At 38.4% G+C, this 72,089-nt stretch overlaps 1 pseudogene; it reads right to left on the reverse strand.

The window, feature by feature from the left end:
* Window positions 1-12,886: 12,886 nt before the first annotated feature.
* LOC140515795 (olfactory receptor 5W2-like) lies at window positions 12,887-45,713 on the reverse strand (annotated as a pseudogene).
* Window positions 45,714-72,089: the final 26,376 nt, after the last annotated feature.

Genomic DNA, 72,089 nt, shown 5'->3' on the forward strand with positions numbered 1-72,089 from the left:
ATTTCGTTGAATGACCATCTCCTTCCCTGAAATGTTATGTTGAACTTTGCTGGATAGTTAATCCTTGGTTGTAGTCCCAAGTCCTTTGACTTATGGAATATTGAATTCCAATTCCGTCGGTATTTTTATGTGGAAGCTACAAGGTCCGGTGTGTTCCTGACTCTAGCTCCTTGATATTTTAATGGTTTCTTTCTGGCTGCCTGTAACATTTTCTCCTTCACTTGATAGTTCTGGAATTTCGCAACTATATTTCTTTGGGTTTTGAGTTTGAGATCCCTTTCGGGAGGTGAACGGTGGACTCTTTCGATGACTCTTTTGCCTTCTGGATCTAGCAATTCTTGGCAGTTTTCCTTGGTGATTTCCTGGAAGATATTGGCCAGACTCTTTTTTCATCATGGTTTTGTGGCAGGCAAATAATTCTTTAATTTTCTCTCCTGGATCTATTTTCCAGGTCAGCTGTTTTTCCAATTAAATATTTTACGTTTTCTTCTTTCTTTTCATTCTTTTAGATTTTCTTTGACTGATTCTTGTTGTCTCATGGAGTCATTAGTTTCTACTTGCCCAATTCTGGTTTTTATCAAATTGTTTTCTTTAGTTAACTTTTGCATTTCCTTTTCCACCTGTCCAATTGTTCCTTTTAAGCAGTTATTTTCTCCAGTTAATTTTTGTATTTCCTTTTCCATTTGTTCAATTTTCCTTTGCAGAGAGTTCTCATCAGTGAATTCTTTTTTCATATTTTTAATATCTTTGGCTAGTTTTTCTGTTTCCTTCTTCAGTTGTTTCATGAGAGCTGTTTGAGCATGCGAGCAGTTCATAGTCCCTTCTGAAGTTTCAGATGGAAGTACAGTCTCACTACTGTCCTCTTTGGTATTTGTGTTTTGGTCTTTGTCCCCATAGAAAGATTCTATGGTTTTTTTCACTCTTGTTTTGCTTTTTCTTGTTCCTGATAGTTATTGTGTGTTGTGGCTTCTGGTTATTTCAGTTAGAAGGTGTAGAACTTGGTGTTGTGCTGACTTGTGTGGAAAAGCTAAGAGCAGATGTTTTTCTTTTTTTATATTTTTGTTTTGTTTTTCTCCGATCTGCCCTGGGGTTAGATTGTTAAGTGTGGAAGAGTGGTGGCCTGGTCATGAGAGATCTCCTCAGCTGAACTGAGGCAAAGGCAAGGTCAAGGGATGGTGATCCCAGCTGCCATATTGTCTTCCCATTTCCCCTGGAGTGCTGAGGCACTCCTGGATCCTAGTGAGAGTTTTCACTCGTCCTGGGGCCCCTCTCCTGACGCTGAGGCTTGCCTGGGTCCTAGTGCGAGTTTTCACCACAGTACGGCCCCTCTTCTTCCTATTTTCCTCTGCCACAGTAGGAGGAATCCCCCTTAGCTATTTTCCTAGCCTCAGATGTTATGAGCCTATTTGCCCCCTCTGCTGTTCCCACTGATCCAGGATTTTTCTGGGGAAGTATTTTATGGTTCTTTTGAGGTCATCAGGAGAGGAAAAGAGAGCATTTATTGATCACTCCATCATCCTGGTTCCAGAAAGTTCAAGTAGGTGACTTACCGACGTTTAATCTGCGGGCTGAAAGTCTCAGGAGCTGCTGCAGCTGATATCTGCCTCTCAGCGGCTGTCACTCGCTTGACTTTGCTGGTGTCTCGCTTTGGGCTGCCGCTTCTCTGGTTCCGCCTGCTGCTGTTTAACTTTTCTTTGGGCTCTCCTGCTGCACTGGGTTGGACACTCTGCACTGTGCACTGTGGGCCCAGCCCCAAGGAACAGATCCTTCCCGTCCACCTTCCAATCTGTCCTGGGCTGTGAATCTGCCACAGTTTGTCTCCTATTGCATTCTGCACCTCCAAAATTTGGTCAGCTTCTCTTTTTAGAGTTATCTAAAGGAGTTTCTCTAACAGCTTAGGTGAGTTGTTTCTGTCACTCCGCTATCTTGCCTCTGCCTCTCTATAAATGGTATTTTAAAGAATGGAGATGCATTACATTGAACCATCTATACTTTTAGGAGCTGCCCCCAGTGCCATTCATGGTTTAGAAATACGAAATGGATAATTTAAGGGGAGAGGTGAATGTACAGCTAGAAAATATGGGGAATCTGTCTATTTACAGTGGCAATGAAATCCATAATATTGGGATAAATTCCTCCTTGCTCTAGTATGTACGGGTTTAGGGCCTGTACCCCCAGACCAACAGGTCTTACTCTGACCAGCAGTGCCCATCAGTCTTGGCGGAGCGAACTGTGAACAATGAATGGAACGGGAAACGAGATGGTGAATAACTCTATTTATGCCAGCTAGCTCATGCACTTTTATGGCCTTAATTATGTAAGCAGCTCGAGCAAGTTTTATGTCAATTTAAGCAAGTTTTTACTCCCACTGTCCAGGAAGTATCTTTTAATAAATAGGGGCGGAACCCTTCCTCCCAGCACCGTTTTGTCCATGCCTTAACAATCTCCCCTCAGTTTACCTGAGCTGTGACTGGTGTACGCTGTCCAAGAGGGCTGAGGGTTTGCAATTCCCTTACAATTCCCCCTTTTTGTTTTGATACATCCTTTCCTTAAGGACAAAGATATTTTGCTTGCTGGAAAGTGGAGTATCTTTTAAACTTTGCAATGCACATTTGATACACACAGGTGCAAGCATTAAGCCCAAAAACATCATTACGAGACCCGTCAATAACAGCGTAAACCAATTTTCAGTCTTTCCCCACGGATCAATGTGCTTAAAGAAGCTAGCTAATTTTGAAGCTGTTTTTTCAGGTACGAAATCTTTGTCTCCTTCCTCATCAATTTCTTGTGCCAATTTTGTCAATTGCTGAATTTCTAAGGTGATATTTTCTGCAACCAATCCATGTAATTGAGCCCTAATTGTTTCCCACTGCATTTGTGACTCATTATATGTATATTTTTTTCGTCAGACAAAATGTGTTATACCTATCATCACACTCTTCCCTTAGTCTTTGGTCCTATCTATACATTCTTGCACAGAACAATTCTGGCAAGTAAAGTTGAAAATTTCTGTCATGTTTCTATGTTTTTCTAATTTTGATCTATTGTCTCTATCCTAAAGGAATACATATTTGTTTCCAAGACATACTCTACCCATCAGTGTGATGACATTATTTTTATCTCCTGTTGATATTTCAGGCATGCCCTGTACAGTTTGTCCTCTCATTGCTATAATAATTTTGTCTATTCCCTGAGGGGGTCTTCCTATCATAGGATACCCTTTGTAATTGATATACATTTGTCTAGGAGACTCTGGAGCAATATACGTAGCAAAAATATGGAGCAAATCAGGCATATATGTAAGATTTTGACATGAATACAGCGTTTCCGTATAATTCCCCATAGTTAGTTCTGTTTGCTGACATGTATGGGTATGACAATTCTCAAATGGTAAAAAACCTGTATACTGATGCGATAGGGTTACATTTTTCTTTTTGAACAAATCACAAAATGGCCTATAACCCATACCACGGGAAAGTCCCACAAAATGTGTACTTGACCAAATTACCATTGTCCCATTTATCCTCCAAGTAAACAGATAATAAGCACGTTGTTGATCTCTTTCATCCAGTGCATCTCTTCCATCCACAATGGTGGCACACCAAGGATACCCCTCTGTCCCCTTCACCTGTGTATAATTGAAACTGAACCCATTCCAAATCCCTGAGATATCTTTCTATAGACAGAATGGAAAACCTGAAACTAATCCTGAAAAGTTAAAATGTCTCCGAAATGTAGTCTCATTGATAGTCTTTGCCTCAAATTCAAATCCATCATTTCCATACATATGAGAGATATTGCCACGAAGAATAAATTTCTGCATTGTCTCACTCCATGACATCACTCTCAACCATGGTGGTTCCGTGATGAACGCCCATCTCTGTTGTCCCTTCTGTCCTGAATCCTTCCCCAACACCTGAAGAACAGGTGCAGTGTGGCTGCATAACATTAGTGTTGCGAGGAAGGCCAAGGGCATCATAGCATTGCAACTGACTAAAGGCCTGACAAGGTTTCTGTAGCTTTCTCTGCTGCCTCTTCCGAGCCCCTCGTGACTTCTTCATCGTGATTGCTGTCTTCCAACACTCGGATACGCTTCACTGGAACCCACACCTCCTTGTTATCATCTGTTAAAACACAAACATACCCTTTTCCCCAAGTTCATACCATATGAGGACCAAACCATTGTTTCTTCTCATCATGCCACATCACTTTGTGGGCTTTGGCCTTCAAAGCACTCGTTGTCACTGACTCAGTCTTTGTAGACTCAGTCTTTGTAGGAGATGTCAAGAATTTCATGGCAGTCGATAAGCCATCATCATTAAATTTTAAAGAATTTAATGTATAAACAGCCAATTGTAATTTGTCATCAACTCCTGGTCCAGCTTCCCCTTTTTCTTTTTGCAAGTAAGTTTTCAACAAGCGATTCGCTCGCTCTACTATAGCTTGACCAGTGTGATTATGGGGAATTCCAGTGACATGTTCAATGGAGAATTCCGCCATGAACTGCGCAATGGCTTTGCTGGTATAAGCTGGACCATTGTGTGTTATGACACTTTTCGGTACACCATGATGTGCGAAGAATTGTAAGAGATGTTCTCTCACATCCTTAACAGCCTCTCCATATCTGGCTGTTGCCATAACGAAACCTGAAAATGTGTCTACAGTGACATGGATATATTCTGCTCTTCCAAAGGATGGATAATGAGTAACATCCATCTGCCATATGCAATTTGGACCATCGCCCTTAGGGTTCTTAGGGTGAAAAGATGGTGGAGGCAAGAATGGAACACATTACATACGTTGTTTAACTATGGATCTAGCTTCCTGTCTTGAAATACCATTAAGATGCCTTAAAGAACGTGCAGACAAATGTAATTTGGAATGTACTTGTCGTGCCAGTTCAGTAGAATGAAATGTTTGGAGTGTATTGTCTGCCTTTTCATTACCCTCTGTCAATGGCCCTGGTAAATTAGAGTGTGACCGAATATGTGTGATGTAAAATTTTGTTGTCTTGTTCCTTATTGCTTGTTGAACTTCTATAGTCAACTGTGTGATACTATCTGCTCTAGCAAGGACATAAGCTGATTCCAATCTAGGTATTAGCAGTGCTACATATTTGCTATCCGTGATAATATTGCATAGTTCTTCAACATGCAATAATGCCTGTAAAATTGCATATAATTCATTTTGTTGTGTGCAAATGAATGTTGTCCAGAACTTGTACATTTTCTTTTTGGATGGAACATACATACAAGTCCTACGATCTTTGGTTGCATCTGTAAAGACATTAATTCCTTCAACTGGTGTTGGAGAACACTTTTCTGCCCAACACCATGGCCATGTGGTAAATTGTTGACCAAAAGGAATTGGGCAGCCATGTTGAACATTTTGATTGCACACTGTCCTCCATTCCACAAACTCTTGTATGCAGCTCTCTATCTGTTGATTTGTATACCTAGTGTATATTGTTTGAGGCTCTTTTCCCACTAACATTCTTACTCTCTTCACTGCCTTGTGCATTGTTTGTGCTACCAACACAGCATAAGGTACACAAACCCTATTCTTTATTTGAGCTAAGTGTATCCACTCAACAATTCCTTGCCCTTGAATAAAATTGTCACTTTCAATTCTTGTTGTTCTAATATGCTAATAGTAGAGTTTTCCTCAATCTTCTTTTGCACTAATCTCAAACATTCTAATGTCTCATCTGTCCATTCTCTGCATGAATCCAGTTGGGATGGGCCTTTTAATAAATCATATAGTGGCTTCATTTGATATGTTGTGATCCCTAACTGTGGTCTGCACCATTGAATCTCTCCTATCAATTTTTGGAATTCATTTAAAGTTGTAACTTTCTCAGGATCTAAAATAGGTGATTTCAACTGCACTGAATCCTGTTGTGTTCTATGCCCTAAGTAGTCAATTGGTAATGACTTTTGTATTTTTTCAGTTGCTATTATTAATCTATGCAGTTTCAACTGCTATGTAATTTCCTCTAGTGCCCTCTCTAGGAGGTCTGTAGATTGGTTAAAAGCTAGGATGTCATCCATATAGTGGATAATATGGACCTCTGGATATTTCTGTCTTACTGGGCTTATGGCTTTATCTACATACCATTGACACAATGTAGGACTGTTTTTCATTCCCTGTGGCAATACCTTCCATTGATATCTCTTAGCAGGTTCTTGTAAATTAATTGCTGGCACAGAAAATACAAATCTTTCTTTATCTTTAAGATGTATGGGAATGCTATAAAAGAAATCTTTGATGTCTATCACCCATAACTTATGCCCTTGTGTTATGATGTTTGCTGAAGGCAGTCCAGGCTGTAGAGTGCCCATAGTATGCATGGATTGATTAATTTTTCTTAAATCTGTCAACATCCTCCATTTTCCTGATTTTTTCTTAATCATAAATACAGGTGAATTCCATGGACTAAATGATTCTTCTATATGTCCTGAATCAAGCTGTTCTTGAATTATGTCGTTCAAGGCTGTGAGTTTTTCGTTATTTAAGGCCTATTGGTCCACCCAAATAGGCTCATCTGAGCACCATTGTAGGTGAGGTGTTACTATTGCAGCCTTTTCACCAGAGGGCCATGCTAAAAATTTGTCTGCAAAGTTATATTGAGTTGTGACAGGAGATCATCTCCCCATAATACAACTGGCAGTCCTTCTAAAACATGAGGCCAAACCTGTCCAGTTCATCCCTCATGTTCCCATCTTAATGGTTGTAAAGATTCTACAGCTCATTGTATTCCTCCAATTCCATACAAATCATGAGCCGGACCCAAAGGCCATGACTCATCCCGTTGGGACATAGGAAATATTGTCCTATCAGCTCCTGTATCTATCAACCCAGTTATTCGTCTTCCTTCCACCCTTATTGTTAATTCTGGCTAATGTGTTGTAATCCTTTGTGCCCAATAAACCTGATTATCTCTTTGTTCTTTTGGTAGGAATAAAATTACTGCTATCCTTTGATCTTTGTCTAGGGTGCTTTCATTATTAGTAGCATTCATCATAGATATATGTGTTATTTCCTGATTTGCAGGAAATATGTGTGATATAGGCTCTATTCCTGTGTATTCATTTGCAGGTACAGATAACAAATTGCCTATCTTCTTGGGGGGAACCTGGAATTTCTTTGCTAAAGGTACCATGACAGTATTAAGTGGAGACACTGAATAGTATCCTGCACTCTGCAGTCCTCCCACTTGTTTGCTGATCTCATAGTGGCCAATTGTTGATATTATTGTCTGAGGTGTTGAGTCTCCTGGCTGGGATTGTCTCTCCATTGGGATTTCTGAAATTGAAATCCTCTCCTTTCTTCCTGGGCTGGAGGGTTCCCCGCCATGGTGTTTAAATATTGTTGTGGCATGGCTCCTCGACATTCTGATGTCCAGTGACCCATCTTTCTACATTTCGGGCAAGGTGTTTTTGGCCGTGCTCCTGAACCTGAATATGAACCATGTCCTTCTCTAAGCTTACTCCTGCAATCCTTCTTAAAATGACCTATTTTCCCACATTTAAAACACTTCTGTCCTTGTCTCTTGCTTGCAACTTCATTTTTATACTGTCTCTTTACTTATTCCTTCACATGAGCTGCAAACATTACAGAACCTACTTCCTCGCACCTTCGCATCATCTCCTCTACTCCAGCATTTTGGGGTAATCCTATCATTGCCTTTCTACAGTCTGCATTACAACCATTTCTCAAGATATCTTTGATGACCACTATTGTGCCTTCCACTTCACCCATCACTTTTGTGACTACATTCTGGACACGAGCACAGAAATCTAGAAATGACTCATCATTTCTTTGCTTTAAATTTGCCAATGATGATCTCTGTTCTCCCTTAATTGGTATTTTTCCATATGCATTTTCTACACACATTGCTAGCCTTTCATACAATTCTATAGGATGAGCAACTTGCGCGGTATCTGTAGTAAAGTCACCAGACCCAAACAACATGTGAAAATATCTCTGGGCATTTTGAGGATTATTAGGGTTGTGGTGAATGGCCATTGCCCTACACTCCTCAGAAAATAAACTCATGAACACCACATAATCTCCCGGTTCTAAAATTGCTTGAAACACTGTTCTCCAATCGTTAGGGGTGAGTACATGATGAGCTAACTCTTTTAGCCTCAATTTCACATAGGGCGATTTCAGCCCATATTCATGTATTGCTTTCTTTAATTCTTTATTTCATAGGAAGGTACTGGACCATGAGATCTCTGAGCTGGGGCACCATTCTGACCAGGATTCTCTAACACAGGAAAATGCAAAATACCTAGTTCTTCCATAGTTTTAAAATCTCCTTGTTCTCTTAATGCTTTTGCCACGTGTTGCATGCATGATTCTGGGCCATAAGAAGGTACTGTAGCACCCCTTTTTGCATTCTGTTGTGGTTCCTCATTTTTGTTGCCAGATGTCACCCTTAATCCTTTCTTCTGTGCGCCCAGTCTCCCTTCCTCCTTTTCACACTCCCTTGGTTCCTCTGTTCTTGAGCTCACTGCTAGCTCCTCATTTTCCACAGGACTCACTGCTAGTTCCTCATTTCCCACATTAGGATCTGTAACTTCCTCTTTAAATGAAACAGTCCTTTTTTTAGTCTCTTACTGCTTTAATTTTTTGCTTAGCTTTGAAAGCTCAGTCTCCAAATTATTAATTTTTTCTCTCTCTTTCCACTCTGTTAGTTCCTCCTGTAAATTTGGATATATTCTTTCTGGGCTATGCTCTCTTGAACTCTCTGAAGTTGAAGGAGTGGTCTGTGTAGATACTGTAAATTGTCTAACTTGCTTGGCACAGCTTCCTTCCTCTGTCTGAAATGAACATTTTATAATATTGTACAGAACGAAGGTGGATGGTGACAAAACTCCTGGTTTTTCCAATCCAAATGCTGTTAGCTGCTCTCCTACTATTTGCCAGGTATGTGTAGATACTGGCGGTCTGTCCTTCACCTAGGGGCACACTTCCTCAACCTGTTCCAAAAACTGCCTAATCACTTTTAACTGCAATGTCGCTCCCTGGTTTTTAGCTTTCTTGTATATAAGACTTGTATAAGCCTTCTTGTCTAGTCTTTCTGCTGATGTTGTTAGCCCCATTGTGCTAAGAACCTAGCTCACTGCCTATTTATGTATAGGCAGGTTACTCACAGTTTGTGGTTTTCTTCTTTTCCTCTCCCAGGCAGCTGAGCCCGCGTCATCCCACCTGTAATGTGGGGCACCGTCCAAGTAATGCAGGCTACGTCTTTTCTAGGGTTACGAGCTTATGCTTTTGACCCTGCACTGCCACTCCGAGGGCAGCCCTCTGCCTCTGACCTCTTGCCTCTGGCCCCTAGCTTCTTGCTTCTGGTTTCTGGCTTATGGCTTCTGGCCCCACGTTTGAGCGCCAATTGTACAGGTTTAGGGCCTGTACCCCCAGACCAACAGGTCTTACTCTGACCAGCAGTGCCCATCAGTCTTGGCGGAGCGAACTGTGAGCAATGAATGGAACGGGAAACGAGATGGTGAATAACTCTATTTATGCCAGCTAGCTCATGCACTTTTATGGCCTTAATTATGTAAGCAGCTCGAGCAAGTTTTATGTCAATTTAAGCAAGTTTTTACTCCCACTGTCCAGGAAGTATCTTTTAATAAATAGGGGCGGAACCCTTCCTCCCAGCACCGTTTTGTCCATGCCTTAACAATCTCCCCTCAGTTTACCTGAGCTGTGACTGGTGTACGCTGTCCAAGAGGGCTGAGGGTTGGCAATTCCCTTACACTAGTATAGTGTTCCAACTATAAAGTAAAGAATGAAAATCAAGACCCTTTTAATGAATAAAGCATAAAATGTAGTACATATAAGGAACTTCACATGAAATTATCCCATTGGCGTTGAAATTTTTATGCTTATCATTTCCGAAATAATGGTAAGGATGGAGCTAAAAGACTACAGTTTTCACACTTGATACCCAGTCATTGGCTTGATCTCATTTTGGAATTAAATTTGTTTTAATCCTCGTTAGGGAAAGAAGATAAGGGAGCTTGAAGGAAAGGCTGAAATGAAGAAATGGACCATTTATTTGGAATCGTTAATTTGGAGAATATTGTGATTTCTCAAGAATCTGATATTGTTTGAGATTCAGTACAGTGAATCAGAAAGAAAAATATACCTTGGATTCAAGAGAGATGGATTTGAATTCTGATTCCTATGTTATTAGCTCCTTAGTCAGCTTTCTTTCACTGAAGGCCTCTGAGCATTTGTTTCTTTATTTGTAAAGTGAGACTGATACTAATTCATAAGTTTCTTAATGAGGAAAGTGCTTCCTGAAATATCAAGTACGTTATAAGTGCTCTCAGGATAATGTCTCCTCTGCTCAGTCTCATTGCATTTTCTCCATCTCTGTTTCAGAAGCACCTCATGAAATAGCCTGCTGGACATGACCTGGCATTTAACTTACCAACAAACTCCTTTCAAATTTGTCTTATAATGGACCAATAAAACGAACCAGTTACATAATAAAAGTAAAAGAAAATGTGTAGGAAAGATATACTGGAAGAGATAGAAAGGGAAATCTACATTTAATAATGAGATACCTACACATACTCAGATACATTCACGTTGTATTCTACTCAGTTTAGAATCTTTAGGGTGAGCTATCCTCCTCCCTCCCACCCCCCGCAATCCACTTCTACCTTACTCATTAGAGTTCCATAACAATTAGACAAGATAATTTCCCAAAGGCAAGTTCATCTTCTTTACATGTGTCCATATCCACACATAAGCTATATTTAATGTTGATGTACATATGTAGACATACCTATTCCATTTCTAGCCTCCCTTTGAGGAAACATTTCCCCAAATCTGCTTCATTTTGTCCCAGGTTTATTATCAATAGTGATATTATTATTAGAGTCACTATGGGATATTTGTTTAAGCTCAACTCTGAATTTTCATTTGACTTCTACTCAACCAACTGGGATGATGTGTTTTTCTCAACACCAGACATTTCAACGATTGAAGGAGCAGCAATTCATTGCACAGTAATGTCTTCAGGTTTTCTAGTATAGGAGTCAGGATAGTGAATTTTAAACTGATAAGAATCATTTTTTCATGGAGTTAGCCAGACAACAGGAGGAAGGACTAGTACTAGATCAGTATTAATACATTATTACCGATCTATTGCATTCTCTATCATCTTTTACATATGTTCGTGCATCCGTTTACTTCATTACTAAGTATGCCACCATAGATTTCAATATGGAAATTAATGGCTACTGAAATACAGAAAGAGGTTAAGTAACTTGTTTAAGACTCTAAAGACAGAATAAATTATAATTGAAATTAAAACATTTTTTCTTTTTAATTTAAATGTGATATCTTATATTGCTATCACTTTCAATTCCAGATAAAACCCTCCTCTCTCCTCTCCTCAGAGATTCACTCCTTATATCAGTGCGTTAAAAAAGAGAGAAATTACAGCAAAAAATATAAGTTAGCAAAAGCCATCAGTACAAGGATTAAATGAAGGTATAATGTTCCATACCTATAGTCTCCAAACTCTTCAAGGAAAAGAAAGTGGTACATTTACTCAAATATCATTTTGAATCCAACTTGTACCCACAAAACCTTGCTCCTCTCATTTTCTTTCTTTCTTTCTCTCTCTCTCTCACCTATCTTCTCTCGTATAGAATCTCAATCCTATATTTTCTTTTTTACATGAATACACAAACTTGGATCGGTTTTAATATCCTCAGAAATCCAGTAGAACTAATTCTTACACTCAGGAAAAATCTTGTTTTACAAAATAACGAATTGTAACTTTCTTCATCATAAATGAGGAACAGACATATTAGCCTAATGTAAGAATTTTTAGCCATTGATTCTGCAACAGAGCGATGGTGGTGGTGTGTGCGCATCCTACAAGTAAAAAAATGTATGTAAGCTACCCAAATATATTTGATTCAGAAACGTTAAGGTAAGAGGGGTTTTACATGACTAGAAATTATAAGAACAATATTATTTCCCACACAGCACTTCTGGTTTACAATTACTAAAAGCAATATGTTGCGAAAGGTCCCATGTTATCTATGGTAAATAATTTAACAATGAGGATCTATATGAAGTTTTAATGCTTGCAAATACAGACGTGTTGGAATCGGAGCATCACAACTAATTGAAAATTGATTACAGAATTGATCTCTAAGTGACGTGTTCAATTCCATCTTCAAAACATAAATGACTATCTTTCCCTGGATGAGTTAGAACTTCTCATCGGAATTGGCAGAGGGAATAATTCCTTAACTCTATCTTCTTACATAAATGTAATCACAGATCTGGTCAAAACAGTAGCCCTATGACACAAACAATATAGGCATAGTCGTGATGATTTTATACTTAAGGAAACTGGGACTTAGAAAGGATAAATGTCTTTCCTTAGTCATATAGCTATTGTCAGTGATGGCTTTTGAATACATGTCTTCTTATTTCTACATCCAACATTTTATCTTCTGTAAAATTATCTTCCACAGGATATGTCATTCTATGAGATATGGGCTAAAGCAAAATGTTTTCTCTTGATAAATTTGTCACTATCGCATAGATCAATCACAGAGGAAAAAAGCAATATAGAAATCATAATTTGGCTTCCCTAACACTTGATTATATGCATTATCTTTTCACATTTATATTCACCTGGAAAAATTCACTCTTTAAAAAATATTTGCATATACAGGCAATTGAGAGATTTGTTGTAGAATGAATTCCTGTTTAGGTAGATATTGGAAGAGGCAAACTTTGAGGTCATTTTGCCTCACTGAAATTCTGTGATCATGTGTATGTTACACAAAACTTTCAGGAGACCTCATGGTCTCCAAGACGGTGAAGTAAAAGGATCAATTTAAAAATATATTTTGTTTCTCAGCTTTCCCAAGGCCTCCTTCACATCTTTCTTTCTCAAACTGTTAATCAAGGGGTTTAACATGGGTGTGACAAGAGTATAAAACAAGGAGGTCATTTTGTCTTGGTTAAGTGAATAGAAAGAAGTTGGTCTGAAGTACATAAAAAGGAAAGTACCTTGGAAGATAGTTAAGAAGGAGGTACAAGTTGAAAAGGCTTCGTACATGCCATCATTGGAGTGGATCTTCAATACAGACAAGATTATTTAACAGTAAGAACAGTAAGACATAAGGACTCCTGAAACGGTGAAGATTTCAGCAAAGTCAAAGACAGTGAATGGCATCAGCTCATTGACTAAGATATCAGAAGAGGAGATTGGTAGAAGAGGAGGCATATCATAAAAGAAATGGCTAATCTCATTGGACCTACCAAAACTCAATGCAAAGGTTAAAGCAGTACGGAGCAGAGCATCCATCAACCTCACGATGCAGACACCAACCATCAATAGGTAGCAACCCTGGCTAGACATATTTACTGTAAAAAGCAAAGGCTGCTTATTGCCATGCAGCGATCAAAAGCCATTACTACTAAGGGTAGAAATTCAGAATATGCAAAGGACCAGAAGAAATAGAATTGCAGAGCACAACCAATGAAGGAAATAGATTTGTCTTTGCCATAGAAGTCCTCCAGCATATTGGGATCAATGGCTGTGGAGTAGCAGAGATTGCAGAACCTGATGTGGCTAAGAAAGAAATACATGGGCAAATGGAGTTGTGGGTCTATCCTGATTAAGATGATCATCCCAATGTTTACTATAAGAATAACCAAATAAATGGTGAGAGGAAGAACAAAAACGGCCACTTTTAACTCGGGAGAACTGGTTATTCCTAAGAGGATGTACTCACTTGGTATAGAGTAATTCCCCTCCAGCGTCCCTGCTTTGTTTGTTCTCTCCGCTCTTCTTTTGAAAATGAATCCAGAGAAATAGAAGAATCAGTTGCGTAGTCTTCTGTAAAGCTGATGGGCATAGTACTTTCAGAATGTTTCTCATCTGTAAGATGGAGAAAAACAGTTACTGTCTTTCTACTGAATACCAAATAAAGATATTGGATTTTATGTTATCCAGACAAGGATTCTCAAAAGAGGGAGGAAGAACTGAAGATATTTTCTTTTTTGTTTGTTAATTTACTTTTTATTTAACTTTAGCATTCATTTTCACAAAATTTTGGATTCCAAATTTTCTCCCCATTTGTCCCCTCCCCCCACCCCAAAACACCGAACATTCTAATTGTCCCTATCACCAATCTGCCCTCTCTTCTTTCATCCCTCTCTGCCCTTGTCTCCATCTTCTCTTTTGTCCTGCAGGGCCAAATAACTTTATATACCCCATTGCCTGTATTTCTTATTTCCTAGTAGCAAGAACAGTACTCGACAGTTGTTCCTAAAACTTTGAGTTCCAACTTCTTTACCTCCCTCCCTCCCCAACCCTTCCTTTTGTAGGGCAAGCAATTCAATATAGGACAAATCTGTGTGGTTTTGCAAATGACTTCCATAATAGTTGTGTTGTATAAGACTAACTATATTTCCCTCCATCCTATCCTGCCCCCCATGACTTCTATTCTCTCTTTTGATCCCGTTCCTCCCCATGACTGTTGACCTCAATTTGCTCCCTCCTCCCCATGCCCTCCCTTCCATCATCCCCCCCAACCTGCTTATCCCCTTATCCCCCACTTTCCTGTATTGCAAGATAGGTTTTCATACTAAAAGGAGTGTGCATTTTATTTCTTCCTTTAGTGGAATGTGATGACAGTAAACTTCATGTTTTTCTCTCACCTCCCTTATTTTTCCCTCCACTAATAAGTCCTTTGTTTGCCTCTTTTATGAGATATTTTGCCCCATTCCATTTCTCCCTTTCTCCTCCCAATATATTTCTCTCTCACCCCTTAATTTCATTTTTTTAAGATATGATCCCATCCTATTCAATTCACTCTGTGCACTCTGTTTCTATGTGTGTGTGCGTGTGCGTGTGCATGTGTGTGTGTGTAATCCCACCCAGTACCTAGATACTGAAAAGTTTCAAGAGTTACAAATATTGTCTTTCCATGTAGGAATGTAAACAGTTCATCTTTTGTAAGTCTCTTATGACTTCTCTTTGCTGTTTACCTTTTCATGCTTCTCTTCATTCTTGTGTTTGAAAGTCAAATTTTCTTTTCAGCTCTGGTCTTTTCATCAAGAATGCTTGAAAGTCCTTTATTTTATTGAAAGACCAATATTTCCCCTGAAGTATTTTACTCAGTTTTGCTGGGTAGGTGATTCTTGGTTTTAGTCCTAGTTCCTTTGACTTCTGGAATATGGTATTCCATGCCCTTCGATCCCTTAATATAGAAGTTTCTAGATCTTCTGTTATCCTGATTGTATTTCCACAATACTTGAATTGTTTCTTTCTAGCTGCTTGCAATATTTTCTCCTTGACCTGGGAACTCTGGAATTTGGCCACAATGTTCCTAGGACTTTCTCTTTTTGGATCTCTTTCAGGTGGTGATCGGTGGATTCCTTGAATACTTATTTTGCCCTCTGGTTCTAGAATCTCAGGGCAGTTTTCCTTGATAATTTCATGAAAGATGATGTCTAGGCTCTTTTTTTGATCATGGCTTTCAGGTAGTCCCATAATTTTTAAATTGTCTCTCCTGGATCTATTTTCCAGGTCATTTGTTTTTCCAATGAGATATTTCACAATATCTTCCATTTTTTCATTCTTTTGGTTTTGTTTAGTGATTTCTTGGTTTCTCATAAAGTCATTAGCTTCCATCTGTTCCATTCTAATTTTGGAAGAACTGTTTTCTTTAGTGAGCTTTTGAATCCCCTTTTCCATTTGGCTAATTTTGCTTTTGAAAGCATTCTTCTCCTCATTGGCTTTTTAAACCTCTTTTGCCAATTGAGTTAGCATATTTTTCAAGGTGTTATTTTCTTCAGCATTTTTTTGGGTCTCCTTTAGTAGGGTGTTGACCTGCTTTTCATTCTTTGTTTGCATGTCTCTCATTTCTCTTCCCAGTTTTTCCTCCACCTCTCTAACTTGATTTTCAAAATTCTTTTTGAGCTCTTCCATGGCCTGAGCCCATTGAGTGGGCTGGGATACAGAAGCCTTGACTTCTGTGTCTTTCCCTGATGGTAAGCATTGTTCTTCCTCATCAGACAGGATGGGAGGAAATACCTGTTCACCAAGAAAGTAACCTTCTATAGTCTTATTTTTTTTCCCTTTTCTGGTCATTTTCCCAGCCAGTGACTTGACTTCTGAGTATTTTCTTCACACCCACTTTGCCTCCCGATCTGCCCAGCCAGTGCTTGGGGTCTGAGATTGAAATGCTGATTCCCAGCCTCAGGGCTTTTGGCGGGGGCAGGGCTGCTGTTCGGTGTGAGATTAAGTTCAGGTGCTCGGGTGGAGTCAGGGCCGCCTCGCCGGCTCGGTTCCCTCAGGGGATTTATGCAGATACCTTCAACAATGGATCCGAGCTCCTGCCTGCTTGGGTAGCCTCGGGTCTGCTCCCACCTCCGCAGCTGCCTCCAGAGGGGGCCTGAGTTATGGGGGCACCCCACTCCCCTCTCGACTCACCAAAGAGACCCTCTCACCGACCCTTGTCACCTGTAGGTGGATGGACCCGCGCAGCTGCTGGAGATTCCATCTCTGAAGCCTGCTCGGATCTGCTCCTCTCGGCATCGCGCAGCCACAGCAGTGCTGGGCTCAGCTCCACATCCGCAGCATGATGGACCTTTTTCGAGAGGTATTCAGGCTCTCTGGAACAGAAATCTTGTCTGCTCCATTGTTCTGTGGCTTCTGCTGCTCCAGAATTTGTTGGGATTTCTTTTTTTACAGATATTTTATGGGCTGTGGGCTCAGAGCTAGCGTGTGTGTGTTTCTACTCCACCATCTTAAGAATGAATGTATTTAAAACTTTATAAATGCTGAGGTGCCATACACATGTAGCTATTATGTGCATATGAATCTCTACCTGCCTCCTACATCACTTTTCTGCCTTCTTCTCTACTAAAGAGAGTCAATATTTAATGTATTAATCATGATTTAATTAATTGGGGGTAGTAGTGAATTTGAATTGAACCCCAAGAGTCATGTCTCTTGGGGTGGCAGTCGGTAAGGCAAAGGAAACAATGTATGAAAAATGCATTAAAAAGTTTATGAATCATCATATGACCATGTATTTTTCCACTGAATTGTAACATCTTCCAACACTCATCTCTCTCACTAATTCTATACATTTAAGACTCCTGTACATGGACATCTAACCTACTGATGACATGGTACCATATGCCTTGCCATCTACTCCATGAGTTACTTTTGTCATTTAGAATGTGAACTTGAGAACAAGGGCTGCAATTTGTTGTTGTTGCAGTTTGACTCCCAGTGATTAGCACAATTCTTAGACCAAAGCAAACACATAGCATTTTTCTGCTGTTTTTATTCAAATGCAAACAAAACAAATATTTTATCCATAATTAATGCATCTATTTAAAGCTAAAACTGCAACTGTCTACATCTATACATCTGAGAGTACACTGTCAATAATATCAAACATTTTTTATGTGCCTGCTCTGTGACAGGTAAAAGTAATGGAGTGGTTGGAATATGATGTTATAGAAGGTAGAGAAGCTAGAGTTACAACCACAGATAATATACTCAGAAAAACTGAATTTAATCTTTCGTAGGAAAAAATGGATTTTAATGAAAAACAGAACTTCCAAGTATCTCTTTTGTACATCAATTTTTATTTGTAACTTTTACTCAACTGTTGTTCAGTAATTCAACTATGTTTGACATTTTGTGAACCCATACTCAGAGTACACTAGGAGCTTCTGTCACCCACGATACCTCAAAGCCTGTCCAATCTCCTGTCTACCCCTTTCTGATTTTTTTCCTTTGGGCTTTAGTCATTTCCAACATCATCTCTTTTTTCCATTGAGTGCTGTGTTCTTATTTTAAGGCCAAGATATGTCACGTTAAGATTTCATATTTGATCTCCCAGTGAAGAGTCTAAGTTAATTTAAGCATTTCTCTGTTTTGTTCTCCTTGCTATTCAATGTACTTTCAGAGGTCTTCTCCTGCACCATAGTTCTAAGATGTTGATTCTGTGACACCTAGCTTTCCTTATGAGAAAAGAAAAAAACAACAAGGTAGCTTTGGCTAGGTAGACATTTGTTGTCAAGACAATGATTATGCTTTTTAGTATTTTGTCCTGGTTTGCTTCTCTTTCCTTCAAGGAGAAGTGTCTTTTCATTTCATAGTGTCAATCAGTTTCTGTAGTGATAATTGAGCCCAATATAAAATGCAACACTGCTTCCAAACTGTTTCATCCTCTCTTTTTCAGGAAGAGATCAGCCTAGTTGTCAAGATCTTAGTTTTTTTCTATGTTAAGCTTCAAGACAGCTTTTCCACTATCCTTTCACCTTCATCAAGAGATTTCCTCATTTTTCTTCACTGCCCTCGGAGTAGTATCATTTGCTTATTGGAGATAGCTTATATTTTTAAAAGTAACCTCAATTCCAGATTTTGGCCCATCCAGCCTGGCATGTTGCAAATGTACTCTCCATATAAGTCAAATAAATAAGATAACAGCCTTGTCATGCTCCTTTCCCGATCTTAAACCTATCAGTTGTTCCATGTTTGCTTTTAACTGTTTCTTCTTGGCTCACATCCAGGTTATTCATGAGGAAAGTAAGATGGTATGCTACTCTTATCTCTTTGAAGACTTGTTATATTTTCTTGACATTCATACAGTCAAAGTCTTAAGTGTAGAAAATAAAACAAAAGCAGATTTTATTTTCTGGAATTCTTTTTCTTTCTTCATAATCCAGTGAGTGTTCCCCATCTAGTCTCTATTTTCTCTGCCTTTTTGAAAACTAGTCTGTTCTTTTGGGTGTTCTGCTCCCAGTTTAATTTTTTAGTAAAGGGGCCATCCCTTGAGAACCTACTTAAAGAAGACTATTCATTGAAGGAGATATATCTCACTCAAAGTGAGAATGTGATAAGACTTTAGCCTGAAAGGGCCAGGGTCTTACATTACATCCTGGGCTATCTCCATTCTTCCTGATGAATATCAGGTCACTGGGTGCATATTGCTCTGGAGACGAAAGTGATGTTGATGACCTTGCATAGGCCTCCCACACTAAAATCAAAATTAACTGAAAACGTGTCATCATCTTGTGTGAGGTACAATGAATCAGAGACTCAGAGATATTAGCAAAAAGAATAGTTCGTTTATTGACTTTCTAGAGAAAGTGTTCCCTCAGAGCACTTATAAGATGGCCCCAACCAAAGAGACAGTAGATGTGTTTAGCTCAGCAGATTATATAGGCCCTAACCACAATCCCCTCCTCCCTAACCCCATTCTTCAGGGCTCATTGGTGCAAGTCCTGAGGGTCCAATCTCTTTGTGGCAATCTACCCCAGCAACAGAGAACAAAGACAGTTTCACACACTTGCCTGGAGACAAGGATAGGTGGCAAGTTGGAGGAGGGAGGTGTTATTCCTCCCTGCTATGTGTCTAAAAACAAGGTTGGGGAGAAGTCTGGGAAAGTACAGACTATGTTGAAATATTCCTTTACAAGGTCAACCTATTTGAAATGTTGCAACAGGACAAGAAGCACTTAACTCTTTGAGGCTTCACTCATGAGAGGTCCGCAGAGATCATCTCTCAGTAATCCCTCCTCTTACCGTTTACTCTTTGAAGACTCCTCACACCATTCTTTACATGCTTCTTCCATTAAATTGTCTTCTCTGCCCTCAGGCTCATTTCGATCTCTGGCTTTTACCAGGGTTCACCCCTGACTTTTTAAAATCATCAGTCCATGTACCCCTCTGCCTTTCCTTATGTCTGATCATTTTAGACTGGGCGTCTTGAACAGTTAGTGTAATTAGCTGCATCAGGATGGGGAGGCACACAGGAAGCAATATTATGCCACTATTAGCAATTATCACGAGCTGTAGAATTTGTTTCCACCAACATCCTCCAAATCAGGAACACCAAAAAGTGTTGAATGGTGATGTCCAAGTTTGAAATGGAACATGGGCCAATTTCCTAATATTCCTAGTGATTTCTTTTACTCTCTTTTCATTGTCATCTATTTTCATACAGCTGATGAAGAGATTTAGCTTCCCACAAACTCCCCCTTTTCTTTTTTCTTTATTACAATTTCTGCTTCCACACCTAAATCCAATAAATACCTCCTCACATTCTTTCCCCTATGAATTCTTCCCCTCATGTATCTCCCCTTAATATCAAAATGGAAAGTGAGCAAAGTTGACTGATGCATTGACAAAATACAAGGGGCAGTCCCTTTTTATAAGTACAAATACGGAGATTCAAAACACATAGGCATATAAATGAATTGTCCATTCAGAAGTTCCATCTCATACAGCTGTGTGGTGGGGAAGATCATCTAGTGCAGTTTTCTGGTCTAGGTGCTCCTTCAAGCTGTCTTCAGCACAGCATCTCTCCATCTTCTTCCTTTTATCTTCTTGTAAAAATCCAGATGTCCACTCTTCTACAAACCTGACCTTGATACAATTTTAGATTACCATTCCTGTGCTTTATACTCTTTCACTGCTTGCAAAATCAAAATTGGAACTTTGTCCAGTTGTCATGCTTAAGAAATTCCCATTAGATCCAAATTTTTATATTTTACATTAATTCACTATTCATTTCCTTATCAGAAAGATGAGATTTCACTAAATAGTCAATGCCAGGTTCCAGTACTTACATAAATACAATAAATAATCATTTTAACACAGTATGTATCACATCATAAAACAATTCCAACTTGTGGTCCTGTGATGCTTCTTTTAAAGCATTTGCAATATAGACCACAAACCATTCTTCTTTTAACATTAACCAACTGAGACAAAAATAAAGACTATACATGTTAACCTCACAAACGCTTGACCTGATTGTCTCCATAATATTACTAAGAATTAAAGGTCCCTAACTTATCATTCTTAGTGTAAAAACCTAGACCTAATAGCTTAATTTCAGACGTAACCTCAGATGTTCCCTTACCAACTATCTACTATTTAATAAATCTGATATTATGCTTACAAAACTTTTGATCATAGGAAATTGCGATTAAGAATAGGAACATTTTAGGGGAGCATCTCCTTACCTTCATGTCAGTGACAGGGAGGAGAAGACTGTCAACTGACACAGGACAGGTTTAAAGATTGCCAGGTGTCAGTGGGGAAATTGAGTCAGGAAAATCCTACCTCAGGGCAGTCTGAACAATCATTTCCCCAAACTTTTCATGAGATCACCTTTTTGCAGTTCATACCAGCATCTCACAGGCTCACTGGCATCATAAATCAATGGCTCAGACAATCTCTCTTGCTTTCCACACCTGGATAGCACTCAGAAGGACAGTCAGTTAATAGTCCCATAAAATCTAAAAACAGCAAGGTCCCATAATCAGTTTCAGATATGGCTATAATTTCACATTGGCTGAGGAACATCTTTCAAAGTAAGTCTGAAGTATCTTGCATGCCTTTCTATACATGTTCTAATTAAATAACAATCAAAATCAAATTTACTGTTAAAACCATGTTATTGATCTACATTTGCATCTGTTTCCCAAGCTTCTCTTTACCTTTATAATCTAGCTCAGTCTAATGGAATTTACTATACATATGACAACTTCAAACACTAATTTCAACTTATGTTAATGAAAGAAATTCAAATCAAAACAGAAGCATTTAATTTTTTATTAATGTCAAATATTACCAGAGGTTACCTGCCTCTAAGAAACTACACAAACTCTTTTCCACTAATTAAAGATGTCTCTGGCTTACTTTCAGTAATTAATTCAGTCAATTGTTTTAATACAAGTTGTTTTCCAGGTTGGGACTTTTGTCCCTTACTCCAAAACAGTTTTATTCCTATTTGTTTAAAAGGGTCCTGGAAAACCTCACCATGTTCCACTCGAATAGTCTCTCTAGAGGCCCATAGCAGCATAGCACTATGCCCTATCAATCCAATTCTCCAGGCTACTGATCACTCACATCAAGAACATTCCAGGAACCCCCAGACTCCTTCCTCAGTCACTCTGTAGATAAGATAAAAAATGTTGATTCTCTTTAGCTGAAAAAAGCCTTGGGTTGAATTCATTTGGGCAGGACCCAGAGAATTACTATTTTGGGGTCTCAAGTACCCCTAAACGTCAACAGTTTCATACAGTTACAGTCAACTTTAAATCCCAATCTTATTCTATGGAGCAATGATACAACATCACATTTACACTTTGCTTTCTTTTCTTTTATCTAATTATTCACTTAATATTCAGAAAGAACGTTCCCAGGGATTTTATCTTTCAGAAGACCAAAGCAGAGTACTTACTTATCCAATTAATTGAAAACAGCAAGATTCCATTACCTGCATTGAGCTTACATTTTAAATTATCTACTTTGATTATAGAAACAAGCCATGTAGATGAAAAGCAAGGACTTAATTAGGTATCATCTCCACTTTGTAGTTTGACTCAGTAATAGTCAAGTGGGAACACATTCCTTTTCAAAGCAACACAATGGGGAAACTGACTCAGAAGGACCTCATCCCAGGCTGAGGATACAATTGCCCCCTGAGGATTGTACATTAGATGACAGGTTTCAGTAATCAAAAATTTTACCAGGACTCACATCTTAGATCTTATATTTGTCCTAAAAACCAATCACTAGAGATTATTTATCCCCAAAACAAATTCCTTATTTAGGAACTCCATCTGAGTTCAGCTGGATCTATAGAAGTCCTTCTGTAATGATTGGACTTCAAAAGGAGAGGGGATGAGGCCGAGAGGCTTCTTGCCATAAAATTTTCCCAGAGCTTTCAGGAGCCATAAAATTCCAGGTCTCCGTTATCATGTCCCTTATCTTCCAATCCCCCCCAAAACCTGAAGTTATTATAATAAATTAGCTTACAAATATAAATTTCTAGGTAAGCCCTTCAAAAATCATACAAAAGATTCTACAAAACATTTCTTCATACAATAAATTTCTTCCTCTTTCAAGAACAATTTATGGGCAGAGCCAAGATGGTGGAGTAGAAAGACGCACATACTCTAACTCTTCTCACGCAGTCCACTAAATACCTATAAAGAATGACTCTCAACAAATTCTAGGGCAGCAGAAGCCACAGAAGTATGGAGAGGAGGAGGTTTCCAGCTCATGATGACTTGGAAGGCCAACAGAAAAAGTCTGTCACACTGGGACGCAGAGTGGAGCCCAATTGAGTCTTGACCACACAAGCTCTTAGATGAGCAGGGCCAGAGCAGCCTTCGAGGACACAATACCCAGTAGCAGTAGCAGAGGCTCGCAGATCCATCAAACCATCAGTGTCAAATGTCAGTGAGAGGGCTTTTTCACTTCCATGACAAGGGACCACAGTCCTCCCCTAGCCCTGGGCCCAGGTGGTGGTGGAAGCAGCAGAGAGGTGGCAGTGCTGTGTCGTGGTGGTCACAGGCATGCAGCAGCCAGACAGCAGCCAGAGCCCATTGTTCCATTTTGAGAGCCTTCATCGAAACTCCCCTGGGACAATTAAGCAGATGATCTGAACCTCAACCTTGAGTGGCAGCCCTGCCCCCTCCCTAAAGCCCCCAGGGGAGTTGAAAAATTGATGTGAATCTCAGTAAACTCCTCTCCCTTAATTTCTCGACCTTGGAGGAACTGAGAAATTACAGGTCCCCAGAGTATACCTTACTATTGACAAAGGACCCAAAAGTCAAGTAAGTGGCTGGTAAAATGCCCAAAGAAGAGGAAAAAATAAAACTATAGCAGGTTACTTTCTTGGTGAACAGGTATTCTCTCCAATCCTTTAAGGTGAGGAAGAACAATGTTTACCCTCAGGGGAAGATATAAAAGTCATGACTTCTACATCCAAAACCTCCAAAATAAATATTCAACAGTCTGAGGGCATGTAAGTGCTCAAAAAGAATTTTGAAAATCAATTAAGAGAGGTGGAGGAAACATTGGGAAGAAAAATAAGAGCGATGTAATAAAATCATGAAAAACCAGTCAACAGCTTGTTAAAGGAGACCCAAGGAAATGCTGAAGAAAATAATACCTTTAAAAATAGACTAACTCAATTGTCAAAAGAACTCCAAAAAGGTAAAGAGGAGAAGAATGATTTAAAAAACAGAATTAGCCAAATGGAAAAGGAGGTTCAAAAGGTCACTGAAGAAAATAATTCTTTAAAAATTAAAATGAAACATATGGAATCTAATGACATAATGAGAAACCAAGAAATCAGAAAACAAAACCAAAAGAATGAAAAAATGGAAGATAATGTGAAATATCTCATTGGAAAAACAACTGACATAGAAAATAGATCCAGGAGAGACAGTTTCAAAATATGGGGCTACCTGAAAGTCATGATAAAAAAAGAGCCTAAACATCATCTTTCATGATATTATCAAGGAAAACTGCCCTGATATTCTAGAATCGGGGGGCAAAATAAATATTGAAAGAATTCATCAATCACCTTCTGAAAGAAATCCAAAAAGAGAAACTCCTAGGAAAATGTAGCCAAATTCCAGAGTTTCCAGGTCAAGGAGAAAATATTGCAAGCAGCTAGAAAGAAACAATTCAAGTATTGTGGAAATACAATCAGGATAACACATTTGGCAGCTTCTACATTAAGGGATCGAAGGGCGTGGAATATGATATTCCAGAAGTCAAAGGGACTAGGACTAAAACCAAGAATCACCTATCCAGCAAAACTGAATATAATACTTCAGGGGAAAAAATGCTCTTTCAGTGAAATAAAGGACTTTCAAACATTCTTGATGAAAAGACCAGAGCTGAAAAGAAAATTTGACTTTCAAAAACCAAGGCTGCTTCACATTTCGCTGTAAGTTTCCTTTTACAAACATACTTTCGTAACTGCATGATTTATAGCAAAAACAATTTTAGTTAAAACGTCATTCTTAGTAGTGGAAATAAACTTTTTAACATACTTAATACATCCTTAGATGGAAGAGCTTGAAAATCACTCATATATGAAAATGTGTATGTGTTTTTTCCCAAGGATTCTCATTTTCTCAATAGGAATTTTACAACACAGAAACTCTTACACAGAATTCATAACAGCTTTTTAACAATGCCATTCTCAATGTAACAACTTTTAGATTTACTTTAACATTTAAAACTACTCAAGTTTGCTTAAAACTTAAAAAAAACATTAGCCCATTCAGGTGAATGCATTCCCACATCACCTTGCACAGTAATTCTTCTCTTTACCATCACGTGGGCACACCTGATCAGATAGAGTCATCCCCCATTTGATCGAGCTATTAATTACCAAGTCAAGTTACATGAATTATCTTTCTCCTTAAAATACATCTTCACACCCTCACCACCTACTCATACCATCTGTAACTGACACAAAGGTCCAGAACAACTATCTAGGGACAAGAGGGATTTGAATAATCCCCATTTTTCCCAAACATTATCTGCCTTCCATATTACCAATTAAACTTTATTCATCTTTCAAAATCTCTCAATCTCATTACTCAGATTATCCAGATTTCCTTTCAATTTTAATCATAAGACACGATAGCTCATAAGTCATTACTTTTTATTTAAATTCAGTCTAAATAATTTTTCTCCTTTTTTTGAAAAAGTTTAAAATTATGGTAGCTTAAAATGTGCTTAAGTTACTGTCTTTAGCCTTGGTAAAGGAGATCTTATCAATTCTGAACCAATGTTAGCTAGGCAAGCTTGACTTACCCATCAAGCAGGGAACTTGGAAACTTAATAACTCGTTGAATAGTAGCCATTACCAATCACAATAGTTGTCTGTCGGTTTTCCAATAAAATTTTCATTTTCTCAACATACTCAATTCTTCTGAAATGATATGGGGGAGAGAGTGGCTAAAAGCACATGAGCCCTTTATTCCCCCATCTTCCTTTTTTCTCTACACTCTTTCTGCCTTTATTTGGATTATCTTTATTCTCCTTTATATTCCAAATAAAAATAAAATGCCTAACAATTTTGTCCTACCCTAAACTTTAAAAATTAGAGGGAGTTAAATAACTAACAATTTACATACTAAGAAATCCACATTTCTTCCCCTCATTGTCTGCAATAAAATAAAATAAAATGAAACAGAAAAACCTCTTCTTGTTATTTATTTATTTTTGCCACTTTAAACCCATTGTCTGGTGTCAGATATATTGACTTAATTTGAACATAAAGTACCGAATTTAGCTTCAAAGTCTAATTAAACCTAAATTCAAAACTCTCAGCCCTTCCTCTCAATTGTCTGCTTGAGATTTTTTTTTACTAATATTCCACTTAACTTCCACCGGACGTTAATTAATTCTAACCTATCTTCAACACTATATTAAGAGTGATACATTTCACCTATTCACAATTCCGTACACAACCAGAATGAATTCAATTACCTTTCTGTTGTCTCCAATTACAAAAAAATTTCTCCTTTGGGTGAGGTAGGAAATGGTTAAATGCTGGTTAGCCTGCCTTTCTTTGGTCTGGGAGAAAAAGATAAGTTCTCACCCTCCCTGTCCCTCCATCAGCCCTTCTGCTCTTACTGACTGGCTGGCAAAATTTACAACCTTACAAAGTGTCACATAAAACAGAGACACAGACTTTCATTCACACAGAAATAACAACACAAAATATACAGACAACGCATTTAACAAATTGTCTCCATCACATTTTGAATCTGATTTTCCCATCCTCTCAGATGGCCGCTTTACCTACTCAAAGAATCTAGGTGGGCTCGTAGGGCTTCCCCTCACACAATTTCAGTTCCCTCAGACGTCTTTGGACCTGTCTGCTTAGACTATGGGCAACCTGTTCACCCAGAGGGTTGCTGTTCCGGACTTGGTTCCAAGACCTCCCAATCCGCTTACCTGGGTCTGTGCACAAACTGACAAGACTGAATTGTTTTTCTTCACACAGGTGGCAGCTGCCGTCTTCTGATTACCTGTGCTGTAGAACTTTCGTTTTGCTGTTCTGAGATCTCCCTTAGGATGTTTCCCTACTCAGGGGAGAGTCTCAAACCAGCCAAAAGCCAGAGATCACCAGAAAAGTCCGAAGTGGTGGCTGCCCCCGAATTTAGGTTGGGGGAGTCCCCAAAAGGGAGGTGAAATCCAGGAAGAGCCCGCAAACCTGTGTGGGGTACAGAGATCCTTATCAATGAATCAGAGACTCAGAGATACTCGCAAAAAGAATAATTCGTTTATTGACTTTATCGAGAAAGGGCTTCCTCAGAGGGCCCAAAAGATGGCTCCAACCGAAGACAGATGAGGTGTGTTCAGCTCAGCAGACTATATAGGTCCTAACCACAATCCTCTCCTCCCTAATCCCCTTCCTCAGGGCTCATTGGTGAAAATCCTGAGGGTACAATCTATTCGTAGCAGTCTACTCCAGCAATAGAGAACAAAGACAGTTTCACAAACTTGCCTGGAGACAAGGACAGGTGGGAAGGTGGGGATGGGGAAGGTGCCTGCTATGTGCCGAAATCCAAGGGGGGGAAGTCTGGGAAAGAACAGAATATTTTGCAACATTTTTTACAAGGTCAAACTGTTGCAAATATTTCAACAGGAAAAGAAACAATTCTTTGAGGAGACTTTACTCCTGAGAGATACTCAAAGATCATCTCTCACAATATTGATGTCATGGTCCTCTTCGAGAACAAATGACAATCACAACCAGTGAGTACGTAGCAGTTTATCTCCTCTCCTCATCTCAACTCCCCTCTCCTCACCTCACCTCTCTTATTCTACCGAGAGGAAAGTACACTCCATGGTCAAAATCTGCCTTTTTCCTTGGGATTTACTGGCTACATTTCTTGTTAAAAGATCAAACCTTAAACCCAGTTCACTCTGGAGCTCATAGACTGGACAAGTCCCCACTCGCCAAAAACAGAGAGAATACAATAGCTAAATAGTAATTGTTTCTCTTTTACCCAGAAACTCTGAGGGTCTTCCCCTCCCAGTTTGATTTTTTTTTTTATTAAAAGGACCATCCCTTGAGTTATTTGATGGTTGTCCTTCACTCTAGAAGAGGACCAAAATGACATTACCATGACAAAGTGAATTTTCAATGTGTACGATTGTGGCTGATCAGACCAATATGATCTCAGAATACTCTACCACAGATTGGACACAGGTAGTCCATGTAAACGTTTGGGATGGATACTCCAAATCTGATACATTTTCTTTGTACTCTTTCAAGTCTGCTTTTCCCAAAGAGCACAGCACCTTTTCTGATGTGGGCATGCCCTGCTGAACAGTCCTGCACCAATGTCTCCCACGACACACAATGAAATCCAAAGTTCTAGATAGAGACCTTGAGCGTGTCCTTCTATCCATTTTTCTAACCACTATGTTATCACTCGCCTCATGTGTGTTCTCCTTAAAATAATCTTTTTGGCATGCGTGATTTTGCATTAGAACAATGTGGCCAGTGCATCAGAGTAGCACTCTCTGTAGCACTGAATGAATGCTTGGCAGTTTAGTTAGAGCAAGGACCTCAGTATCTGGTACCTTATCCTGCCAGGTGATTTTGAGAATATTTCTAAGATAGTTCAAATGGAAGTGATTTAGTTTCCTGGTAGGGCGCTGGTAGACTATCCATGTTTCACAGCCATACAAAAATGAGGTCAGCACAAAGGCTCTGTAGACGTTCAGTTTAGTAGTCAGTCTAACACCTCTTCTCTTCCAAACTTTTCTTTGAAAACTCCCAAACACTGAGGTGACTCTGGTAATGCATGAATCAACTACGTCAGTATGTGCATCCATGGAAAGTATACTACCAAGGTAAGTAAACTTATCCGCAGCATTCAAAACTTCTCCATTTGTTGTAACTAATGATTCCATGTATGAATGGTGTGGTGGTGGCTGATGGAGCACCTGTATTTTCTTGGCGTTAGTTATAAGGGCAAAATTAGTACAGACAGCAGAGATCGACACATTGTTGCATCTCAGCTTCAGAGGCTCTATTGAGTGCACAATTATCTGAAAACAGAAAATCATATAACAACACGCCCGCAAATTTAGTCTTTGGTTGTGGCCTTTTCAAATTAAAGAACTTACCATCAGTACGATAGTTGACCTTGATTCTGTGTTCATTCTCACTGAAAACATTTGTCAATATGGCTGAAACCATCATGCTAATAAGCATGGGAGCAAGCACTCAGTCCTGTTTCATTTCCATTGTTGACTGGGAAGACTCGAGAACGTTGTCCACTCTCCAGAACCCAGGCAAACATGCCATCAAGAAATTGAGGTACAAGGGGTGGAGCCAAAATGGTGGAGTGAAAGCAATGACTCACCCAAGCTCCTCGACAAACTCCTCTGGATATCTCTGAAAAGAGAATCTGACCAAACTTTGGAGGTGCAGAATCCAGTGGGTGACAGACTTTGACGGATTCGGAGCCCAGGTTAGACTGGAAGGTCCACGGGAAAGATCTGTTCCACGGGGGTGAGCCCCCAGCGCACAGTGCATCACGGTCAGCGCAGCAGGGCAGAAGGGACCTGAGAAGCCTAAGAGCGGCGGGTGGAACGAGTGGAACAGGAGACCAGCCAAACCGAGCCGGTGAGAGCCGCTGAGCGCCAGATATCAGCGCAGCACCCCTTGAAACCTTCAGCCTGAAGAATAAATTTCGGTAAGTCACCTACTTGAACTTCCGGGAGCCAGGATGGTGGAGTGATCAGTAAATGCTCTCTCCTCCCCGCTGATGACCGTGAAAGGACCATAAAATATTTCCCCAGAAAAATCCTGGCTCAGCGGGAACAGCAGAAGGGGGCAAATAGTCTCATACCACCAGAGGCTAGGAAAATAGCAAAGGGGGATTCTTCCTACTGTGGCAGAGGTGATCTGGAAGGAGAGAGGACCCAGGGCAGAGAAAATTCGCACTGAGACTCAGGCAAGCCTCAGCGCTGGGAGAGGAGCCCCAGAAGGGGTGGGAACACGCATTAGCATCTAGGCGTGCCTCAGCCCTCCAGGGGAAAAGGGAAGACAATAGGGAAGCTGGGATCACCAGCCCCTGAGCTTGCCTTTGCCTCAGTTCAGCTGAGGAGATCTCCTGTGATCAGACCACTCCTCAAACACACTTAACAAGCTAACCCCAGGGTTGATCTGGGAAACAAAAAACAAAAACCTGCTTTTAGCTTCTTCACACATCAGCTCAACACAAAGTTCTGTACCTTCTGACTGAAAGAACCAGAAGCTACAACACTCAGCCAACATCATGAATAGGAAAAAGCAGACGAAAAGTGAAAAAACCATAGAATCTTTCTATGGGGATAAAGACCAAAACAAAAACACCAAAGAGGTCAGAGCTGAGACTGTACTTCCATCTGAAACTTCAGAAGGGACTATGAACCTCTCGCAAGCACAACTAGCTTTCCTGGAACAGCTGAAGAAGGAAATAGGAGAAAAACTGGCCAATGATTTTAAAATTATAAAAAAAGAATTCACTGATGAGAACATCACTTTGAAAAGGAAAATTGAACAAAGGGAAAAGGAAGTTCAAAAATTAACTGGAGAAAGTAATTCCCTAAAAGGAAGAGTTAATGAAAGGGAAAAGGAAACCCAAAACCTCATTGGGAAAATTGGTCGAATAGAAAAGGAAGTACAAAATTTAAAAGGAGAAAATAGCTCCTTAAAGGGAAAAATTGGTCAGATGGAAAAGGAGATGCAAAAGTTAACTGAAGAAAACAATACGATGAAGATTAGAATTGGGCAACTAGAAATTAATGACTCAATGAGACAGAAAGAATCAGTCAAACAAAATCTAAAGAATAAAAAGATAGAAGAAAATGTAAAATATTTAATTAGAAAAACAACTGACCTGGAAAATAGATACAGGAGAAAAAATCTAAGAATGATTTCCCTGTCAGAAACCCATGATGAAGAAAAGAGTCTGGACAATAGCTTCCAGGAAATCATCAAGGAAAACTGCCCAGAAGTACTAGACTCAGAAGGCAAAATAGTCATCGAAAGAATCCACCGTTCCCCTCCCGAAAGGGATCCCAAACTCAAAACCCCAAGAAATATCGTGGCCAAATTCCAGAGCTATCAAGTGAAGGAGAAAATACTACAAGCAGCCAGAAAGAAACAATTCAAATATCAAGGACATACAGTCAGGATCACACAGGACCTTGCAGCTTCTACATTAAAAGATCGAAAGAATTGGAACCCAATATTCAGTAAGGCAAAGGAGTTGGGACTTCAACCAAGGATCAACTACCCAGCAAAGTTCAGCATAACATTTCAGGCAAGGAGAAAGTCATTCAACGAAATAAGGGATTTCCAGAGCTTCCTGACCAAAACGCCAGAACTCAATAGACAATTTGATCTTCAAATGCAGGTCTCAAGAGAATCATAAAAAGGTAAACAGGGGGGAAAAAACAAAAACAATAACTTGTTACTCAATTAGGGCAAACCGTTTACCTCCCTATAAGGGAAGATGATACCTGTTAATCTTGAGAACTGTGCAGCTATTATGATAAAAGGGATATACATAGAGGGAACGGGTATAAAGTAAATGATGTCATGTCAAAAATATGATTTAAGTATGAGAAGGGATTGTAATAGGAGGTGTGAAAAGGAGGAAGCAGAAAATGGCAAATTACATCACAGGAAGAAGTACAAAATTATAGTAGAGGGAAGGAGGGGAGCGAGATGAGCATTGTTTGAGAGGTACTCCCATCTGATTTGTTTAAAGGAGGGAACAAAAATCTTAAGTAGATAATCCTAACTAGCTCTATAGGTAGTAGGAGGGGAAGGGGGAAGAAAGGGGAGGGAGGCTAAAAGGGAGGGAAGAAGCAATAAGAGTAAAGGGGAGTAAAAGGGAGGGGGGCTAAAAGAAGGAGGGGAAGGCTACAGGAGGAGGGTGAGAAAAGTGAATACTATTGAGGAGGGGAGGGGAGACGGGAGAGCTAAAAGCACAAATGGTGGGAAAGAGGATGGAGGGAAATACACAGATTGTAATCATAACTGTGAATGTGAATGGAATAAATTCTCCCATAAAACGGAGAGGGATAGCAGAATGGATTAAAACCCATAATCCAACAATATGCTGCTTACAAGATACACATTTGAAACGGGGGGATACACATAGGATTAAGGTCAAAGGATGGAACAGAATGTATTGTGCTTCACCTGATGTAAGAAAGGCAGGAGTAGCAATCCTAATCTCAGACAAAGCAAAAGCAGAAACAGATCTAATCAAAAGGGATAAGAATGGAAACTATATCCTGCTAAAAGGCACCATAGACAATGAAGCAATATCATTACTAAACATGTATGCTCCAAGTGGTATAGCATCCAGATTCTTAGAGGAGAGGTTGGGGGAGTTGAAGGAAGAAATTGACAGCAAAACTATACTAGTGGGGGACCTCAACCTCCCCCTCTCTGAACTCGATAAATCTAACCTCAAAATAAACAAGAAAGAAGTTAAGGAGGTAAATAAAACTCTGAATAAGGTAGATATGATAGATCTTTGGAGACAACTGAATGGGAATAGAAAGGAATATACCTTTTTCTCAGCGGTACGTGGAACATTTACAAAAATTGACCATGTACTAGGATATAAAAATCTCACAATCCAGTGCAGAAAGGTAGAGATAATCAATGCATCCTTCTCAGATCATAATGCATTGAAAATTACATGTAATAAAAGGCCATGGAAAGATAAACCAAAAATCAATTGGAAACTAAATAATCTATTCCTAAAGAAGGGTTGGGTTAAAGAAGAAATCATAGAAATAATCCACAATTTCATTCAAGAGAATGACAATAATGAGACAACATGCCAAATCTTATGGGATACTACAAAAACAGTCATTAGGGGAAGTTTTATATCTTTGAATGCTTACATAAATAAAATAGAGAAAGAAGAGATCAATGATTTGGGCTTGCAGTTGAAAAAGCTAGAAAAAGAACAAATTGAAAATCCCCAAGTAAATACCAAATTAGAAATACTGAAAACCAAAGGAGAGATTAATAAAATTGAAATTAAGAAAACTATTGAATTAATAAATAAAACCAATAGTTGGTTTTATGAAAAAACTAATAAAATTGATAAACCTTTGGTCAATCTGATTATAAAAAAGAAAGAAGAAAATCAAATTGCTAATATTAAAAATGAAAGGGGTGAACTCACCTCCAATGAGGAGGAAATTAAAACAATAATTAGAAACTACTTTGCCCAACTTTATGCCCACAAATTCGATAATCTAAACGAGATGGATGAATATTTTAAAAAATACAAATTGACCAGATTAACAGAAGAGGATGTTGAATACTTAAACAACCCCATCTCAGAAAAAGAAATGGAACAAGCCATCAATGTACTCCCTAGGAAAAAATCTGCAGGGCCAGATGGATTCACAAGTGAATTCTACAAAACATTTAAAGAACAGTTAATTCCAATACTATATAGACTATTTTTGAAAACTGGGGAAGAAGGAGTCCTCCCAAATTCTTTCTATGATACAAATATGGTTTTGATACCCAAACCAGGAAGAGACAAAACAGAGAAAGAAAATTATAGACCAATTTCCCTAATGAATATAGATGCAAAAATTTTAAATAAGATTTTAGCAAAACGAGTACAGCATCTTATCACGAGATTAATACATTGTGATCAGGTAGGATTCATACCAGGAATGCAGGGCTGGTTCAATATTAGGAAAACTATTAGCATTATCGATCACATCAACAACAAAGCTAACAAAAACCACATGATTATCTCAATAGATGCAGAAAAAGCTTTTGACAATATACAACACCCATTCCTACTTAAAACACTGGAGAACGTAGGAATAAAGGGAACTTTCCATAAAATAATAAGCAATATCTATCTAAAACCTTCAGCAAGCATTATATGCAATGGGGATAAGCTGGATGCATTCCCAATAAGATCGGGGTTGAAACAAGGATGTCCATTATCACCACTGTTATTCAATATGGTACTAGAAATGTTAGCTGTAGCAATTAGACAAGATAACGATATTGAAGGAATAAGAATAGCCACAGAAGAAAGCAAGTTATCACTCTTTGCAGATGATATGATGATTTACTTAGAGAATCCCAGAGACTCAAGTAAAAAATTACTTGAAATAATAAACAACTTTGGCAAAGTTGCAGGTTACAAAATAAACCCACACAAATCTTCTGCATTCCTATATATTAGCAACAAAGTCCAACAGCAAGAGATAGAAAGAGAAATCCCATTTAAAGCTAGGGTAGACAGTATAAAATACTTAGGAGTTTACCTGCCAAAACAAACCCAGGGATTATATGAACACAATTACAAGACACTTTTTGCACAAATAAAGTCAGATTTAAGTAAGTGGGAAAAACATCAGTTGCTCATGGGTAGGCCATGCTAATATAATAAAAATGACAATTCTACCTAAATTAATTTACTTATTTACTGCCATACCAATTAAACTATCAGATAATTATTTTCTAGAGCTGGATAAAATAATATCAAAATTCATTTGGAAAAACAAAAGGTCCAGAATATCAAAGGGACTAATGAAAAGAAATGCTTGGGAAGGTGGCCTAGCCCTACCAGACCTCAAATTGTACTATAAAGCAGCAATTATCAAAACCACTTGGTATTGGCTAAGAAACAGAGAGGTAGACAAGTGGAATAGACTTGGCACTCAAGACGCTGTAGGCAAGGAATATAGCAACCTTCTGTTTGATAAACCCAAGGACCCCAGCTTCTGGGATAAGAACTCACTTTTTGACAAAAATTGCTGGGAAAACTGGATAACAGTGTGGCAGAAATTAGGCATAGACCCATACCTGACACCGTACACAAGAATAAAGTCCAAATGGGTACATGATTTAGGTATAAAGATTGATACATGAATAAACTGGAGAAGCCAGGAATAGTGTATTTATCAGATTTATGGAGAAGGGAAGAATTTTTTACTAAAGAAGAGATAGAAAGCATTATGAAATGCAAAATGGATAATTTTGATTACATTAAACTGAGAAGTTTTTGCACAACCAAACCCAATGCAACCAAAATCCGGAGGGATATAGTAAATTGGGAAAGAATTTTTACAGCTAAGCTCGGGGATAAAGGCCTCATTTCTAGAATATATAGAGAACTGACTCAAATGTATAATCATACAAGTCATTCCCCAATTGATAAATGGTCAAAGGATATGAACAGGCAATTTTCGGAAGAAGAAATTAAAGATATCAATAATCATATGAAAAAATGCTCTAAATCACTGTTGATTAGAGAGATGCAAATCAAAATAACTCTGAGGTACCACATCACACCTATAAGATTGGCAAACATGACAGAACAAGAAAATGATAAATGCTGGAGAGGATGTGGGAGAGTTGGAACACTCATTCATTGTTGGTGGAGCTGCGAGCGCATCCAACCATTCTGGAGAGCAATTTGGAACTATGCCCAAAGAGCTACAAAAATGTGCATACCCTTTGACCCAGCAATGTCGCTACTAGGACTGTATCCCCAAGAGATCATAAAAATGGGAAAGGGTCCCACATGTACAAAAATATTTATAGCAGCACTCTTTGTAGTTGACAAAAACTGGAAGTCAAGGGGATGCCCATCAATTGGGGAATGGCCGAATAAATTATGGTATATGAATGTAATGAAGTACTATTGTGCCATAAGAAATGATAAACAAGAAGACTTCAGAGAGGCCTGGAAGGACTTATAGGACCTGATGCTGAGTGAAAGGAGCAGAACCAGGAGAACTTTGTGCACAGCAACGACCACAGTGTGCGAGAGTTTTTTCTGGTAGACTTGGAATTTTGTAATAACGCAAGAACTTCTTAAAAAAAAAATCCCAGTGGTGGTTCTCTAAGGCAAAATGCCTTCCACACTCAGAGAAAGAAATATGGAAGTCATTCTCAGAGTGTAGCAGATCATGTTTGTGTATGTGTATGATTTTGTGTATCATGTTTTGATTTGACTTCTTCCATTTATTTTAGTCCGATTACATAACATGACTATAGTGAAAACGTACTCAATAGGAAAGTATATGTAGAACCTATACAGAATTGTATGCAGTCATGTGAAGGGAGGGGGGTAGTGGGGGGTAGGTGTGGGAGGGGATAAAATCTCAATTGTATGGCAGTGATTGTTAAACATTAAAAAATAATTTAAAAAATGAAAGAAAAAAATATAAAAAAATAAATTAAAAATTAAAAATTAAAAAAAAAAGAAAATAAAAGAAATTGAGGTACAATATTGATGAATTCTCTGGGCAACCAAATTTTGATGTAATTTTCCATAAGTCCTCACTACTAACAGTGTCAAAGGCCTTGGTCAGATCTTGTAGGTCTGACGATCACTTGAGTAATTACTTAAAGAAGCTTAATCATTGAATGGGTATATCTCACTCAAATTGAGAATGAGATAAGACCTTAGCCTGAAAGGGCCAGGGTCTCACATTGCATCCTAGTTCATCTCCAGTTTTCCTGATGGATATAAGCCCAGTGTACCAAAGGAATCAGGAGTAGAAAGTGAGTTTGTTGGTCTTTCACAGCTCTCCCGTGCTCAAATCAAAGTCAGCTGAAAGTGATGTCATCATCGTTATGTCATGGTCTTCGTCAAGAATGAAGGACAAAGCACAACAACTCCTTACTTATATCTTCTACAGCTATATTCAAGGTCATTTGTTTTTTTGCAACGTACTATTTCACATGTCCAGTTTTTCCATTTTGACTGTTTATTCTTTCTAGATGTCTCCTACATTCATCATCTTCCCCTTACCAATTGTAATTTTTAAACAATTATCTTCTTTTTTATTATTATTTTATTTGTTTTCAGTGTTCTACAATCACTTTCAAATACCTTAAATTTTTCCCCTCCCTCCCCCTTCTTCCCCCGTCCCTTTCCCATCACTCCCCAAGATGGCATACAATTTTATATAGCTTATACACATACATTCTTACTAAACACAATTTGACCTTAGTCATATTGCACAGAAGAATTAAAATGAATGGGAGAAATCATAACACAATCCAAAACGTAATACTAAAGAAAATTATCTGCTGTATACTGCGATCAAACTTCGTAGTTCTTTCTCTGGATGTGGAAGGCATTATGTCTTAAGAGCCTACCGAGAATTTTTGAGTCCTTGTATTGCGATGAAGTTCTAAGTCTGCCAGAAAAAATCCTCACACACTGTGTTTGTTGCTGTGTACAAAGTTCTCCTGGTTCTGCTCCTTTCTCTCAGCATCAGTTCAAATAAGTCTTTAGAGGCCTCTCTGAAGTCTTCCTGTTCATCATTTCTTACAGCACATTAGTATTCTATTACATTCATATGCCACAATTGATTCGGCCATTCCCCAATTGATGGACATCTCCTTGACTTTCAGTTTTTGCCCACCACAAAGTGTTCTGTTGTAAATATTTTTGTACATGTGGGACCTTTTCCCAATTTTATGATGTCTTGGGGATAGAGTCCTAGAAAGTGGTATTGCTGGGTCAAAGGGTATGCACATTTTCTAGCCTTTTAGATGTAATTCAAAATTGCGCTCCAGAGTGGCTGGATCAGCTCACAGCTCCACCGACAATTAACTAGTTTTTCAACTCTCTCACATCTCCAAAATTTATCATCATGCTGTTTTGTCATGTTAGCCAATCTGATAGGTGTGATGTGTTATCTCAGAGTTGTTTTGATTTGCATCTCCCTAATCAATAGTGATGTAGAGGATTTTTTTTCATATGACTATAAGGAGATTCGATGTCTTCCTCTGAAAATTGCCTGTTGATATCATTTGACCATTTTATCTATTGGGAAATTCCTTGTATTCTTGTACATTTGTCTCAGTTCTCTATATATTTTAAAAATGAGACCTTATCACAGACACTAGTTGCAAAAATTCTTTCCAGCTTTTCCGATTCTCTCCTAATCTTGGTTGCATTGGGTTTGTTTGTGCAAAAACTTTTCAATTTAATGTAATTAAAATTACCCATTTTACATTTCATAATATTTCCTATGTCTCGTTTAGTCAAAAAATTTTCCCTCATCAATAAATCTGATAAGTACGCTATTCTTTGCTTCACTAATTTGTTTATAGCATCAGTCTTTATACCTAGATTATGTACTCATTTGAATTTTGTTCTTGTGTGCAGTGTCAGGCACTGGTTTATGTCTAGCTTCCGCCATACTGTTATCTAGGTTTCCCAGCAAGTTTTGTCGAACAGTGAGTTCTTATCCCAGAAGCTGTGGTCCTAGGGTTTATCAAGCAGGAGACTGCTATATAAATTGACTATTGTTTCTTGGGTACCTAACATATTTGACTGGTCTACCTTTCTGTTTCTTAGCCAGAATCAAGTAGTTTTGAAAAATGCTGCTTTATAATACAATTTGAGATCTGATAGAGGTAGGCCACCATCCCTAGCGTTTCTTTTCATTACTTCCATTGATGTTCTGGACCTTTCACATTTTCAGGTGAATTTTGATATTATTTTGTGTAGCTCTACAGGTTAATTATCTGATAATTTGATTGGTATTGTATTGAATAACAAAAATAGTTTAGGTGGAATTTTCATTTTTATTTTTTTTCCTCTTCATAATTTTTTTCTTTTACTTAATTTATTTATTTAACTTTTAACATTCATTTTCACAAAATTTTGGGTTCCACATTTTCTCCCCCTTTTCCCCCTCCCCCACCCCAAAACACCAAGCATTCTAATGGCCCCTATCACCAATCTGCCCTCTCTTCTATCATCCATCTCTGCCCTTGTTTCCATCTTCTCTTTTGTCCTGTAAGGCCAAATAACTTTCTATACCCCTTTACCTATATTTCTTATTTCCTAGTGGCAAGAACAGTACTCTACAGTTGTTCCTGAAACTTTGAGTGCCAACTTCATTACTTCCCGGCCTCCCCACCCCTTCCCTTTGGAAGGGAAGCAATTCAATGTAGGCTAAAGCTGTGTAGTTTTGCAAACGACTTCCATAATAGTCGTGTTGTATAAGACTAACTATATTTCCCTCCATCCTATCCTGCTCCCCATGACTTCTATTCCGTCTTTTGATCCTGTCCCTCCCCATGAGTGTCGACCTCAAATTGCTCCCTCCTCCCCATGCCCTCCCTTCCATCATCCCCCCCCACCCTGCTTATCCCCTTATCCCCCACTTTCCTGTACTGTAAGATAGGTTTTCATATTAAATGAGTGTGCATTTTATTCCTTCCTTTAGTGGAATGTGATGAGAGTAAACTTCATGTTTTTCTCTCACCTCCCCTCTTTATTCCTCCACTAATAAGTCTTTGGCTTGCCTCTTTTATGAGAGATAATTTGCCCCATTCCATTTCTCCCTTTCTCCTCCCAATATATTTCCCTCTCACTGCTTGATTTCATTTTTTTAAGATATGATCCCATCATCTTCAATTCACTCTGTGCACTCTGTCTCTATGTGTGTGTGCGTGTGAGTGTGCATGTGTGTGTGTGTGTAATCCCACCCAGTACCCAGACGCTTAATAGTTTCAAGAGTTATAAATATTGTCTTTCCATGTAGGAATGTAAACAGTTCAACTTTAGTAAGTCCCTTATGACTTCTCTTTGCTGTTTACCTTTTCATGCTTCTCTTCATTCTTGTGTTTGAAAGTCAAATTTTCTTTTCAGCTCTGGTCTTTTCATCAAGAATGCTTGAAAGTCCTTTATTTCATTGAAAGACCAGTTTTTCCCCTGAAGTATTATACTCAGTTTTGCTGGGTAGGTGATTCTTGGTTTTAGTCCTAGTTCCTTTGACTTCTGGAATATCATATTCCATGCCCTTTGATCCTTTAATGTAGAAGCTGCTGGATCCTGTGTTATCCTGATTGTATTTCCACAATACTTGAATTGTTTCTTTCTAGCTGCTTGCAATATTTTCTCCTTGACCTGGGAACTCTGGAATTTGGCCACAATGTTCCTAGGAGTTTCTCTTTTCGGAACTCTTTTAGACGCTGTTCTGTGGATTCCTTGAATATTTATTTTGTCCTCTGGTTCTATAATCTAAGGGCAGTTTTCCTTGATAATTTCATGAAAGATGATGTCTAAGCTCTTTTTTTGATCATGGCTTTCAGGTAGTCCCATAATTTTAAAATTGTCTCTCCTGGATCTATTTTCCAGGTCAGTTGTTTTTCCAATGAGATATTTCACATTATCTTCCATTTTTTCATTCTTTTGTTTTTGTTTGGTGATTTCTTGATTTCTCATAAAGTCATTAGCCTCCATCTGTTCCATTCTAATTTTGAAAGAACTATTTTCTTCAGTGAGCTTCTGAATCTCCTTTTCCATTTGGCTAATTCTGCTTTTGAAAGCATTCTTGCCCTCATTGGCTTTTTGAACCTCTTTTGCCAATTGAGCTAGGCTATTTTCCAAGGTGTTGCTTTCTTCAGCATTTTTTTGGGTCTCCTTTAGCAGGGTGTTTACTTGTTTTTCATCCTTTGCGTGCATGTCTCTCATTTGTCTTCCCAGTTTTTCCTCCACCTCTCTAACTTGATTTTCTAAATCCTTTTTGAGCTCTTCCATGGCCTGAGCCCATTGAGTGGGCTGGGATACAGAAGCCTTGACTTCTGTGTCTTTCCCTGATGGTAAGCATTGTTCTTCCTCATCAGAAAGGAAGGGAGGAAATGCCTGTTCACCAAGAAAGTAACCTCTATAGTCTTATTTTTTTTTCCCTTTTCTGGGCATTTTCCCAGCCAGTGACTTGACTTCTGAGTATTCTCTTCACACCCACTTTTCCTCCAGATCTGCCAGCCAGCGCTTGGGGTCTGAGATTGAAATGCTGCTTTCCAGCTTCAGGGCTTTGGGCGGGGGCAGGGCTGCTATTCAATGTGAGATTAAGTTCAGGTGGTCAGGTGGGGCCAGGGCCTCCACAAGTGGCTCACTTCCCTCAGGGAGTTTATGCAGAGACCTTTAACAATGGCTCTGGGCTCCTGCCTGCTTGGGGAGCCCTGGTCTGCTCCCGGTTCTGCTGTTGCCTCCTGAGGGCGCCTGAGTTATGGGGGCACCCCACTCCCCTCTCGACCCACCAAAGAAACCCTCTCACCTATCCCTGTCACCTGTGGGTGGAGGGACCAGCACAGCCAGTGGAGATTCTGTCCTTGAAGCCTGCTCGGATCTGCTCCACTAGGCACCGCGCATCCAAGGCAGGGCTGGGTTCGGCTCCGGGTCCGCAGGGTGAAGGACCTTTTGCGAGAGGTTTTCAGGGCTCTCTGGAATAGAAATCTTGTCTGCTCCATTGTTCTGTGGCTTCTGCTGCTCCAGAACTTGTTGGGAGTTCTTTTTTACAGATATTTTATGGGCTGTGGGTTTGGAGCTAGCGTATGTGTGTCTTTCTACTCTGCCATCTTGGCTCCACCCCCTTTCATTTTTATTGTATTGGCTCAGCCTACACACTAGCAACTGATTTTTTTTCCTCTTACTTACAATCTGACTTTATTTGTGTGAAAAATGTTTTGTAATTGTGTTCATATAGTCCCAGGGCTTGTTTTGGCAGGCAGACTCCCAAATATTTTATATTATCTACCATAATTTTAAATGGGGTTTCTCTTTCTACCTCTTGCTATTGGGCTTTGTTAGTAATATATAGACATGCAGAAGATTTGTGTGGGTTTATTTTGAAACTCGAAACTTTGTCAAAGTTATTTAATATTTCATGTAGTTTTTTACTTGATTCTCTGGGATTCTCTAAGTATAGTGTCATATCATCTGCAAAGAGTAAAACCTTAGTTTTTTTTCTTTGGCTAATCTAATTCCTTCCATTTCTGTTTCCTCTCTTATGGCTACAGTTAGCATTTCTAGTACCATAGTGAACAGTAGTGATGATAATGGACGTCCTTCTTTCACCCCTGATCTTATTGAAAATGCATCTAGCTTATCCTCATTGCATATAATGCTTGTTAAAGGTTTTGGGTAGTTAAAGCTTATTATTTTATGGAATGTTCCATTTATCTTTATGTTCCTTAGTGTATTCAATAGGAATTTTTGATGTATTTTGTCAAAAGCTATTTTTGCATCTGCTGAGATAATCATGTGGTTTATGTTAGCTTTGTTGTTGACATGCTCAATAATATTAATAACTTTCCTGATATTGAAGCAGCCCTGTATTCCTGATATAAATCCAATCTGAGCATAATGTATTATTTTCGTGTTTAGCTACTGTATTCTTTTTTCTAAAATGCTTTTTAAAATTTTTGCATCTGTATCCATTAGAGAAATTCGTCTACAATATTCTTTCTCTGTTTTGGGTCTTCCTGGTTTGAGTATCAAAATCATATTTGGATCATAAAAAGATTTTGGGAGTGCTCCGTTTTCCCAAATAGATTATATTGTTTTGAAATTAACTGTTCTTTAATTGTTTGATTGAATTCACTTTTGAATTCATCTGGCCCTGAAGATTTTTTCCTAGGGAGTACATTGATAGTTTGTTCAATTTCTTTTTCTGAGGTGGGGTTATTTAAGCATTCAACTTCCTCTTCTGTTAGTCTGGGCAATGTGTATCTTTTAAAATAAACATCCATCTCTTTCAAATTCTCCAATTTATGGGCACACATTTGGCAAAGTAGTTTTTTTATTGTTTTAATTTCCTCCTCATTGAAGGTGAGTTCACCCTTTTCCTTCTTGATATTGGTAATTTTGTTTCCTTCTTGCTTTTTTTTAATCAAATTGACCAAATGTTTATGAATTTTATTGGTGTTTCATAAAACCACCTCCTAATTTTATTTATTGGTTCAATAGTTTTCTTAATTTTATTTTTATTAATCTCTCCTTTGGTATTCAATATTTCTTATTTGGTATTTATTTGGGGATTTTCAATTTGTTCTGTTTCGAGCTTTTTCAGCTGCGTGCCCAATTTGTTGATATCCTCTTTCTTTATTTTATTCATGTAGGCACTCAAAGATATAAAACTTCCCCTAAGAACTGCTTTTCCAGTATTCCACAAAATTTCGTATAATTCTCTTGAATGAAGTTGTTGATCGTTTCTACAATTTGTTGTTTAACCCAATCATTCTTTAGGATTAGATTATTTAGTTTCCAATTAATTTTTTGTTTATCATTCCATGGCCTTTTATTACATATAATTTTTATTGTATTAGGATCCAAGAAGGATGCATTGACAGTCTCTGCCTTATTGCACTGGATTGTGAGGCTTTCGTGCCCTAGAACATGGTCAATTTTTGTATATGTGTCACGTACCACTGAGGAAAAGGTATATTTCTTTCTAGCCCCATTCAGTTTTCTCCAGACATCTATCGTATCTACCTTATCCAGAGTTCTATTCACCTCCTGAATTTCTTTCTTGCTTATTTTGAGGTTAGATTTATCAAGTTCATATAGTGCGAGGTTGATGTCCAATATTAGTATAGTTTTGCTGTCTATTTCTTCCTGTAACTCCCTTAACTTCTCCTCTTACAATTTGGATGCTGTATCACTTGGAGCATATATGTTTGGTAAGGAAATTGCTTCATTGTTTACAGTGCCTTTTAGCAGGGTATGGTTTCCTTCTTATCTCTTTTGATTATATCTATTTCTGCCTTTGCTTTGTCTGAGATTAGGATTGCTAACCCTGGTTTTTCTATGTCAGCTGAAGCACAATAAGTTCTGCTCCAATCTTTTACCTTTACTCTATGTGTATTTCCCCTTTTCAAATACGTTTCATGTAAACAACGTATTGTTGGGTTATGGTTTTTAATCGATTCTGCTATCCGTCTCCGTTTTATGGGAGAGTTTATCCCATTCATATTCACAGTTATGATTACAATCTGTGTCTTTCCCTCCATCCCTTTACTCCTTGTTTATGCTTCTCGTTCTCCCTTCTCCTTTCCCCTCCACAATGGAGTTTTAATTTTTGACCACTGCCTTCCTTAGTCTTCCCTCCCTTCTTTCAGCCCCTGTCCCTTTTAATCACCTTTTTCCTTACTACTTCTTCCCTCCCCTGTATTTTCCCCTCCCTTTTCTTTCCACCTTCCCCTCCTATTCCCTATAAAGATAGTTGTATTTCTATACTTAACTGAATTTGCTGTACCCTCCTTGAATCCAATCAAATGAGAGTGCCTCTCAAACAATAATCATCTCCCTCCCCTCTTTCCCTCTATTGTAATATAGTTTTATGTCTCTTCCTGTGACAGAATTTATTTTTTTCTGCCTCCTCCTTTTCACATCTCCCATTACAATAGCTTTGCACCCTTAAAACACGTTAGTTATCATCACATCATTTAATTTGTACCCACTTCTTCTACCTACGTATATCCCTTTTACATTCCATAACACAAAGGTAATTCTCAAAATGAGCAAGTATCATCTTCCCTTATAGGGATGTGAACTCTGCCCATATTGTGTAACAAGCATTTTTCCCCTGTTTGCCTTTTTATGACTCTCTTTAGACCTGTGTTTGAAGATCAATTTTTCTATTGAATTCTGGCCTTTTCATCAGGAAGGTCTGGAAATTCCTTATTTAGTTGAATGTCCATCTCCTTGCCTGAAATATTATGCTCAACTTTGCTGGGTAATTAATCCTTGATTATCATCCCAGCTCCTTAGCCTTGTAGAATATCGTATTTCAATTCTTTCTGTCTTTTAATGTAGAAGATTCAAGGTTCTGTGTGATCCTGACTGTAGCTCCTCGATATTTGAATTGTTTCTTTTCTGGATGCCTGAAGTATTTTCTCCTTCACTTGACAGTTCTGGAATTTGACAGTGATATTCCTTGATTCTTTTAGTTTGGGGTCCCTTTCAGCAGGTGAATGATGGATTCTTTTGATGATTATTTTGCCCTCTGGATCTAGGACTTCTGGGCAATTTTCCTTTTTGATTTCTTGTATGATATTGTCCAGGCTATTCTTTTTACCATGGCTTTCTGGTAGACCAATAATTCTTAGATTTTCTCTACTGGATCTACTGTCCAGGTCAGTTGTTTTTTCCAATTATGTAGTTTACATGTTCTTCTGTCTTTTCATTCTTTAGATTCTGTGTGAAGGATTTTTGATGTCTCATAGATTCATCAGCTTCTATTTGCCAGATTCTATTTTTTATCAAATTGTTTTCTTCAGTTGCTGTTGCATCTTCTTTTCCATCTCTCCCATTGTTTCTTTTCAGGAGTTATTTTCACCAGTTAGGTTTTGTACTTCCTTTTCCATTTCTCCAATTTTCCTTTTTATGAGATGTTCTCTTCAATCAATTCTTTTCTTCATATTTTAAAAATCATTGGCCACTTTTTCATCTATTTCTTTGATCTGGGTTTCAAAATCCTTCCTTCCAGAGCTCTTCCAAGAAGGCTCTTTGTGCTTCTGACGAGGTCATATTCCTTTCTGAAGTTTCAGATGGGAGTACAGTCTCAATATTGACCTCTTTGGTGTTTGTGTTTTGGTCCTTGTCCCCATAGAAAGATTCTGTGGTCTTTTCTTTTCTGCTTTGCTTTTTCCTAATGATAATCACCCTTTTCATGACTTTTAAAGTAGATCTCTATGTCTGTCGCACAGGGAGCTCTGTCCCACAGTTCTTGTGCTTAAAACTTGAGGCTTTGTTTGTTGTGGCCTCTGGTTCTTTCATCTAGAAATTACATGCTGCAGCTTATCTGGTGCTGAGCTCTCTGGAGTTTGAAAGCAGAGGCCTGTTAGGTTTTTTTGGGTTTCACCACAGTTACCCTGAAGGTAGCTTGTTAAGTGTGGTGGAGGGGTAGCCTGGATGCCAGAAGCTCCCCTGCTCAGGTTGAGAAAGCTCAGCTTTCTGCATTAGTGTCTTCTCAGTTGCACTGAGGTGCTGAGGCACGCCTGGGGTCCTGATGTTGGCAGTTGTTGCATTCATCCCCCTGGGGTTCAGGATCTTCTCCTGGTTTGTTGAGGTGGGGCTGTCTGGGACAGCTCTGATCCTGCACTGCTCGCCTTTGGCCACAGCAAGAGGAACCCTCCTTAGGATCTTTCTAGCCTCCGTGGCTGAGAGTCCATTTACCCCTTCTGCTGCTCCCACTGTAACAGGATTTTTCCTGAGAAGATAATCTCTAGGCTGGTTAAGGTCAACAAGGAGAGGGAGATAGCAGTTACCCATCACTCCATCACTCCACCATCTTGGCCCCCAGAACGGGAAATCTAGGCAATTGTTTCTTCAGTGAGCTTTTGTAACTTCTTTTTCATATGCCGAATTCAGTTTTTTAAGAAGTTACTTTCTTCAGTAAATATTTGTGCCCCTTTTACTACTTTCCTGATTTTGTTTTTTAAGGTGTTATTTTCAATAATTTTTGCACCTCCTTTACAAGCTTTTGATATTTTTTTCATGATTATCTTTCATTACTCTAATTTATTTTTTCTAGTGTTTTCTTTATCTCTCTTGTTAGGTTTTCAAAATCCTTTAAAAATTCTTCTGGAAGTTCTTTTTGGTCCTGATACCTATGTACAATTTTTACTTTGATTTAATTTTCTTCTCAAGTCGTGTTTTGATCTTTCCTGTCGCAACAGTAGCTTTCTATAGTTAGGTACTTTTTCTTGTTTGCTCATTTTTCTAGCTAATTATTTAATTTTAGTGCTATTTTTAAGTAAGGCTCTTAACCCAAGGTGCAGAAGTCACTCTCCAAAGCTTCAGATTTTCCATGCTGCCATTTTCAAAACTAGATCTAGGTGTCGCTGTAAATATTCAGTTATTGCAAGGTGATATGATCTAAGAAAATATATGGTCACTGCTAGTGAGAATATTTCTGAGTAATGACAAGCACTCTTTTCTACCCTGAAGTAATCCTGCTTCACAGTGACTGCAAACTATATTGTTCTAGTGCTCTTTTTCACTCTGGGACTATAACTAGGCACATGGGGCAATGCAAGGGAGTCCTTCACCCAATGTCACTTACGGGTCCTCTTGAATCTCCTTCTGGCCAGTTGTCGAATGCTCATACCATCTGTTGACTGAGAGCTTCAGACATCACAAACATTCAGTTGCATCAAGGCCTGCTGCTGGCTTGGCATGTCATGGCCTGGGCTAGCAAATCTTTTGCTGGACTGTGCTACACTCAGTCCTCTGCGTGATAGACCCTAGCAGCAGACCTTCTAAATCATCTTAATCTGGAAAATTGTTTCTTCCTACCTTTTGTTGTTTCTACACGCTAGAATTCATTTTGAGTCAAAATTTTAAATATTTTCGTAGGGGAATTTGTAATAGCTCACAAAAGTCTCTGTAATTTTTCTGCAATTTTGGCAAGATCCCAATAATTTCTTTTATTAGCATCTATCAATCTATCTATCTGAGTATCTGTTTTTCTATCTACCTATAATATAGACAATTATAGAGCATATACACATATATACATGTGTGCACACATATGTGCATATGCATGCATGTATGTAACTTGAATGCTATGGTGTTGAATAAGTAAATTGATTTCCGTTGAACTCATTCTTTTGACACTTAATAATATTTTATTTTATTTTCTCAGTTACATGCAAAGTTATTTTTCAACATTTATTTTTGTAAGATTTTTAAGCCCGGAATTTTCCCACTCCCTCCATTTTCACTGCCCTCATCAAGACAGCAAGCAATCTGGTAGACTGTACATGTACAATTATGTTAAACATAGTTCCACATTAGCCATATTGTGAAAGAAGAATTCAAACAAAAAGGAAAAATATTGAGAAAGAAAAACAAAACAAAACAAAACATGGTATGCTTTAATCTGCATTCAGACTCCATAATTCTTTCTCTGGCTGTGGATAGCATTTTCTATCATAAGTTTTTGAAATTATCTTGAATTATTTTATTGCTGAGAAGAGCCAAGTCTATCGAAGTTGGTCATCACACACTGTTGTTCTAAATGCATATAGTATTCTCCTTGTTCTTCTCACTTCATGCAACATCATTGCATGTAATTCCAGGAATTTTCTGAAATCTGTCTGCTTTTCATTTCTTATAGTACAATAATATTCCTTTATATTCATATATCTCACCTTGTTCAACCATTTTCCAATTAATGAGTATCCTCCCAATATCCAATTCTATGCCACCACACAAGAGCTACTACAAATATTTTATGTACATATGGGCCCTTTCCCCCCTTTTTATGATCTCTTTGGCATAAAATCCGAGTAGTGGTATTGCTGGATTAAAGCCTATGCACAATTTTATAAACTTTTAGGCATAGTTCCAAATTCCTCTCCAGAATGATCAGAACACTTCACAGTTCCACAAGCAGTGCATTAGTATTCCAAATTTCCACATCTCCAACATTCATCATTTTCCATTTCTGCCACATTAGCCAACCTGATAGATGTGAGATGATACCTTTTAACTGTTTTAATTTGATTCTCTCTGGTTAATATTCATTTATAGCATTTTCATATCAATATAAATAGCTTTGCTTTCCTTATCTTCACCCCTTCATAGTGATGTCATTTTGGTCCTTTTGGAGAAAAAAGGAAAACAAACAGCCAAGTAGTAATAGTATCAACAGCCCAATTTGACCTTGAGGTTTGTAAAATATTGTAAATTTGTTTTCACACTTGATCCTTTTTCCAATCCTATAAGGTAGAAGCTATTTCTATTTCATTTTTTCTGATGAGGAAGCTGAGTCTGACACAAAGTAAATTCCTAGACCTAAATACTTAGACAGTAAGAGTATGAGGAAAGGATCAAACTCAGGTCTCCCTCAGTCCTATTTATTCAGCCACCCATTCTTGCAAAGTCCACATCTAATTAGCTATAGCAGTTGCATCCTCTGGTTTTTATCCAGGTCTCCTGTCACCACGTCCTGATGGTTTGCTCCATTTAATTTTGAAATAATTATTTCTATACCTAAGCTCCCTGTCCTAATTTCTAGAGGTTGAATACTGTTTTCCACAGAAATGCTACCCAGAAGAAAAGAGTATAGTTCTTTTAGATTATCGTTTCAGTGTTTTCCTAAGTACACACTGAGACTAGGAGTTAAGCATCATTAGTCCCATTTCACACAGAGGAAAAAATCAGTCACAAAGCTGTGAAATGAATTGCCAGGCATCACTCGATGAAGAAATGGACTAGCCAAGGCAAGATTTAAATTCCCAGATTCTTCTCTGTGGACTTGCTCTATGACATCACATACAATAGCTCATTAACTAATGCAGAAATGTGGATTTGAGAACCTGAAGATCTCATTAAAAATTGAAAAAAGCAAAATGGAATAAAATATGTTCCCACTGGGAAAAGCAGTGCAGGATATCGATCAATTTAAGGAGCTCCTCCAAATGCAATGAAAACAAGAATTAACAGAAAATGGTTTACCAACTGAATTCTTTTCATGACTTTTGTGTGTGGGGAGGAGGATGAATGGGTTGCATTGAAAACTCATATACATTTTTATATCTATATCTTCTATGTCTCTCTACAATTTCAAATTATTCATCATAGAAAGAAGATGCTAATTAATTTTTCTTCCATTTGAAAAAGGTAACTATTTTCTCATCCTAGCTTCTCTTTCCCTAGCTCGATCAATATTTGGTATTGGATATTCTCTAAAGTCCCAGCAAGTTCTGAATCCGGGGCTCCTTACTTGGTGATTCATGCAATCATGATGGAATCTCCAGTACATGAAAAGAACTCGCCATACGAATCTGGCAGTTGGAATTTTTAGCTTTCTATCATTAATAAATTAAACCAAAACTAAAGTACTTTGAAGACATTCCCAGCAATGTCATTACAAAAGGTGGCTGTGCTTTTAGTCAGGTAAATGTTTTGCAAGCAATTCAATAGGTTTTAATAATTGAAGGATATAAGGGACAGAAATTGTTCAAAGTCCAATTGTGTTACTAAGCCTAAAGAAATTCTTTGCACTTGAAACGTCACTGAACAAAGTTAGCATCCTGCATGGATTCTGGAATGCCATGTATAATGTCTTTTTCAATCTTATAAATTCCTGGTTAAGGAAATGAAAGCCCCAATTCCTTCCTAGGTTGGTTTCAGGTCTCCTGTCAAAAATGAAAGGAAAAAAAAAAACCAATTATGACTCTTCTGCAGTGACCACAAAAGCTGAAGTCAAGTCCCAGGATCCTCACTCAGATTTTGCATTGGTAAGAGGAAAAAGAAAACTAAACAAAAAAAAACATCCAAAACTACAGCTTTATTCTTGGCTTTATCATGGATTTAATTATTTGCCTACCAGTCTATTCCCTTTGGTTTTGCAGTTATCCTCACCAGTGAAGTTTAGAGAAATTTCTGAGAGGAGGATTGATCAGCAGCTCATTAGGAATCTTTCTGCCCACCAGGACAGCAAAAATAAAACAAATTTTAAAAAATCTCCAATTGTTATGAAAATGATGATCTGGTTACCTTTTACTTCTTGTCTAGCAACTTGCTTCTATGAATTTAATCACTCATAATCGTGATAAATGCTTGAGTGTCACGGTGATTTATCAAATCCCTGATTAGTTAGAGGAAAAGGGAACCATCTTTTCATTCATTTACTGCCATGAAATTTCACTCTCTAAGAGAGCTGAAGAACTTCTTTCAAAATTTCTTACTTACTTCAATTCAGATACAATTCATTTTCATAATGATGAGCATTAAAAGAACTTTAACAACATATGATCTTATCCTTAAGGACAAGAAAGCTAAAACTTATAGGTCAGAAAACAGGAACACATTAATTGAGGTTGAGATAGGTAGGAGTGCAGCTTTTTTTTAAGTAAATATTTATCTACTGCTTTAAGGTTTGTACTATGCTTTAAGAAAGATATGCAATTTTTGCATGATTGTTATAATAATTTTTATTTTTAATATTTTTCACAGTGTTTGCATATGTAATGTTTCATTTAAAGGGATGAAGTGGTCAGAACAGATACTGTGGTCCATATACTATAGAGGAAGAATCTAAGGTATATTCATGTTATTAACATTATCTAGTTCACTTACCCATTATTTGTGATAAAATCAGAGTCTGAAATTCCAGAAACCTAATTATGCTCATTTCTTTACTTTAGCTAGCATTTATATACTGGTTTGAGTTTGGCAAAGAGGTTTATGTAATATTCGAGTTGTTTGGTTCTTCAGTGGATATCTAGTTCAAGCAATTCATTAATGGAATTCTCATCTCAATGCACCTCAGATGTTTTTATCCTGTCTCTGCTTGAAGATTTTCAAGGACTGGGAACCTACCACATTTTTAGGCATCCAGTTCTATCTTTGATAAGCTTCAGTTGTTGAAAAGCAGTACGATTTTTTTTTGTTTAAATTTATTTTATTTTCCAGTCATTCAATCTACATTTATTTATTTAGTAGTATGCACCCATTGTTCCTATTCGTAGTTCTATTCTCTCGGCCAAAGTGAAAAGGTTAATCTCTGCTGTGCAACCAGTCCTTCAAATACTTGAACATATTGAACATAGCCCCCCATTGTGGATCTTGCGTTTTCCAAACTAAATAACACCTTGATTTTACAGTCTTCAGATTGTATGGATTCAAGTCCCTTTTCCTTCCTCTTTGTTTTCTGAATTAGCTACACTTTATGAATACATTTTCCTTAAAATTTCATGCCCAGATAGGATTACAATATGTGAGATATGGTCTGATGAGGAAAGACTCCAAGGGTACTATCCCTGCCTAGAAGCTGCAATTATATTATGAAGCAGTCTAAAGTGATAAAAAATTAATTTTGGCGACCATATCATACGGCTGCTTAATAGTAGGATTGTAAATCACCCAGATCTTATTAGAGCTTTATAATCCTTTTTGGGGATATTATTATAACCATTTTACCTCTGTAGAAGCTAAGACTCAGGCTTGGTAATTGTTTTCCTCATAGTCTCACAACTTATTTGTGAAAAATTCGGGATTGGAACTGGATATTGAGCGCTACCACCAAAAGATGGCCCTGCTCTGTGTCTTCCAAGAGTCATAGAAGTGCAACATTTGCGGGAGAGGGAGGCAAATCATGAGCAATGGCTGCAAAAAGGGTGAAAATTCTGGAGTCATGTAGTAGGCAGTCATGGAAGGAAACAGAGATTGGTCGGATCAAAATTAGACTTTGGAAATCTGCTTTTTAAGCACAATCATTTCTGCTTCCTTTACATCACATTCCTTACATCATATGCTTTTGTACCATTCCTACCCTTGAAAGGCTTACTGAGATACCTAGAATGTGGACTGGATAGTGCCCTCCAGCAGGAGTCAAGAAGACTTGGGTTCAAATCTGGCCTAAGGCACTTACTAGCTGTGTGACAGGTCACTTAAGCCTGTTTGCTTCAGTTGCCTCTTCTGGAAAATGAGCTGGAAAAAAATAACAAACTACTCTTGTATCTTTGCCAAGAAAACTCTCAAATGGGGTCACAAAGAGTCAGGCACCACTGAAATAACTGCGCAGCAGCAACAAAAGACTTACTATCATTTTCTTGCTCATAAAAAATAAATTGAGAGATGGCATAAAACTGTTTTTGTTATTCTAACCAACCTTCTCATTTTGTAAGAACACATTTCTCAAGGTCACATAGATAGCAGTTTCTGAAGCAGAAACTCATTCCAGGCACTGTGATTCTAAATCTAGTACACATTGCCTTCTTCTCTCTCCAACACCTCTCTCTAAGGTCTGGCTTCCTACACCAGTGACCCAGTTCAAGCCCTCTCTGTTATGTTTCCTCGTTTTATTGTTATTCAACCATTTTTCATTCATTCCCAATTTTTCAGGACCTTATTTGAAGTTTTCTTGGCAAAGATACTGGTGTTTTGTTATTTCCTTCTCCATCTCATTATACAGATGAGGAAACTGAGTCAAGCAGGGTTAAGTGACTTGCCCAAGGTCACACAAATAGTAAACGCCTAAGACCATATACATGCTCAGGAAGATGTGTCTTCTTGACTCCACACACATTCTCTGCAAAACTACCTGGCTTTATTCTCCATTATAATTGATGTAATTATATGTCCCATTTAATCATACAACTCTGACACTAGAAATGATCTGGGAACAAAAAGTATCGCTGATTATTGTTTAATGTATTACCACCTCCAAAATGTATTGAATGAAAAAAAATTATCCACTGATTAGTAATAATGTCATTTTCAAACATTGGTTAAAAAGGAGATATTTTGATTTAAAATAAAAATGTCCTTAAATGTTCAAAATACGGCAAAGAGTAAACTTAATTCACCTAATTATTATAAAGAAATACTGATTTATCCCCTAGTATAGGCAAGGCACACACATGACATTGTAGACAGAGATGTCAGGCAATGCAAATAGTATCTAAATTGTTTCATAAAACTTTATGTATTTTGATGAGCTGAAAGACAGTTTGACAGAAAGTTATAAGTAAATTATTAACATAACAAAAGTGGATAACATTTAAGATCTAGCATGATTTAGAAAAGTAATTTCATTTCTTTACTTTTTTATTCCATAACCAGTTAAAATATATAGACCATATTTTCAAAAGCTTCCCTTCTGTTGGGACAGATCCCAAGGAAAGTTATAATACTGAGATTCATTTAAAATAGTTCAGTCTGAGTTTAACGTTTTGCTAAAAGGGTTTCTAGTTTGAAATCCCAAGAGAATTTGATATTTTAAAGCAACATTGTATCATGTGACACCATTTTTAATACATAATATTAATTTTAAATTGGAGTAAAAGTCAGCTCCACGTAAATGCAAATATTATAGAAACATGTTTCATACATCTGATATAAAATTGACAATAAAATGATGATCAAAAAATTGGCAATAATTGGTAGCAATTTTTGATTTGCCATAGGACCTTGACACATTTGTGTTGAATTTAAAAAGATACATTAAAAATGTGTATTGAAACCCAAAGAAGCAATTTAAAATGATATAATTAATATTTTTAAATAAATAAATAATAGTTAATATTTTTTTAACAATCTGTTCCAAATCTCATACTCTGCAAGAAAGAAAAATGACTACCAGGCAGAAGTTGCTTACCCATTCTCAGTTCACAATTTCTATATATAGAATATACAGGAAAAAATGACAGGAGAAAATCTCACAGTTGTGGTGGAATTCATTCTCCTTGGATTTTATGACCAGCCCAAACTCCAGGGGACACTTTTTGGAATATTTTAGGTCATCTACTTGAGTTTTCTGATGGGAAATGGTCTCATCATTGTCATCACCAAAGTGGATCTTTCTCTCCAAGGGCCCATGTGTTCTTTTCTTGGAAACTTTTCTTTCTTGGAAATATGTTACACATCAGTCACCCTCCCCAGAATGCTGACAAATATTTGGACCAAGAATATAAATACATCTTTTTTATTCTGTGCTATACGACTTGGATTTCCCCTTATCCTAGGAACTCCTGAATGATTCCTCCGTGGTGTGATGGCATATGACCATTTTGTGTCCATTTGCAAATCTTTCTGTTATCCTCTAATCATGAACCACAAAGTATGTGTCAAGCTAGTGGCTGGGTCCTGGACCACTGGGATCCCAGTACAGATAGCACAGACATGCCGGATATTCTCTTTACCTTTCTGTGGTTCTAACAAACTCAATCATATTTGATTTGATAAATCACCATGACACTCAAGCATTTATCACGATTATGAGTAATTAAATTCATAGAAGCAAGTTGCTAGACAAGAAGTAAAAGGTAACCAGATCATCATTTTCATAACAATTGGAGATTTTTTAAAATTTGTTTTATTTTTGCTGTCCTGATGGGCAGAAAGATTCCTAATGAGCTGCTGATCAATCCTCCTCTCAGAAATTTCTCTAAACTTCACTGGTGAGGATAACTGCAAAACCAAAGGGAATAGACTGGTAGGCAAATAATTAAATCCATAATAAAGCCAAGAATAAAGCTGTAGTTTTGGATTTTTTTGTTGTTGTTTAGTTTTCTTTTTCCTCTTACAAATGCAAAATCTGAGTGAGGATCCTGGGACTTGACTTCAGCTTTTGTGGTCTGCTCTGGTGACGGCATAGCTTACCGAGAGGAGCAAGTCTTATGCCTGACCAGCAGGCTGCTTGTCCTCCTGTGGAGCTCACGAGTAAAAGAATGAGGCGGGAGAGCGGGTCAGTAAGCAACTCCGATTTATTCAAGCAAGCACTCTGATTATATAGTCTCTGCCAGCTAGCCCAGTGAACCATGGTAACACACACAAACAAACCCGAAGCTATAGTAATGAACACAAGCTGGAACTATAGTGACAAAAACAAACCAGGAGTGGGGCCATCCCTTCCAGCGCCATCTTGTTCACCCTTCCCTGCACCAGACTCAGTTTACCTGATGTCCATCAGTGTGGCGTCCCAGATGGTGTGGCGTTCAGCGCCCCTTACAACTCCCCCTTTTTGTTTTAGACCTGATGACCTTCATGGGTTTGTACATATGTGGCTGCTCTATTTAATTTTGTGGCATCAGTAAATACATTCTTTCCTATGACCGGAGTGTCATGGTGTTTCTCAGCCCATGTCCATGGTGTTTCCTGGTATATGCTTAGAGCCTTTCTCATGTTCCCTGTTTTGAAGTTTTGATTAATAAGGACTTCCCATTCTAGGTATTCTGTACAGCATTTCTCTACTTGTTCTTTAGTGTATCTACAGTAGATGGCATCAGGATTTCTTCCTATCAGTTTCCTCACTCTCTGAATTGTCTTGTAAACCACTTGTGCAACTAGTACACAGTAAGGGACACAAGACGTGTTGTGTATTCTCTTCAAGTGTATCCACTGTAATATCCCTTCTTGTTGGTGAAGACATCCTGTGGGAAGTTCCACAGTGAAAAGGATGGAGATACACATATTTTCTGTTGGTACATATCTCCTGGTGCTAGCCTCTACGATTTTTCTTTGAATTTTGGAGATGCACTCCAACGCTTGAGGACTCCATTCTCGTGGTGAATTTAAGTCAGGATCTCCTTTCAGCATGTCATACAATGGGTGTAATTCACCTGTACGTATTCCTAATTGTGGTCTGATCCACTGAAGCCCTCCTATCACCTTTTCCATATGATTGAGAGTCTTGATTTTAGACACATCTATTACTGGTGATTTAATATGGATTTGATGTTCTAATGTGGTGTGTCCTAAGTAGTGTATAGGCAGGTCTTTCTGTATCTTATCAGATGCTATTCTTAAGCCCTCTTTGAGAAATTCTCTCTCTATCATTTGTAATGTCATTTCTAAGATTTCAGTGTTATCATGAGCTCCTAAGATATCATACATGTAATGGAGTATCAACACCTAGGGAAATCTTTTCCTGACTGGGTGTAATATCTTGTCTACATACCACTGACAAATTGTGGGACTGCTTTTCATTCCTTGGGGTAGTACCTTCCATTGGTAACGATGGTATGGCTCCTTTAGATTGACACTGGGTACAGAGAATGCAAACCTTTCCTTATCCTCAATATGAACAGGAATACTGTAAAAACAATCCTTGATATCAATCACCCAAAGTTTATCACTGCTGGGAATTGCATTGGGTGACCGCAAACCTGGCTGCAAAGCACCCATCGGCTGCATGATGTCATTGATCTTTCTCAAATCAGTCAACATTCTGTATTTTCCAGATTTCTTTTTTATGACACATACAGGAGAGTTCCAAGGACTAAAGGATTCCTCAATGTGTCCTAACTCTAACTGTTCTTGTACTAGGTCTTTCAGGGCCATGAGACTTTCATATTTTAGGGTCCATTGATCTACCCAGATGGGCTCATCCGAGATCCATAGTAATTTTGGTGGTGGAATTCTCATGGTGCTGTCATCAATGGACCCGTTCAAAAATTTTGTTGTTAATCTTACCCCTAATTGTGTAAGCAGGTCTCTTCCCCAAAGTATTATGGGAAGCCCTTCCAATATTTGTGGCCAAAATTTTCCTGATCTGTCCTCAAAAGTCCACCGTAGTGGTCTGGCCACCTCCCTGGCCCATTGTGAGCCTCCTATGCCATATACACTGTTTTCCTCTCCTATAGGTCATTGAGATTCCCATTGAGAAAAAGGGAATATGCTTCTGTCTGCACCGGTGTCAACAAGGCCTGTTTTAGGTATTCCTTCTATATATATGGTAAGCATTGGTCTCTGATTGCCAATTTGTTGAGTCCAATATATTGTTTTTTCTATGTTATGATTCATTTGTATCAATTGTGCTACCGGCTGCTCTCTATCAACCTCAACCTCCACATTGTTAGAGTTGCACATCAGGATCTTGTGCAAGGTACCAATTGGTGGTTGCTGTACTATGGCCTGTAAGCTTATGTAAGCTTTGCTGGTGCAGAAATGATAATCTCTTGCTTTGTTTTGATGCATACTCCCTCTATTGGTAACCATACTGCTGTGCATGGAGGTATCAGGAAATTCCCTAGGCTTCTAATTAATTTTGACTGTATGGCACCGACTTGAGTGTCTGGTACTTCCTCCTGAATTCTAAAGTGGCCTGTGGGACCCTCTCTGCGTCCTCCCAGTAGTCCCTCCTTGTCTCCTGGGCTGGAGGGACGCCTGTCTGCATGTTTAATATTGAGCACTACCCTTGAGAGGGGGAATTATCTACACTCTGAAGCCCAATGTCCTGTTTTCTTACATTTTGGACAGGGTGTGGTTGGCTTACTCTTAAATGGCATTCTGTTCCCTTGATTCTGGAGTCCCTTTCTTCCCTCTGCATTGTTTCTACACTCCCTCTGGTAATGTCCTATTTTTCCATACTTAAAGCATCTCATTTTTGGTCTTGCTTGTTTCAGCCTTAAGCTTAGCAATACATTCCTTCAGGGTTCTATTCATCCTTTCTACCTGGCCTGAATTCTGGGGTCCAAGTACATGTATTCAAACACTCCACCCTGTCTCCCTTTAAGCAGATGGGACCCTACATATTTTGGGATAAAGGATGAAGGTCTCGGCTTCTGAAACTGCTTCCTGCTGAGACTGGACGTAGAGCTGACCCTACCTCACAGGGTCCCAACATTGAAGGGGTTAGGTCTTTAACCAGTATGAGGAACTTGACGATTCAGAGGGTGATAAGTGATATTACAATTCTCGAGAAAGGGACGTCTCTCCACCTGGTGGAGGGAGGCAACTTGAAAAAAAACAAACTGAAGCACAATTTTTATACCCTAACGCAGAGAATCCAACTTAATTGCTCATGTGGCTTTAAAAAAGAGTGAAGATTTGAGTAACTTTTGGGTACCTTCTAAGTTTCAGCTACAGCCCACAGCACTTTCACAAAGAAAGCTGGTAGCTGATAAGGGAAAATCAACTGACCGCCCACAAGCCCTGGATACCTGAAACTCAGGTATCTAAGGAGAGAGACCTTATGGAACAGTACAGGATGAAGGATCACAGTACCTCTAAGTAACTTGTGGCATATTCTTTCAGATACTGATTTAATGCAGACAACTATACCCAAATTCAAAATTAAACAAAAATATTTATGGTCCCAAATGCTTTTACCTTAAACAGCAAATTTCACTAATCCCAACTTAAAGCCAAATACAATTATTTGTATTCCCATGGAGTTGAAATAAGCAATGAAGATTAACAGGACTCACATACATAAGAGATTTCATTTCAGATCCTTCTTTCTCAAATTTGAAACTTGGCCTGATATAAAAGTCAATTGTTACAACTTTTGAGCAAGTCACATTCATTATTTATGAATTATACAAGCCAAACAATTTTCTTAGGACTGATGACCGTGTCCACATGAAAGGAGCCTTGGCAGTTTTACAAAATAACAGGAATTGGCATGGATCCCATGCCTGGTAACCCCAAACATGTGGGAGGACTGTTCTGAACGGGCAGAACCAATCTAAATAAATTATTACTCCATTCATTTCTTTCCACACGTAGTAATCCATTAACAATTTTAGGTTTAGCATTAAAACAGCAGCTTTTTAGCTGTAACTCTTTTTTAACAGGCAGAAGTGAAAATACCTGGTTTTCTAAATAACATAACTTTCCCACCACCTTTTAGTTTCAAGAAAATTCAGATTACAAATTGCTTTCTCTAACACCATTTCTGAATTATAGAGTAAAATAAAAATCTTGATGGTTCTAACTTTTACTCAAGAAAATTTCACATCTGTGGCCACTCCTTAAAAATGTTTTTGAAAGAAAAAGTTGTGAAACTGCAAGTGGGAGTGAGGGAGACTCTGGAACAAAGTCCAGCGGCGCCAAGTCTCCTCCTTTTCACCTGGGAGTTTCAAAGCCTTATCTCTGAGGTGTCTTTTCTCTTTCTTCAGTAGGTTTCTCAATTTATCAGTTAGCTCTTTAACACTGTCCTGCAAATTCTGCACCATCTGTCTGTTTTTCCATCTCTCTTCTAAGTTTAGATATATGGGTGCTGGCTGCCTTCCTGGGCTATTGTCCCTTGTACTACTCTCTGACTCTGACGGGTCTCTCTGTGAGGATGTGATGAATGTTCTCATTTGCACTGCCTTGCCACCGTCTTCTATGAACACATTCTTCAGCATGTTATATAGAAAGAATGTGTACTGACCCTGACTCAACTTTTGTGACCTTTGCCCCATTTCAATCTTACTCAAGGTTACACCTTGTCTCACTCGAGCTGAATGTGCGTGTCCTCTCCTGCGTCCGCTTCTCTGACCCGCTTTCCAGAGGAACTCAGTGAGGCAGACAGGCTACCGTTTCCTGTCGCACTCAGGTATAGGCCTTTGACCCTGTCCTGATAGCTCCTGTACACTGTTTAGGCTTCTGGAGAGCTTGACTCACCCAGGGGGTACTGAGGGACGTGACTTCCCTCGGCTGAGTTTCCTAAGGGACCTGACTCCCTTGGCTGAGCTTCCTGCTCCTTCCCCCTGCTTGTGGCCCCAGTTTGGGTGCCAAGTTGTTAATGGCCCCCACGTTGGGCGCCAAGTTGCTGTGGTGACAGCATAGCTTACCGAGAGGAGCAAGTCTTACGCCTGACCAGCAGGCTGCTTGTCCTCCTGTGGAGCTCGCGAGTAAAAGAACGAGGCGGGAGAGCGGGTCAGTAAGCAACTCCAATTTATTCAAGCAAGCACTCTGATTATATAGTCTCTGCCAGCTAGCCCAGTGAACCATGGTAACACACACAAACAAACCCGAAGCTATAGTAATGAACACAAGCTGGAACTATAGTGACAAAGACAAACCAGGAGTGGGGCCGTCCCTTCCAATGCCATCTTGTTCATCCTTCCCTGCACCAGACTCAGTTTACCTGATGTCCGTGAGTGTGGCTTCCCAGATGGTGTGGCAGTCAGCGCCCCTTTCAGTGGTCACTGCAGAAGAGTCATAACTGTTTTTTTTTTCCTTTCATTTTTGGCAGGAGACCTGAAACCAACCTAGGAAGGAATTGGGGCTTTCATTTCCTTAACCAGGAATTTATAAGATTGAAAAAGACATTATACATGGCATTCCAGAATCCATGCAGGATGCTAACTTTGTTCAGTGACGTTTCAAGTGCAAAGAATTTCTTTAGGCTTAGTAACACAATTGGACTTTGAACAATTTCTGTCCCTTATATCCTTCAATTATTAAAACCTATTGAATTGCTTGCAAAACATTTACCTGACTAAAAGCACAGCCACCTTTTGTAATGACATTGCTGGGAATGTCTTCAAAGTACTTTAGTTTTGGTTTAATTTATTAATGATAGAAAGCTAAAAATTCCAACTGCCAGATTCGTATGGCGAGTTCTTTTCATGTACTGGAGATTCCATCATGATTGCATGAATCACCAAGTAAGGAGCCCCGGATTCAGAACTTGCTGGGACTTTAGAGAATATCCAATACCAAATATTGATCGAGCTAGGGAAAGAGAAGCTAGGATGAGAAAATAGTTACCTTTTTCAAATGGAAGAAAAATTAATTAGCATCTTCTTTCTATGATGAATAATTTGAAATATCTCCACCCATTACTGAGAGTAACCTGTGAGGATACCTTTTTCAATGAGTTTTCTCTCTATGCTCGTGCTATATTATTTGTCATCGTTCCTTTTCTGTTCATACTCTTGTCTTACATAAAAGTCTTTTCTACTATCCTAAAGCTCCTATCAACCACAGGAAGGTACAAAACCTTCTCTACTTGCTCTTCTCATGTCATGGTTGTTGGCTTATTCTTTGAGTATATAATTGTTACATACTTACAGCCTAAGTCTAGCCACTCAGAAATGATAATTTTTCTTTATCTTTTACACAATTTTGACTCCTATGCTTAACCTTCTAATATAAACTCTAAGGAACAAGATTGTCATTGTTGCACTGAAAGAAAATTGCTACTTAAATGTGGAGGGAGAAAGAGTAGTTAAGTCCTTGTTGAGTTTTAATTTATCTCATCATTCATACCGAAAGATAGCTAGGGGACTCAGTGGATAGAGTGCTAGGCCTGGAGTCAGGAAGACCTGAATTCATATCTGGCCTCAGACACGTACAAACTGTGTGACCCTGGGTAAGTCACATAACCTTGTTTGCCTCACTTCCTTCATCGCTACAATGAACTAGAGAAAAAAATGTTAAACCACTCCAGTACTTTTGCCAATAACCCCCTAAAATGGGGTGAAAAAGAGTCAAACACAATGGAAAGGACTGAACAATTCCTATTCTTTTCAAAATCTCAAGGTCTTTCCTACATACTCATGAAAATGTTTTATTCAAAAGTTATTCTTTCTAATTTCTTTCACATTTTTAGCATTATGTAAACTCTACATTAGATCAAAAATGCAAATTAGTGCTTCTTTAATATTCTAACAATGGCTTCTCATAATCTGAAATAAATAAAGTGGTAAACTAAGGCAATTGCCCAAATAGTCTAGTGCTTGACTGATGTATTTTAATATTTGCAACTTAGAAAACTGATCATACTTCATGAATTCTGCTCAAACTAATACTATTAAATAATTGATTTTAAAAAGACAAGTAATGGATGAATCTTTAAGAACAATGAAATCAAATAATAGAAATGAGGGTACATCAATGTAGTTATGGATTCCAGTAGACTGCTTATTAATTTAGTTTTAAAATGTAAGATGCTATGGGACTATTAACTGACTGTTCTTCTGAGTCTAACTCCAGGTAAGGATAGCAAGAAAGGCGGTCTGAGCCTCCAAACCATGATGCCAGTAAGCCTGTGAGATGTTGGTATGAACTGCAAAAGGTGATCTCATGGGAAGGGTGGGAGAGCGGCTGTTCATCCTGGGCTGAGGTAGGACTCTTCTGACTCAATTGCCCCACTGACATCTGGCAGACTTTAAACCTCACTGAACACAAGTTGGCAATCTACTACTGCCTGGAATTTATATGAAGTTGGGGAGATATTGTTTCCACACAATGTCCCTAATCTTAGTGGCAATTTCCTATAGTCAAAAGGTTTGTAAGTTTAATACCAGATTTACTAAATTCTAGACTGTTGGTAGGGGAACATCCGAGGTTAAGTCTAAAATTAAGCTATTCAGCTTAGGAATTTAGACCAACAACAATAAGTTAGGCTCCTTTAATTCTTAGTTATAGTGTGGAGACAATTAGGCCAAGGGCTTATGAAGTTAGTATACATAGTTATTATTTGTGTCTCACTTGGTTAATGTTTAAAAAAAAGTTTTGTAAATGCTTTAAAAGAAGTATCACCTGACCAAAAGCTGGAATTGCTTTATGTGATATGAACTGTGTTAAAAATGAAAAATAAATAAATAAATGAACAAATAAACAAATAAATAAATAAAAACAAAAAGAAAAAGAAATATGTTTCTTCTGGGTACAAAAATATGACAACATTCTTGGATTAGTCACTGTCGTGTAGCAGATTTCCAAGAAAGAAAATTTCTGAGGAAAAACTGCGTGGATGTTGGAGAGCAACATTAACTTTGGTAATGACAATGATGAGGCCATTTCCTACCAAGATACTTGTGTAGATCACTAAGAAAATCCCAAGGAGGAACCCTTGTAGGCTGGGAAGGTGACAAAATCTCAGGAGAATGAATTCCACCACTGTGCTGAAATTTGTTTCTGCCATTTTCTTTACTTTCCAATGAGAAAAATTAGTAAATCCATGTTAAGCAACTTGTTATAGCTCTCTGTGCCACTGTCTCTCCCTATAAAATGATTACTTTGATTTGCCCAAGAGATGTGTGATGAACTCCCTTTGACTTTGTTTATTCTATGTTTTCAAGTTCATTTTAACTCTATTTTCCATAGAATCACAAAACCACAAAGTTTCACAGTCATAAGTACTATCACAGCTGTCTTATCCAATACATATGAGGAAAATATTCCCCATTATAACTCAAGTAGCAATCATACATTGTTAAGTTTCTATTTGTGGACTTTCATTGAGGGAGCTATCTACATCCTGAGATAATCATTACACTTTTCTGTATCTAATTGTGAAGAACTCTCTCTCTCTCTCTCTCTCTCTCTCTCTCTCTCTCTCTCTCTCTCTCTCTCTCTCTCTCTCTCTCTCTCTCTCTCTCCTTAGCATGAATTCTACATTTATTTTTTACAACTTTTTTTTTTTACTCTTTGTTCCCATTTTGCCTTTTGGACCTGATCACCTTCCCACTCTGACTATAAGTTATGTTGATGAAATGTGAATCATCAGAGGGTTAAAAAGAGCTCCATAGGACACTCCTTAAGGACATTTCATGCTGCACTGACATTGCACCAATGAATTAATGACCATTTGTTAAGTGCCTCCTATATGTCAAACATTGCATTACATGTTGTGCATCTGAAGTCAATTTACAATTGTACCTGCCTTTGACAATAGACATTGTATGTACATTGAAGGAGTGGAGTCAAAATACAGCCCCTTTGGCTCTCCTGCCATGACAAATAAAAGACTTTTTGATTCATCAATTTTAACTCAGATGGATTTAGATTTTGTTCAATGATTGGACTCAAAAAGTGCTCATTGAAAATTTCATGAAATACTGTTCTGACCTTACTATTCCCCCACCCAAAAAACCGTAGTGTCTCTCAATTACCTTTAGGTTCAAATATATAAAAGTCTTTCACAATTAAAATACATTACTTGGCAGGGCAGCTAGGTGGTGCAGTGTATAGAGCACCAGTGCAGGAGTCAGGAGAATTTGACTTCAAATCTCACCTCACACACTTGACACTAGCTGTGTGACCTTGGGCAAGTCACTTAACCCCAATTGCCTCATCCTGGATCATCTCCAGTCATCCTGATGAATATCTGGTCACTGCATTCAAATGGCTGTGGAGGAGAAGTGAAACTGGTGACCTGCACAGCCCTCATGTCATCATTTCTCTGATGGCATGGTCTTCTTTGGCAACGAAGGACGAACCCCCACTAGCACCACCACCACACACACACACATTACTTGGCCTAATCCAATATTTTCATTCCTCCTACACAATTTCATTCAAAATATGCTCCAAGAAAGTAATTTTATTACTTTTCCATCCAACCTGTTATTCTTTGTCCCCTAGTGACTTCCCCAACCCCCACCACCATATCTGGAATGTTTTCACTCCTTTCCTCTGCTTCATAGAATCTGTGGCTTACTTTGAGTTCCTCTCATCCCTCCAGTCCAGAGAAATCTCCCTTTATCCTAAATTTTTGTAGCATATCTCTACAATAATTTGGCATTGAGTCTATGCTGCCTTGTAGACAGTTACCTTTCTAAAATTTAGTACTTATCTGTCCTGCATTTTTCTAAACGTTCTTAAGATGAAAAGTGTTCTCATATATCTTTGTCTGCCTTGAATGACATCATGGATAGATTCTTAAAGAATTAGTAAATGGAATTGTTTCGAAGATATGATTTTAGGTTCAATGGTGAGACTTTCAGTACTTAGCAATGTCTCTCTTCCTACATCTCCAATTCATGATGATTTAAATATCATTCTTTCCTTTGGTTTAAGAGATTATCTTTGAAATCAGTCTCAGAAGGGTAACGAGATCAGTTACTGAAAAACAGTAGCACCTCGATTTGGGAATGTGTTGGTAGAAACTAAAGAAACAAACATGAAGAGAATGTGTATCTCAGTTTCTTATATGAAAAAAAATCTAAGTTTGAAAAAAGAAGTGTGCCTGAGTAAATGCCCAGGAAATTTACGATAAATTCAAAATCCGTCTCATGGAACTGTTGAAAAAATATTTTCAACTTCATCAAAGTAAAGATGATTGAAATGATGTTCGTCTTTGTTTGTCTATGTAATGTTAGGTTTGTCTATGTAATGTTAGATATTTCCGTTTAAGTTATGAGAATAAAAGCCTGACATATAGTTTATTGTGTGAGTCTCAAGCAATCCTGGGATATATACAATATAACTATCTGTTTTTCTTCATTTCGTGGATAAGAAAACTGAGGCTTACGGTAAGTGACATGTCCAAAAGCACATAGTAGGAAAATCTGAGAGTGGTAATTCAGAATCACTTATTTCCTAAATAGACTCAACATTACTCTTCATTCTCTACTACACCACCTCTCAATTAATCTTTAAAATACTGACCTCAGTCCTCTATAACCTGCAAAAAAAATAGCAAACTCCTTCCACAATGTTGATTGTGTTCTATGCAGTCAAGCTTCCTTAAAAAGAAAATTAGTCTCATTCTTCTTTGGTCATGGGGATAGCTCCTCTCTCAGCTCCCTTTTGAATTCTAATGAGAAAAGAGTTCTGACTCTGGCCAACATATGAAACATTGTTAATGAGGTGATGTGAAAAAAAGAGTCCTGGGATTTCAGTGAGGGTACTTGACTTACAGTTTTGCTTAACTCTGAGCTCTTCTGAACTGGGGTTTTAGTTTTCTGGACCTAAGCTGCCAAAGACTTTTTCATGAGGAATCTAACAATTCCCCAAGAACCTGGAATAAAAAGTATCTGCGCTTCTCTCCTTTTATGTAAATTCAGCTCTATCCATCAGAGAGCTTGGACACAGAGGAAAGAAAAAAAATATGGTGATTAAAGATAATAACTGAGTTCTATTATATAACTTAAAATCATGTGAACTTGGTTAAGTCAGTAGGCCCATTTGACCCCCATTTTTTTCACCTATATGAGGAGATGATGTTAATAAAATTCTTTTCCCTTTTTATAACCTTGCATAGATGAGTCAGAATCAAATGGCAATGTTAAGGAGGCACAACAGTCAACCTCTCCCAAAATTCCCCTTCAAATAGCTTTAAAATATGCTTCAAATCAAAAGTTATAACAGCTTAGCCAACAAAAAATCATAGTGATACTTTTTTTTCTGAGCGCTAGAAAGTTTGGGAGGTCAAAAGATGGTTGTTTTTTCTTTTCTGACCCTGGGGTGTGTGCCAGGCCAGAGTACTTGTGGAAGCAACACTAGCAGGAAGCCTTGGAAAGGGCTTAACAACAACATCTTCAGGAGTTCTCAGGCCAGAGACAAAAAGAGGATTGGATAACTGGTCAGAAAGATGTTGCAGGAGAGTCCTGTGCTAGCACTGCACACCTGACCAGGCACTGTTTAGCAGCTCTTTGCCCACACTCACTTCCGGATCACAGTTCCAGGGTAGGTAGAAGGAAACAGGAGCCCTAAGGGGTAATATTATTTGAGGCTAAAAGGGACAAGTGACCCTTTCTGGATAAAGACCAAAGAACAGATCAAAAGAATAATGACCACCACTTTTCTCCCCAGTTCACACCTCCTTGGAAGCACAGAAGACTTCGAGACATCCAAAATTGTTGGCAGAAAATAGAAAGGAGAAAAAGCTTTAAGCATGTGACAATGTCCCTTCCCCAGCTGCATAGAGCCCAATGTTAACATAAAGTTCAAAGTCAAGGAATGGACAGGAAAATGAGCAAATAATAAAAAGAGAATTTTGTCATAAATTTCAGTTATGGTAAGAGGGAAGATCAATACAAAAGTTTAGACGAAGAGAATAACATGAAAACAGTTATAAGCAAAGTCCCCCAGAGGAAAAAAAATTCGTTAGAAACAAGCATAAAAAATTCCTAAAATAGAAAAAGAAAGAGCAAAAAAAGTAAAAATGAAAGAGCATGGCAAAAGAAAAAAATGGGAAAAGAAAGCCATTGGAGAACATTTTGAAAAGAGAATTAACATCTTGGTAAAAAATAAATGCACAATTTATTAAGGGACACCTTAAAAGACAAAATTAGCCAATTGATTAAAAAGGTATAATAACTCACTGAAGAAAATAATTCATTAGAAATTTAATTGGAAAACTGGAAGATAAGCATGAGACATTAAGAAACAATAAACAAAGGAAACAGAAAAAAATAATAGAAGAAAACTCTCTTGTTTTTATTTTGCTATAATTTAGTGAATCTTGGCAATCTGGTCTCTAGTTCTTTGCCTCTTTGCAAACCAGCCTGGTCTTCTGGTAATAATCAGTTCACATATTGCTAAAGCCTCGTTGGACAATCTGAAACATAACATTGCTGGCATGTGAAATGTGCACAATTCTTCAATAAATTGAATACTTTTGGCATTGTATTTTTTAGAATTGGAACATAAACATTATATTTTCTAACTCAGTGGCCACTGTTGAGTTTCCCAAACTTCAGATATATTGCATAGAGCAGAGCACTTTATCAGAGATATTATTGTGGCTTGTGCCTACTTTCCTTGCTGTTACAACTTGCCATTTCCTTCTCTAGTTCATTTGACAGTTTAGGAAACTAAGGTGAACAGGATTAAGTGAATTGACGAAGATCACACACCTAGTAAGAACTTGAAGCCAGATTTTAACTAAGGCCCTCCTGACTTCAGGCCTGGAGCTCTATCCATTTAATTGCCCTGCACAGGATCACACAGCTATTAAGGGCATGGAGACAAATGTGCACTCAAGTCATCTTAATTCAAAACTCGGTGTTGTATCCACTAAACCGTTTTACTACCCCTTTATCACTAAAGTTTTCAGAAATATTTTAAAAATACAGAAATAAAGCAACATACACTTATTCATTAATTCATTCATTCATTTATTTATTTATTTAACTTTTAACATTCATTTTCACAAAATTTTGGGTTCCACATTTTCTCCCCTTTTATCCCCTCCCCCCACCCCAAAACACCGAGCATCCTAATTGCCCCTATCACCAATCTGCTCTCTCTTCTATCATCCCTCTCTGCCCTTGTCTCCATCTTCTCTTTTGTCCTGTAGGGCCAAATAACTTTCTATTCCCCTTTACCTGTATTTCTTATTTCCTAGTGACAAGAACAGTACTTGACAGTTGTTCCTAAAACTTTGAGTTCCAACTTCTTTTCCACCCTCCCTCCCCACCCCTTCCCTTTGGAAGGCAAGCAATTCAATATAGGCCAAATCTGTGTAGTTTTGCAAATGACTTCCATAATAGTCATGTTGTATAAGACTAACTATATTTCCCTCCATCCTATCCTGCCCCCCATTGTTTCTATTCTGTCTTTTGAGCCTGTCCCTCCCCATGAGTGTCGACCTCAAATTGCTCCCTCCTCCCCATGCCCTCCCTTCCATCATCCAGGGTTGCTTATCCCCTTATCCCCCACTTTCCTGTATTGTAAGATAGGTCTTCATACCAAAATGAGTGTGCATTTTATTCCTTCCTTCAGTGGAATGTGATGAGAGTAAACTTCATGTTTTTCTCTCACCTCCCCTCTTTATCCCTCCTCTAATAAGTCTTTTGCTTGCCTCTTTTATGAGAGATAGTTTGCCCCATTCCATTTCTCCTTTTCTCCTCCCAATATATTTCTCTCTCACCCCTTAATTTCATTTTTTAAGATATGATACCACCCTCTTCAAATCACTCTGTGCGCTCTGTCTCTATGTGTGTGTGCGTGTGCATGTGTGTGTGTGTAAACCCACCCAGTACCCAGATATTGAATAGTTTCAAGAGTTACAAATATTGCCTTTCCATGTAGGAATGTAAACAGTTCAACTTTTGTAAGTCCCTTATGACTTCTCTTTGCTGTTTACCTTTTCATGCTTCTCTTCATTCTTGTGTTTGAAAGTCAAATTTTCTTTTCAGCTCTGGTCTTTTCATCAAGAATGCTTGAAAGTTCTCTATTTCATTGAAAGACCAATTTTTCTCCTGAAGTATTATACTCAGTTTTGCTGGGTAGGTGATTCTTGGTTTTAGTCCTAGTTCCTTTGACTTCTGGAATATCCTACTCCATGCCCTTTGATCCCTTAATGTAGAAGCTGCTAGATCTTGTGTTATCCTGATTGTACTTCCACAATACTTAAACTGTTTCTTTCTAGCTGCTTGCAATATTTTCTCCTTGACCAGGGACTCTGGAATTTGGCCACAATATTCCTAGGAGTTTCTCTTTTTGGATCTCTTTCAGGCGGTGATCTGTGGATTCCTTGAATACTTATTTTGCCCTCTGGTTCTAGAATCTCAGGGCAGTTTTCCTTGATAATTTCATGAAAGATGATGTCTAGGCTCTTTTTTTGATCATGGCTTTCAGGTAGTCCCATAATTTTTAAATTGTCTCTCCTGGATCTATTTTCCAGATCAGTTGTTTTTCCAATGAGATATTTCACATTATCATCCATTTTTCATTCTTTTGGTTTTGTTTGGTGATTTCTTGGTTTCTCATAAAGTCATTAGCCTCCATCTGTTCCATTCTCATTTTGAAAGAATTATTTTCTTCAGTGAGCTTTTGAATTCCCTTTTCCATTTGGCTAATTCTGCTTTTGAAAGCGTTCTTCTCCTCATTGGCTTTTTGAACCTCTTTTGCCAATTGTGTTAGTCTATTTTTCAAAGGTGTTATTTTCTTCAGCATTTTTTTGGGTCTCCTTTAGCAGGGTGTTTACTTGTTTTTCGTGCTTTGCTTGTATGTCTCTCCTTTGTCTTCCCAGTTTTTCCTCCACCTCTCTAACTTGATTTTCAAAATCCTTTTTGAGCTCGTCCATGGTCTGAGCCCATTGAATACTTATTTTGGATGATTGGGATACAGAAGAATTGATTTCTATATCTTTCCCTGATTGTAAGCATTGTTCTTCCTCATCAGAAAGGAGGGGAGGAAATACCTGTTTACCAAGAAAGTAGCCTTCTGTAGTCTTTTTTTTCCCTTTTCTGGGCATTTTCCCAGCCAGTCACTTGACTTCTGAATATTCTCTTCACACCCACTTTGCCTCCAGATCCGCCCAGCCAGGGCTTGGGGTCTGATATTGAAATGCTGCTTCCCAGCCTCAGGGCTTTGGGCGGGGGCAGGGCTGCTATTCAGTGTGAGATCAAGTTCAGGTGCTCAGGTCAGGGCAGGGCCGCCTCACGGGCTCACTTCCCTCAGGGGGTTTATGCAGAGACCTTCAACAATGGATCTGGGCGCCTGCCTGCTTGGGGAGCCCCTGTCTGCTCCCACCTCCGCTGCTGCCTCCCGAGGGGGCCTGAGTTACGGGGCACCCCACTCCCCTCTCAGCAAGCCAGAGAGACCCTCTCACCAACCTTTGGGGCCCGTGGGTGGAGGGACTCGCGTGGCCGCTGGCGATCTCGTCCCTGAAGCCTGCTCGGATCTGCTCCTCTTGGCGCTGCGAGGCCAAGGCTCAGCTCTGGTCTGCAGTGCGACAGACCTTTTCTGAGAGGTTTTCAGGCTCTCTGGAACAGAAATCTCGTCTGCTCCGTTGTTCTGTGGCTTCTGCTGCTCCAGAATTTGTTGGGAGTTCTTTTTTACAGATATTTTATGGGTTGTGGGTTCGGAGCTAGCGTATGTGTATCTTTCTACTCCGCTATCTTGGATCCGCCACCCCCAAAAGCAACATTTCTTAAAGTGTTATGGAATTTGATAAGTTCTGGAAACATGCAGGAGTTTGAGTATGCGAGTAAGGAAAAACGTATTTGCATCTTAAAGTGAAAAGAAACAAAAGGAGATAAATTTCCTGAAAGTGGCGATGACAAACTCTCAGTAATCCCACTCTTGCTTCTTTCCTTGAAGGTAAAACAAGAATGTTACCCAAGAGAGAAAGTTATAAGGAATGTATTGCCATCTAGGGTAAACTAATTTTCATTCAAAGGGAGCAGTTAAGGAATGCCATAAGGTGTGACTTTCAAAGTACACGGTGGGAAAGGAGTAAGGAAATAAAAGGCTTAGAACAGAGAGTGAGGATTTGGGAAGAAGTAATATGGACTTACCTCTTGTACTCTGAAAACTAAAACATGACATTTGGAAATGAGACAAGTGCAGATACCTTTCTTATCAGTGTATACAGAATTTGAACCACTGTTATTTTGTAATGTGCTTACATTTAATTTTGCCTCTATGTGTGTTGTGCCCACTTGAGGGTAGCTGAGTGGTTTCCAGCCAACCAATCAGTCTTTAAGATTGATTTCAAGTTAAATTCGTAGACATCCTCCTCACATTAACCTCCTTGGAAGAATTGAATATATTTTCTGCCTGCTTCAATCAATGCTTGGTTTGAGTTTCCCTCATTGGTTGCTAAACTACAAAGGCTGGTGATGCTGGGTGCCATTCAAGTAAGAAGAACAGTTGTTGATCCTTTCCTACCACAGTAAAACAGCATAGAGCGGAGATGCAGCTACACTGATTTGGCCACATGCTATGGCTTACTGTTCTTTTCCTTTTAGACCCCCTTTCCTCTTGCAATGACCTAATATTGCAAAGACCTGTGAGTCAAAGCTACAAAGGGATTATCTTCCGGAATGGATTTTAATTAGTTGAATACTAATTAGATCAGGCTTACAAGAAGGAATAAATGTAGCTAGTCAAGATGAAAGGATCCAGAAAAGAAGACCCAGGTTGCATATATATGTATACATATGTATACATATATATGTATATATATATATATGTGTGTGTGTGTGTGTATGTGTACATATATACAAGCATATGTGTATATATGTATATGTATGTATATGTATACATGTATGCATGTATATATACATATATGTGTGTGTGCATACATATATATATATTCTTTGAGCCCATAGCCATTTTTATAATTAGAAAATAGTAGTTGTGCGGATCTGAGTCCAGAAGTAGAGTAAGTTCTGATTTCTAACCTCAAACTTAACCCAGGTCAGGAATTTTAGACCTCAGATCAGTTGATCAGCGATTGATTTTTGCCTAATATCGGACCACTGTGATAGCACTAAAGATTACGAGTACTAAGACTGAGCTGTACTTGAAATTCTAGAAGAGCATAACACTCAATATCACAATAAAACATCAGAACGACTCCTATGGACACTTATTCTGCCTGTATATGCCTTCAAGAAGTGCAGAGAACAGAGCTGTAAAATAAAATCTCAAATCAAAAAGTAGACTGGAAGCCAATAGGCAAGAAAAAAATTCAACACCAAATGTTATTATCGTGTCAGATGTACTGGAGGCAAAATTGGAATAGGGGAGGAAGAAAAAAATGGCTCTAAA

Source organism: Notamacropus eugenii, chromosome X, assembly GCF_028372415.1.
Source record: "Notamacropus eugenii isolate mMacEug1 chromosome X, mMacEug1.pri_v2, whole genome shotgun sequence".
Lineage (NCBI taxonomy): Eukaryota > Metazoa > Chordata > Mammalia > Diprotodontia > Macropodidae > Notamacropus > Notamacropus eugenii.